Genomic DNA, 61505 nt, shown 5'->3' with positions numbered 1-61505 from the left:
TGGTGGTGTACTTATTGGCGACACGGTGGTTTTTTCCAACATAGTTCTAATCCATCTAGCTTTGACACTTCATTGTTGGACTACTCGAAATAACTCGATTTTTCCACCATAGATCCATCTAGTGATAGGCTAGCTCTGGATTGCTAGCTCATGCACTTAGAGTGACCATACGGATGGGTCGTCTTTGCTTAGAGGATGGGGTGTTGTCCTTTGGTTCCCAGTTTAGGTCGTCAACTGGGAAATCTGTTAAGAAATCTGCAACGACGACCCCGAGAGGTTCTTGGGGTGAACTCAATGTGGTGTTCATCGAGTTTTTCGACGACCAAACCGCTATGTGAGTTGTCTTGTTGGCTTTAAGAAAGATCTTCTTTAGTGGTAGGTCAATGAGCACTTTGATTGGATGCTTGGAAGTAGGGCTTGATTTTTTTTCTTTGAATAAAGTAGTGTCGAATGCATTTTCAATGTGGGAGTAGTTCTTCTAAGGTGGCAACAATGTCTTGCTTGTGAAATAGATCGGTTTCTCTGCATTTTGTTCCTCTTTGAAGAGAACTGAACCCGATAGCTTAAGTCGGACATAGCTAAGTATAGCCCTAGTGTTTCACCATTAATTGGTTTGGTCAAGATGGTGTCACACCGAATTTCGGCAGAGGAAAACATTATTTGTCCCGACTCTTCGATTCCAGAGGTGTGACGACTCTCCACTCCCAAAACCCATAAACAGGTTTTAAAATATGCGGATAATTAAAACCAATAAAAATTTTAACTTAAACAATGATCATCTTCATTACCATAAACAATTTACAAATGAAAATGCAAATAACCTTATCTTAATCGAAAATCTATATCACCTCAAGGAAAACAAAACTTATCCCGAGATGCAATGCTAACGCAAAACCACAAGCAAACAACCAATCTTCTTCATCACTAAACTGTCAAGACTTATCAACTATGTTCATTTAATGAACACACCCGATAAACAAACATGCAAAATCGATTGACATTATAAAAATCTTTGGTGTGAGTAGCTCTAAAACAACATATACTTATACAAATATATACATAATCCATACGCAGCTTAGTTCCTCCACCGAGGCACCTTAACTTTCAGCGACTAATATAACATCCTTAAGAATAATAATTTAGGCGGTAGTTCCTCCACCGAAGCTTTTAACTTTCAACGACTAATACAACATCCTTAAGAATAATAATTTAGGCGGTAGTTCCTCCTCGAGGCGAGGCCTTTAACTTTCAACGACTAATACAACATTCTTAAGTACAATAATCTAGGCAGGTAGTTCCTCCACTGAGGCGCCTTAACTTCCCACTAACCACACAACAAACTATACGCATCATAAATAAGGCATGTAGTTCCTCCATCGAGGTTTTAGGTTCTAACTAAACAAATAACCAACCAAACATATTACCATAATTAGATTATTTCAGGCTTTCTTTGTGTGTCCCTAAAATCACGTCGTATCTATGTCTTACCTAGTTTCCCTGGCTACCACAATCGCTACCCAACGCCGAACATGTACATCCACATGCCTCCCCTTATATAATGTACCACTCCGTGCGTAACCACCCGGCGGGATGCGCGACAGAGTAAATCCTCACACGGAAGCCATTATATAAGTAATGCCCCTATTCGACATAAAATATCGCGCGTCTCTTTCCAATATTTGCGAACGGAATAATCAAGCCACTATTCGGCTACGATTGCCCAACACATGGGTCAATCAACATCTCATATATATACAACATCTTATATATCAACATCTTATATATCAAGCCACTATTCGGCTACGATTGTCCAACACATGGGTCAATCAACATCTTATATATCAACATCTTATATATTAAATACCCCATGTAGGCGGATCACATGAGTTGTGGTAGTCGGGGTTATAGGATTTTCGTTACGTAATTTATTCAGGTGTCATCCATCTATGACTCATAATAATTCCACTATATCATGTGCAGGTCAATTACCTTATTGCACTAAGCCACACTATTTAGAAATATCTCAATTATATCTCATAACCACTCTCATACTTTCACGTGCCAATATATTATTGCACTACACCACACTCGGGGCAAAATATTCACTAATCTTGTGCTACCTCATAAGTAGCATCTCACATATATAATAATGGAGTATTTATACCTTTATGTCTCTAAAACTATTCCATTTAATATATATATCCCAACATATATATGCTTTACACACTACTCACGTCAAATCTTAATTAGATAATGACAACTAGATTTATATCAGCTTCCACAGCATTTCCACATTTAATTTGTCCATACTATTTACAACATAAAATGTAGCACAATTATCGATCTACAATCCACAATCAAAGCCCAATATATATATGCTTTTACACACTACTCACTCGCGTCAAATCATAATTAGATAATGAATATAAACAAAGCGTGTGAAAAACTAGAAAAGTCAACGCGTTTCCTAGTCAACGGTCAAAGTAAACGGTCAAGGTCAAAGTCAACCGTCAATGGTCAAAGGTCAACAGGTCATTGTCAAAGTCAACAGGTCTTGGTCAAAGTCAAACTGTCGTTTCCATGTTCGACAGGTTCATGGTCATAGCCATGGTTCATGGCTAAGGTCAAGGGTGCTTGGCTCATGGGCTCATGACCAAGGGTAATGGTTCGGACCCAACTGGCCAAGCCCAAACCTTAGAACCCGAAAGTCTAAAACCAACTTATTAATTCTACCCGACCCAATTGGATCGATTTAAGTCCTAAGGACTGGTCCCAAGCTATATTAGAAACGGGCCCAAAACTTATATCTTGAATCGCCCAAAACATAATGGAGAAGGCCCAAACAAAACTTAATTAAACCGATCAAAAATACAAATGGGTTCGCCCACAATTACAAAAATTAGAACGGCCCATAACAAGTTATCAACTAATAGGAAAAGGGCCCAAACAAAAATAGAAATGAACTCGCCCAATACTTTAGAACATAATCGGGCCCAACCCTCTAAAATAGAATCCGGGCCCAAACAAAACCAAAAGAAACTGGCCCAAACAAAACAACCAAAATCGGGCCCAAAAACCAACTAAGGCCCAAGACCAAATAATAGAACTTTGGCCCAACATACAATAAAATCGGCCCATAGAAACAAACTAACAAAGGCCCAACAAGAAAGGCCCAACTAAGATGAGCGATTCATCGTTCATCTTCTAGCTCCATCGGCCACCACCACTTTCAATTCCGGCCACCACTCGTCTACCCCATTCAAGCTAACGGTTTCAATCCCCCTTAAAACCCAAACAACATTAATAAAACCAAAAATCCCAAATCGTCAAATCCCAACATCACCAAAATTAGATCTGGAAGAATTCCCACCGCCATTAATGGCTTCTCTCCGAGCTTTGACGGCCCCATCAAGCGATACTCACTCACTACCCCCATTCCTCAAACAAACAACCCACGACACCAACAAAGCAGTTCCACAACAACGGTTCACATAAAAATCAAAACCACCGATTATCGCATTAATGGTGTTGGCGCCATTGGCGCTGTTCAAGGCTCCCAACAGCCCAACCACCGTACTCAACCCCAACAATCCATCAAACCCACTCATCACCCACAACCAAACACCAACAACAAAACGAGTTCAACCCGCCACCATCAAGATGCGGTTTCACAACCAAAACTGGCTTCCTCGCTGACGCCATTAAGCGCCATTAGCGCTATTCAGAGCGTGAGCGAGCTACCGCAGTCAAAACCACAACTATAATAAAAGCGGTTAAGTTCATGGAGCTCGGCGCCTCCATTAACAGAGCTCAAGCTTGAACCGTTCCAACGGTTTTTAATCAGCGGTTTAGCGGTTTAACAGTTTAACCAAAATATAAAACAGAAACCTATACATCGATATACGAAAACTATAATTTTCGGTGAAATAGCAAAATAGCTACTCACCTGTATGAACAGCTCCTACGAATTCCTCCGAGTCCGAGCCGTCGTGCTCTACCCTCCAGAAATCCAGCTTTCATCTCTGCCTCCATTTTCATTATTCTATTATACTCTGAACCCTATTTTCTAGAAAAATGTGTTTATATACTTGGGTCCGAAACCCAAGCCCAACACAGACTCGGGCCCAAAACCAGGCCCACGTATCCCGAATCCAATATGACGAATTTTGAACATAATTAATTTAATTAATTAATAAATAGATAAAAACGTATTTTAAAAATACGGGCGTTACAACAGGTGTTGTTGACAAGTAGTCCTTGAGAGTGGAGAACGCTTGGTGACATTGCTCGTTCCATGAGAACTATTCACCCTTCTTGAGAATTTGTAGGAAAGGTTGGCATTTGTTTGATACTCTCGATATGAATCGGTTTATAGCTGCCACTATTCCTGACAGTTTATGTATCTGCTTCTTTGTTTTTGGGTTGGACATGTCCAAGAAAGCTCGAATCTGATCAGGGTTTCCTTCTATCCCACGTTGTGAGACCTAATACCTTAGAAATTTCCCGGAGGATGCTCCAAAGAGGCATTTCTCAGGGCTTCATTTGAGTTCGCCGAAGTATGGAGAACGTGTCACAGCCCGAATTTCTAAACAATAACAAAGTGAAATATTTGAAATATAATTATCTCAAACATCACTAGGTTCACTTGTTTAAAAACCCAGACTATGACGGAGAATACTATACATACAAACCCTAATAGCCATGTCATAAAAGAAACAACTTAAAATAAAATCATCCCCATAATTATCCGAAATCTCTTTATTTAGATAACATCCTTCCAAATAAAACATCAAACAAACTCTCCAAATAAAGTTCATCACTACCATGTCCTCATGCCATGAAAAAGGTAAACTACGTTATTACATTCTTCCAACAAAGAAATCAAACCTAAAAGAAAACTAACGAACCGCTCCAGGCACAAATCCCAATCACACGCCGCGATTCCACTGCCTTCCACCTATGTTCCCAAGAAGAACACACCCACGTTGCCAAAATAAAGCAAACATGGGTCAGCAAAATGGAATTTGCTGGTATGAGTAGACTAACTACATATAAACATTTCAAAACCTTACTTATCCCACTAACACTTTAAATCTATCATAACCTAATCATTCTCAACTTGGAAGACAAGTAGTTCCGTCATCTCAAACGACATAGTTTCTTCCCAAGCAAAACTTCCATTTTTATTAACCTCCATTTTATTAACTCATTCTAATAACTCCCTTTTAATATCTAAATAATTGAATTACACTTACCGATATATGCCGCTGTATAAGGGTAGGACCGCGTCCCTGCACAAAATATTATTAAGTCCTACCCTCCTACAAAAGAAAGTTAGAACTTGTATATATAACATATGTAAATATCCTATATGCATTCAAAAGTAAGCCCAACACACTTGCATCATCAAATAAATTTCTCTTATCACTTAATCAATTACTTTTCTTATACACCCACCCTTTAGTACCTACTCCACGATTTGCACTCCACACATTTGCCAAATCACACATTCCTGTGTGCCTCTCTCCCACCGAATACCACAATATCATAGCCATCTCCGGGCTTTCATACACATATTTCCACGGCCTCTTTGGGCACAAAACTCGGTCATTCATGGCACATTCAATGACTACCTTAGGTCATTCCCGCCACATTCAAGGAATACCTATCATATCACTAACGGGCCATTCATGGCACATTCAATGAATGCCTTGGGTCATTCCTGCCACATTCAAGGAATACCCAATCCTACATTCCCGTACATTCAAGGAATACAACTCACCCGCAAGGCAAAATACCTTAGTTCCTCTTTAGGGCAGTCAACTACAATTTGGTCATTCATGGCACATTCAATGAATACCCTTATATAACACTAACGGGCCATTTATGGCACATTCAATAAATGCCCACCTACATATGACTTCATCAGTCATAAACTCAATTCTAAAACTTGAGGCGTGGAGAGTTCTAAAAGGGTGCGGTAAGTTTTGTTTACGCATTATTATATTTTATTGCATAGATTATTTCAGAGAACGTAGCAAAATCTTGATTCAATTATTTTTTGGTTTACGCGCGTTATTAATTTCATGGATGTATAAATGTCATAACGTTGTGTATCTCAAAAGACAGAAAAAATCACAAAGCAGTAAATACACGTACACAAGTATATTTATAAAGGTCTTAGCAAAAAAATCAAACACGTTAATAGTCCTAGACTTATCCTATTAGACCGAATCATAATTTTAGGAAAAAGTCAAATTTTCGGGTCAACTGGTCAAAGTCAACAGTCAACTCTGGTCAAAGTCAACAGTCAACTCTAGTCAACCCGGCCTAAACTCCAAAAACCCAAAAGCCCAAATCCTAAGGCCCATAGTCTAATCTAAAAGTCAAAATTTTAAAATCCAAAACAAAAAGATAATAGCCCACGATTTTGGCCCAAGCCCAAAATCGTTTTTGGCTACTGTTCATCTCCTTCCTCTCCAATTTCAAACAACCACCACCGACCACCACACAGCCACCACCAGCCATCCATGGCAAAAAGAAACCCTGCGGTTTGGTTCAGGGAGAAAAACCCTATCTACCCATATCAACAATACTTGATTCTGTTATACTGCAAAAATCGACCGACGCCATTAAAGCTCTCTCCGAGCTTCCACAGGTATAGCTCGGCACCACTAAGCCATCTCCACTCAACACACAACCCTCAACACCTTACCCCACATCCTCCATGTTCAATTCCAACCAACAAAACATTCACACAACAAAAAGCGGAAGCGCTTGTGATATGGTTTGAGCGCCATTATGGGTACGTTTCCAAGGCTTCCCATCTCACCCAATCAACCCAAACACCAAACAATAACATTCACGGTTAACAATTATCATTACCACAAATCAATAAAAACCACACTTCAGAAAAAAAAACAAAGAACGGTTTTGTTGGTGATGGATGGCGCCATTGATGCTATGTTCCGAGAGTTTTGGCCGATTCAATTTAGAGTCCGGTTATTAACCAATTCCCTATGCTAACATATAACCAAATTCCATAGCTAAACAAGAGGAGAAAGCTAGAATAACGCGCAGAAAATGAAAACCGTAATAAAACACGATATCAAAAACAAGATGAACACGACCTTTTTTTCTAACGGATAACGAAATTTATAAAAACATAAAGTATCTACTCATTTGTTATAACCTAAGCGGCTCCCGAAATCGAAAACCTCCAAAGACTGAAGTCGACAACGATCTTTCTTGTTCAAACCCCTTTTTTTTTTTCTCTCAGTAAAACTCTCACCTTTTTTTTTTCTTTCCTAAAAACTCTACGTGAGAAACCCTTATTTTCTAGTTTTTCAAACCTCTCCGAAAAACCAGGGTTTTAAACCTATCTACTTACTTACGGGCTTTTTTTTTTTTCCAAAACTACTGGATATCATATTTCTGTTTTCTATTTACATTATTATTATTATTATTTCTATTAATATTATTATAGGAAATGCAATAAAAAGACGGGGTGTTATAGAACGCTTGTGTGAGGTGATCTAAGTTATCTCTAGCTTTCTTGCTTTTGACGACCATGTCATCTATGTAGACTTCCATTGTGTCCCCTAACATGTCCTAGAACATATCGGTGACGAGTCGCTGGTAGATCACTCCAGCGTTCTTGAGGCCGAACGGTAGGACGTTGTAACAGTAAATCCCTTGCTCTGTTACGAATGAAGTTTTCTCTTGGTCTTCTTCTGCTAGTGGGATTTGGTTGTAGCCACTGTAGGCATCCATGAATGACAAGAGCTCATAGCTACAGGTCTAGTCCACAAGTCGATTGATTCTTGGTAAGGGGAAGCTATCCTTAGCCTGATTTAGGTTGGTAAAGTCCACGCAAAGGCGAACTGTGCCGTTGATATAATGGTAAAACGCTAGTTATATCTACGAATAAGTAACGAAACTCAAACGCAAGTAAAACTAAAACTATTTACGTGCTTATGTTATCAAAGTTTTCTACTCTCGATGCTATTGCAATATAGTTGGAATAGAAAGTTCGTTCCACTCCTAGTTCTTTAGAATTTACGTTAACTAAGATTATCAGTTCTATCAAAATCGATGAGAGTAATGATAGAAATTATACTAATCAAGATGCGATAATTTAAAATACTAAAATGCTAAATTGACTATATGATAATGAATCAGGGGAATTTGATTCCAACTTAACTCGACTTAATTTACTAACAAAGAATTGTCGTAATCCGAATTGGAATGCTTCCGCACAACAATTGGGTGTTTCTAATCCCTAATTGTTCATGGTAATCTCTACCAACTAACAACTAGCATGTGAAGCAATCAAACTCATTCTCATGGTGAAATAATTACTTTCTAGAATGGAATAAAACATTACGAACTATTATACGCTAATCGAAATCAAGTTTCAACAAGGCTTTCTCAAACCCCTCAAATGGAGGTTTTAGCCTTGAATAATTATACTATCATTTCTTAAACAAGAACAAATATAACAACTCATTATTGAATAAATGATTAAACTTTATAATCTAATTTAACAATAGTCTAAGATTCAAAATGTATTAAACTGAATTTAAAACTAATTTAGAACTAAGATTATGAATACTAATTATCAAATTAAAACAACTAATTATGAATTTAAGACAACTAAATCTAAATAAGAATTTAATCAATAAACTAAATTGAAATAAAAAACTAATACTTTATTATAAAACTAAATCTGATTCTAAATAATAATCTACTTTGTTCTAAAACTAATTAATTGAATGTAAAAACTAGATCTAAAAACAAGTTCTTGGATTCATGGCTCACTAAAAAAACTAGATGTTTAAGAGTTAAGTCTTGTGTCTTCAAATGGAGGAGACAAGATCCATTTTTTCGTGCTTGGGCTGAGGAGCCATGTTTTGGGCCGGAAAAATCGAGCCCAAAACCCAATTTCTTTAGTCCACATAGGCTTTTAAATTTGACTTCAACAGTCTTTTCGTCCACTTTTACTCCTCTGATTGGGTCAAAGCTTAGATTATTGGAAAGTTCGTTCCGAGCCGGTCATTTTGACATAAGGTAGGCCCAATTCCAAGATATGAGTCCAAAGATACAGCTTACGGAAGTTCTGCTGAATTTTGCGCTATTTTTTCCCGCGTTGACTTTCACTTTCCAGCTTTGACCGGGATTTAAAAAGGTTTTTTCTCCTTGAATCTTGACCTTTAATCATAGAACTTCTTAACAGCCAACCTTTACTTTTTTATCTCGCAAAAGGGACGCATTTCTGCACATATTCAACTCTAATGCCTGAAATACACAAGAACACGATAATAGTACTAACTTTTACTTATTAATCACATAATTGGTCAAAAGCGATATTGTTAAAGGGGTTAAAACTACAGTTTTGAGCTCTTATTAAACCACCTCCAAACAGCATTTTGCTTGTCCTCAAGCAAATATGAGAAATCAGAATAAGTGACCAAAAATGAAGTTCTAACTAATCTCGTTTCGCCGAGTGCGATTGCATTGAACATATGCAACAGGGCCTTAAACCACTAGGAATTCCCTAGTGGACGAGTTATAGTATCGTGAGAGTTTTCCAGTGAAGGTACTCACAAACTTCATCTATACTACAACGACTAAGAAATAAAACTATTATTTCCTTATTTATTGTCTCAATTATCTATACATCTTAATGAATACAGAATAATCAAGTCGAAATCTAAGCTAATATATACATACTAATCACTCATATACGAATAAACATATATACAATGAGTAATACTATGAAATGTACTAACAGGTCCGTTTCTGAAACTTTGGAATAGCGTCCTTAAGTAGGTCCTCCCATAAATGTCAAGACAAAAACACTTTGATTTTTCCGCTCAAGTTTCGCTACTCTAGTGTGCAGTGGGCACACTTTACCTTACAATCTCAATGACACACAAGGAAGTCGAAGTCGATCAAACACATCTGCTACTTACTATCACACTAACATATTCCTAATTGAGCTAGAGGTCTTTATTAGGTGTTGCGGGGATTAGGAGATGGTTTAAGAATGAAGTAAATTGATATTCAAAAAGGACAAGTCTGAGATAATAGAGTCTTCATATTATGTAACTAGAGAAAACCTTGTTCTTTACTTTTGCTTCTACACTTTGTTTCCATCCTTAGCTATTTTTTTCTTTTTCTTTGGCTTTTGACTCCTTTGATTATATTTTTGGAGTTCTAACTTTTTTTTTTCTTTTATTTATTTATTATTATTATTTTTTAATATTTGGATGGAAACTTTCTTTTCTTATTTGAAGCGACTAACAAATTCTTGATTTCAAAGGTCTTTCTCTTTTCCATTCTTCATCTTTATTCTCAGACTCATTCAAAGAATGGGTAGGCTAATTTTTATTTTTATTTTGTTTTTGTAAAAGGGTCAAGGATTTATGGTTTATAAAAGGCTAAAGAAAGGCTCAGAGGGGCGACTAGCGGAAAATAATTCATAGGTTTGAATTTCTGGCTATATCGATCCAAAGAGGGCCTAAATTCTCACTTAGGATATGGTATAGTGATCAAGCAAGTGGACGTGTGATTTCTCTATCCGGATTTTACTTCACCCTTATGTCATTTCTCAAATATTTCACTCATGGGCTTTAGGCTATATTCTCACTGGATTTGTATAATAAGTACTCTAGCCTAGATTTCAGAAACTTACTGCCAAACAATCATAGATACTCATATAATATATTTATAGAAAGATGCAAAAATTATTACCTACATATTAACCTAAGTTTCTAAAAACTATTATAATGCAAAAGCTACGTGAGACTTCTAGATTATTAAGAGCATAGAGAAAGAAAACAATACCAATATTCATAAGTGTATAACATAACTTTTTATTTATATTTTTAAATTTTTGAAATTTTTACTAGAAAACAAGTGCATGAAGGGATGGTGGGGTTGGCTCCGTGGTTTGATTGGTTCCAGTCTCGAACTATTCTGCTGTTGGAATTAAGGGAAACTTTGATCATGTTCATGAGAGATGGGAGATCATGAAGGGATGATATGGTGCATCCGGTGGATAGGAAATGGTGTGGCTATTAGTTTAACTAATAAAGGCATGTGATGGGTTCAGACATTTACAAAGAATGTTTGAAGCTTTCTTGTTGGTCACGTGGGTGTACTTAAGCCTATAAGCTATGGGCCCATTTCCATTTAATTCATTTTTATCCTTTTTTCCTTAGCCCAATGTTAAAAGGCCCAACCCAATAAATCAAGCCATCCAATGTAAACAATCTATTCACCGTCCTGGACACCTCCACTGAATAGTAAAAACCAATGTCAGCTAACCAAATCTTCAACTCATGCATTTTCGTTAGTTTTGACACATTTAATAAACTTAACTTAAATCCCTGCAAAATCACCGAAAACACACTAACTAGATCAAACAAATTAAATATAACGGACTAAATAATATAAAATTGGGAGCAAATATGTAACATTTACGTACTTATCACAAATGTTCTAAAATTTCACGCATTTTCATGGTATTTTTCTACCCTTTTTATTTCAATACTTTGAGGACAAAGCATGCTTTTTGTTTGGGGGTGGCATAGAAACACGCATAATTTAAGGCGTCTGTTAGGATATAGATATGTATAATATACACTTGTTTTCTATTAAAAATTTCAAAAATTCAGAAATATAAATAAAAAGTTTATGCTATACACTTAGGAATATTGGTATTGTTTCTTTCTCTATGCTCTTAATAATCTAGAAGTTTCACGTTAGCTTTTGCATTAGAATAGTTTTTAGAAACTCAGGTTAATATGTAGGTAATAATCATTGCATCTTTCTATAAATATATTGCATGAGTATCTATAATTGTTTGGCAGTAAGTTTCTAAAATCTAGGCTAGAGTACTTATTCTACAAATCCTGTGAGAATATAGCCTAAAGCCTTATATGAGTGAAACATTTGAGAATGACACAAGGGAGAAGTAAATTCTGGATAGAGAAATCACACGTCCACTTGTTTGATCACTATACCATATCCTAAGCGAGAATTTAGGCCTTTTTTGGATCGATATAGTCAGAATTCAAACCTTATGAAATTAATTTCCGCTAGTCCCCCCTCTGAGCCTTTCTTTAGCCTTTCATAAACCGCAAATCCTTTACCCTTTTACTAAACAAAATAAAAATAAAATAAGCCTACCTACTTTTGAATGACTCTGAGAATAAAGATGAAATGAAGAATAGAAAAGAGAAAGACCTTTGAAACTAATAATTTGTTAGTTGCTTCAAATAAGAAAAAGAAATTTACATCCAAAGAAAAGAAAAGAAGTGAAAAGAAAATAAAAAGTTAAAACTCTAAAAACAGAATCAAAGGAGTCAAAAGCCAAAAAAAAAAAAAAATGGCTAAGGATGGAAACAAAGTGTAGAAGCAAAACAAGAACAAGGTTTTCTCTGCTAGTTACATAATATGAAGACTTTATTCTCAGACTTGTTTTTTTTGAATATCCATTTCCTTCATTTTTAAAACCATCACCTAATCCCCACAACACCTACTAAAGACCTCTAGCTCAATTAGGAATAGGTTAGTGTGATAGTAAGTGGCAGATATGTTTGATCGACTTCGGCTTCCTTGTGTGTCATTGAGATGGTAAGGTAAAGTGTGCCCACTGCACACTGGAGTAGCAAAACTTGAGCGGAAAAATCAGAGTATTTTTGTATTGACTTTTATGCGAGGACCTACTTAAGGACGCTAATCCAAAGTTTCAGAAATGGACCTGTTAGTGCATTTCATAATATTACTCATTATATATATGTTTATTCGTAGATGATTGATTATTATGCATATATTAGTTTAGGTTTCGACTTGATTATTCTATGTTCATTGCTAGTGAGATGTATAGATAATTGAGACATAAATAAGGAAACAATAGTTTTATTTCTTAGTCGTTGTAGTATAGATGAAATTTGTGAATATCTCATTGGAAAACTCTCATGAGGCTAATACTCGTCCACTAGGGAATTCCTAGTGGTTTAAGGCCCTGTTGCATATGGTCAATGCAATCGCACTCGGCGAAACGAGATTAGTTATAACTAGGGGTGTCCACGGTTCGGTTCGGTCCGGTTTTAGGTAAAATTTTGAGCCGAACCGTTACTATTCGGTTCCTAAAAAATAGAACCGTCAACAAACCGATGAATCACAAAAACCGGGTGCGGACCGAACAGTAAATTCGGTTCGGTTCGGTTTATAAACCGATGCTTAGGCCCCTTTTCCAAAAATGCTTATTTACTATCTTAAGGCCTGATTTGCACCAAACCCAAGCCCAATAGTTGGTTAACTAACCAAGCCCATGTATTTATAAACCTGTAATGTTATTATTGTTTGTACTCTGGGCGATGTGGGACTATGTATTTACCAGCTCAAGACTTTTGGGATGTTCTTCCTTACTCCATGAACACTTTTAGCACGATGTAATACATGGATCTTTTTGTGGCCTTGCAACAAAAACAATGCAATGAGCCAATGACATCTCTATTACCAGAAATCAAGAATTGCTTTCCCCGAAAAGGACGAGGAAATGGGTGCAAGAATTTGGATTGAACTAAGAGAATTGGGACAAAGCTCTTTACTAATACAAATAAATAGTTAAATACCATAATGGTGGACGCTTAAAGTCAAACGGTGTATCAACATAAACCCATAGAAACAGCCAACCCCCACAGTTGCAGAGGCACTATTATGCCACTTTCGAGGATGAAATGGGAACATCTTGAGTTGTTATTTGCAATTTGTAGTACCTTTCACCTGCCATCTCCATATAGGCACACTTTATCCCTTGGAGGAATAAATGAACCCTTTAGTTGGGACAGACATCGACGTGAAGTAGCCCGAAAAAGCAGGTTAGCGAGAGACATAAGTGATAGGGATACCATCATCCTCAACGGCCTTTCTCACTAACATCTTCTTATCAAATGCATCTCTTCCGGGTTCAAGTGCATGTCCCATTCTTGATGGATCCATACCGAATTCTGATGGTAAGAATCGCTGTAAAATTTTGTACATAAATTATATTTTTGTTGAATTCTATGACTTTTTGTACAAAATCTTGCACATAAATCATGCAAATTATAAAATGTTGAGCATGAATTTAAAATAATGAAATAATTTGCGCACAGTCATAGGATGATCTTACCTTGATATTTCCAGCTTCTTTGATAGCGTCGATAAGTTTGAGTTGTAAGAGGAGGTTATTACTATCGACTTAAATTGTGCACTGAAACAACATCAACTTGTTTCACAAAGCATGCACAAGGCTTTGGTAATCAGAAAATGACCCTTTTATTAAATGGGCACCTTGTTGCTTAAAATCAATGAGCATTTGAACTTTGTCTATGTTGAAACCAATTTCGGCCGGTGAAATGCGTAAGTTATATGACCATGGGCTAAACTTGCCTTAACAAATCTCTTACCAATGTATCAAGTTCCCCCTATTACGAGAACCTTGCTCTTCACTGCCATGGTTGTGTCCGAACATGTAGATCAAACCTAAACTCTGCCTACCATCCCCAAGGAAAAAGAGTGCCTGACATAACAAATGCGTAGTTAATCTGTGAATCTAATGAGTCAGCTTGTGAGCTCTGACGGACACTTCTAGATGTTGAATTGGACTTTGGGTTCAGGGATGATTCCCCCTCAAAAATTATAATCTTCGATTTTGCTATCCTCTCTTCCAACTCATAAGTGCTGAAGTCATCCTTTCCTCCAAGTTCGTCAAATCCCCCCCCACTTCCTGCTGTTTCAGGGGTGTGTACCAACTTAGTAAATCTAACCTATATGTACAACTCACATGCCTGCAACTCGAGATGTTTGACTTGTAGATGAAGAGGTGAGTAAATGGGTGAAAGGAAGAAAGCGACTAGTCACAAATATTCACTTATAAGAGATATAGTGCTATACAAGGCAATATGTAGCAGAGTCAAAGAAACATACAAAAGAAGTCTAATTAAACTATTATATATGATCCCCCAGTCACCCAAAAGTGGTAGATGAGCAAAAGAAACATGCAAAAGAAAGTCTAAAGTATTACATATGATCCCCCAATATGGTCCTAAAAACTGTCAAACTGTTATATCTTCACGTATTCATTGTATCTTCACGTATTCATTGTATCTTCACATATTCCCTGTAGTAAATCAGCAACCATCCCAACAATGACTCCAAAAACTACCATATTGGGAAATCTATACATTTTTGCACCAGTAAGTTAGTAACAAGCTTCAAAGGTGATCCAAAATCTGCTGCATCCTTAGTTCGATCTATACCTAATAATCACTTTCAAATAGTTAAATAACCATAATCAGTGACCAAAGCAAATTCCAATTATACACAAATGCAAACAAGTTATAAAAAACTTCCGAGAGTTTTATTTACCAAAAGCCAAAAGAGACAACTCAAGCCCTCAATCAGACCTACTCTCTGACGAAATCATAAACTTGAGCAGTTTCTGAGAGATGATCAAAATAAGAATAAAACAGTTGTATAACTAATAGTTAGGAGTGCAAAAACTATTTATTTTCACATAATATTACCGAATCAATTCGTCATATTGCTCTATTTCTCTCATTCTTTGCTTGAAGATCAATTGGCTTCGCGACTAGTCCACAACCAATTTTGAGTGCAAATGAGGGCTTCAACTGTGTTAGGTCGCAAAGAGCTACTGAAATGGGTCAATTATAACGCCTCTCGTGCTAAAAGCCGACTCCGACGCAACGGAAGTCACCGGAATGGCCATCAAATCACGAGCCACAAGAGAAAGGATGGGATACTTGGAGGCATTAGCTTTCCACCAACCCAAGATATCAAACAATTCCTCTATATTTTGTTCTTCAAGAGTTGACGTCAAATACTTGTCCACCTCAGACATACTCCCTAAACTTCCCTGCATGTTACGCATCATCCATTTCGCGGATCACTTGACACAATAGGTTCACTTTCATGTTGTGGTGCTGTGCTTGAGCCCTTTCCATTGCTAACATACCATCCATGCAAACGTACTAGTGTGTTCTTCACCTTCTTTTCAATTGAGTCAACAGTGGCTGTTCCGTATAGCCCCGTCATACTGAAACTCACATATTCTAATTTGAAGCGAGGATCAAGAACCACTGAAACCAACAGTAGGGGATTGATCTTTTCGGGGCTCCAATATTTATCAAATTTTGCAACCATCCTCAAACCCATATCATATAAGGATAAATCAGCCGAATCACATAAATCTTTCAAACTTGTCCTCACAATGATAAGCTCATTAAACAAAAGATCAGAAGTGACATAGTTAGAACCAGAAATTTTGTTTGTTGTTTCAAAATAAACTTGAAGAAATTGAACAAACATTCTAGCTCTCTTCCAATCCCTAACATCCGGAGGCCCAATGTTACGCTTAGTGGTTGGAGTTATCGTGCTTTCTTCATCCTCAAGATCATCCTCATTCTCAATCTCTATTGGTACGAAGTAATTCCTATATCCAACATCTTCATCCTCTAGCCTATCAAATGCTTTTTCAAACTTTTCCCCCGCATCCAACATCTCATATGTCGAGTTCCACCTTGTTGCCACATCTAAGCATACATTCTTCTCACACACAATTTTTTCATCTTTCACACACTTCTTCCAAGTGGTCCATCTAGATGGAGATGATCTCACATATCTTATTGCATTCCTTATCTTAACAATTGATTCATCAAATTTTTTCAAGCCATCACGAACAATAAGATTTAAAATGTGAGCCGAACATCTAACTTGTAAAAATTCATGCTCTAAGACTATATTTTTCCAATGACTAGTCTTTTTCTTCAACCAATCAATGGCTACGTTGTTCGAGCTTGCATTATCACATGTAACAGTCAAAACACTATCAATACCCCACTCTAGCAAGCACTTCTCCACCATCCTCCCAATGGTCTCACCTTTATGGTTTGGAACTACACAAAAGCAAAGGATTTTTTTCTTTAACTTCCATTCACTATCCACATAATGAGAGGTGAGACACATATAATTAATATTTTGAATAGAAGTCCATGTATCGATTAAGTAACACAATTTTTTGACCTTTCAAGACACGCTTCAACTTCTTTTTCTCCTCCAAGTACAAAGCTACACAATGTCTAGTAATTGTTGTGCGACTTGGGACATGGAGCCGTGGACAAACAACTCGACAAAAGTTTAAAAACCCTTCACACTCCACAAACTTAAATGGAAGCTCATCAACAATGATCATTTGGGCAATGGCTTCTACGCAAGACTCTTGACTAAATGTGATGGCCACAAGCTCATGCCCACCTTCTTCTTTGGGTTTGAAAGTCAATGTCGATTGCTTCGAGTCCTTTGGTATACGGTTTGGGTATTTCTTACAAACACTAGCAATGTGAGACCTCATGCTGGAAGTTCCATTAATAACAGAATCACACTTAAACAACGTCTTACAATAGTTACAGGTAGAACTTAAAGGAACACTACCTTCAACTTTGGTGAAGTGACTCCATACATCCGACGTATCTGTCTTCTTTCTTCGCTTTGCAACAGCTACCTCATTCTCGTTAGATGCATCAGGTTGAAGTGTCACATTAGCAGCTTGTGTTTCCGCATTTGTTTGTTTCATTGAAGAATCTATGAATCTAAGTAAGAGAGGGGGGACGAAATATTAGGCCATCAAACATAAATTGGTAAGATTTAAGAGAAATAGAGACTTAGAGAGTGAATAATTAGTGAAGAGTTACTTGTAATGGTTCTCTTTCTCTTGTTGGCACAAGTGGAATGATGGAGAGTACGTGGAGATGGAGAAGGTGAGCTTCAACCGTCGAAGCCCTTTTTCGTGATTGAGATTTGAGAAGGATTAGACGGCTGCAAGATTAGACTTCTAAGTTCTAATCCAATGGTTGAAATAAAACAAAACTTAGGGTATGAACTAAACGCGGTTCGGTTCGGTTGGCATCAGTTAACCGAGACATGAAACCGAGAACCGCACCGACCCAGTCGGTTTTCACTTTTAGGAACCGAGAACCGAACTGGGTCTACAAAGAACCGAAAAAATTGGCCGGTTCGATCCGGTTCGGTTCGGTTTTTCGGTTTTCGGTTTTTTATGAACACCCCTAGTTATAACTCTATTTTTGGTCACTTATGTTAATTTCTCATATTTGCTTAAGGACAAACAAAATGATGTTTGGGGGTGGTTTGATAAGAGCCCAAAATTATAGTTTTAACCCCTTTAACAATATCGCTTTTGACCAATTATGTGATTAATAAGTAAGAGTTAGTACTGTTATCGTGTTCTTATGTATTTCAGACATTGGAGTCGAATATGTGTAGAAATGCGCCCCTTTTGTGAGATAAAGGAGTAAGGGTTAGTTGCTAAGAAGTTTTATGATAAAAGGCCAAGATTCAAGGAGAAAAACTTTTTTAAAGCCCGGTCAAAGCTGAAAAGTCAAAGTCAACGCGGGCAGAAACAGTGCACAAAAGTCAACAGAACTTCTGTAGGCCGTATCTTTGGACTCAAATCTCGGAATTGGGCCTACCTTACGTCAAAACGACCGGCTCGGAAAGATCTTTCTAATGGTCCAAGCCTTGACCCAATCAGAGGAGAAAAAATGGATGAAAAGGCTGCTAAAGTCTTTTCCAGTTGAAAACTCCTTCGTGGACTGAAGTAATGAGGTTTTGGGCTCGATTTTTCCGGCCCAAAACAGGCTCCTCAGCCCATGCACAAATTGGTGGATCTGGTCTCCTCCATATGAAGACAGAAGACTTAGCTCTTAAGCTACGGAGTTTTAGATGAGAAAAAGTTAGTTTTGAACTTAGTTTTTACTTAGCAATTCATTTTCTAGTTAGTTTAAATTAGTGAATGATCCAAATACTTAGTTTTAATTTATTAAATTAGTTTATATAGATTAATCTAGTTAGTTGTCAATGCTATTAGTTGTTAGAACAAGTTTTAAATCTTAGAATAAAGTATTTAGTTTATATTTCAATCTTTAATTTCGAATTCAATCTTGTATTCATAGATTTAGTCGTTTTAAATTGATAATTAGTATTCATAATTTAGTTCTAGATTAGTTTTAATTTCGGTTGTAATCCATTTTGAATCTTAGACTATTGTTAAATTAGATTAAGAAAGTTAATTAATTATTCAATAATGACTTGGTTTGATAGTTCTTGTTTTAGAAATGATAGTATAATGATTCAAGGCTAAAACCTCCATTATAGGGGTTTGAAGAAGCCTTGATGAAACTTGATTGTTACTAGCGTAGAATAGTTCGTAATATTCTATTCCATTCTAGAAAGCAATTAGTTCACCATGAGAATAGGGTTGATTGTTTCACATGCTAGTTGTTAGTTGGTAGAGATTGCCATGAACAATTAGGGATTAGGAAGACCCAATTGCTATGTGAAAGCATTGCAATTTAGATTACGACAATTCCTCGCTAGTTGATTAAGTCGGATCAAGGTGGAATCAAATCCCTCTAATTCCTCCTCATATTGTCAAATTAGTAATTCCGTAGTTTGAATTATTGTATCTTGATTAGTTTTTACCATTGTAGTATAAATTCCACAATTACTCTCAAGACTTTGTTAACTTACATGAACTAGGACACGTTACACCTAAACAAACTAGGAGTGGAACGAATTCTCTACTCCACTTATTGCAATAACATCGAGAGTATAGAAAACTTTGATATTATAAGCTAGGAAAAAAAGTTTTAGTTTTACTTACGTTTGAGTTTCATCGCTTATTCGTAGGTAAATCTATCATTTTACCTTTTATCAAACGTCATCTCTAAGCTTCATAAAAAAAAAAAAAAAAAAAACCTCAACCCAGCTACGCTTCAGGCTAACTGGGACAATCTTTTCTGAAACTGTCCAAGATAACACCTTCAAAGGTTCAACTATATGGACTTATTTATATCTGAGCGTTACTACGAAATTGCTCAGTCCGATTACGCTTCAATCGAGTTATTCTACAAAATTGTCATTTGATATATATTCTGAGTATGGAAACATGCTCAGCCCGATTGTATCTATTGAACCGAGTTATTTTACAATGGAATTCTATTAGTGAATCGCCAAACATCAATTCCTTACCAATTCTATTTCTTTTTATATTATGCTGGTGAAAATACCCAATTTTACCAGTATACACAGTAAACTTTCTTATTCAACACTACACGTGAATCGTATCCATATGTAGTGTTGGGGGGCGGTAGTATATAGCTTTGCTAATATTCATGCCAATACTTTTCAAGTTCTATTTTATTGCCAAGCCGCTGTTTAAGATTTTTCATTTCAGAAAAGTCCATGGCTTCGCCTTACAGGCAACATCATGGTAATTCAAGATAACTAAAATGCAGGAGCCTTCAAAATATCCTTACAGGCAACATCATGGTAATTCAAGATAACTAAAGTGTAGAAGCCTTCAAAATATCCGGACTACAAACGGAAGATACATAATAAGAAAAGCAAGATGTTAAGCTGGCTAGTCTGTAACACGATTCTTGAGCAGAAGCAACTCCTCAACTAGATGCCAGTTTTCCTACACCACACGACCTGTATTCTCCTCACTTAGACGACGGTCACTTTCTATAACTCGTACAACATTCTTGGACTCCCTGAGCTTATCAACTAAAGTAGTTAGTTCTAAGTCTTTAGACGCAATCATCTCATCACGAGCAGTCAGTGTTTCTCTAAGTCGATGACATTCCTCCAACAAAGTGGTAACGTGGTCTCATGAACGTTGAAGTTCTAGCTCAACCTCAGCACAAGCCTCACAAAAAAGGGTGGAGGACTTAATCAAGACCTCCTCGGCATGTTGAAAAGATAGTGAAAATGGTACCGAACCGAAACAAGGGTCTTTTCTAACTCTTTTGCAGAGCAATTATCTGCAGAATTGTCTCTCACTCTGTGGTTCCCGGAGTGACTAGAGACATGGATAAAGTGAGCCAACTGTACATCATCCGCAGCATCAGGAATAACATAACGAGTACCCCCTCCATGGTTCTGCTCAGCGATGACACCAGAGGCGGTGACCTCAACAACACCCTCAGCATGTGGATGTTCTCTAGAGCCTCACATAACAACTGGAGAAGGTAGGATATAAGTAGACTTGGAGATGGCGGCTCGTGGAGAATGCAAACCCGAGCTGCAGGATCTCAAGCTAGGATCAGGATTCCTCATGGTAATCGGTGTAGCATCGTCTTCGTTAGAAGAATAATAGATGTAACACCGACGCCGTGCATGATTCTCTACCCTATCACCTATGTCAGAATTCTGAGCACCATCACCCAATGAGCCATGGAGGATGATATCTAAAAGTGCAATACGAGGAAGCCTCCTCGATGCCATATGTTTAACACATACTTCATTTCCCTTTTCTGAAGCTCCAGCAGTACGTGTCGGGCATCATAGACTGAAGAGGATGAACAAGGTATGCGGCCGCCCATGCAACAATTGTATCAGGGTAACTCAAGCCCCTAACAATCTCTGGGAGACCAAACAAGATTTGAAGGTTATGCTGAACCGCATTCTCATCAACTTCACTCACCACAGCATTAGAAATCCAGGTATTTGTTAAAGAAAGAACTAAATTGAGCTGCAGAACAAAGAAAACTATGGACGAAGAAAATAATTTCTTAAGGAGCTCACCTGAGAAATTATTTGGAGCATCCATTCCGCGGCCTGCCTATCCTTGAACTCTGTAGGTTGGTGTATACCATGTTAAGTAATGAGCAGGGGGATGTATGAACTTCCTATCCGGAAAGACAAAGTCAACTGTGAAGAAAGGAATGTCCTTCAAAATCCTTTTCTTAGGCCTGAGCATAAGATACATCTCTGTTGTTCCAAATCTGATGTCATAAGATTGACGGATGTAGCGGACTCGGCTCATTACCAAATAGAACAGGATCATCATCTGCCCAGGTGCAAGCCCCTACCAATTCAGCAATCTAGACATCACCTTCTCTAAGGGAAGTCTCATACCGTATTGTAGCTGAACATAAGAAACGGCCATTTCATTTTCAGCAACTGGGAGTGTCAAGTCATCATGCTTATGTACTCTCGGGTATACCAAAACTCTTGTAAAGACGTCCAGGATGGAACATTGAAGTACCCCGATTAAGCAGTAAATTGCTTCCAGTAGTCCACCTAAGCATAGGCATAACATTGCCAGTAGTGGCTTGCTCAGTGTTAGCTTCAACATCATCCTCACCGTTATCATCAGAATCAATATCGACGGACGGAGCCCTACAAGCCAACATATCATCCTTTAGAGTGAACATATTCTTAGCATCGAGCAACTACCATGGATTCTCTAAGTCTATGGGAATCTCCACGCCATATATATATATATATATATATATAAAGGTTTATCAATCAAAGTCAACGCAGACTGGGTGGCAGTCAGAGCCGACTAGTCAAAGTCAGACATGGGAAGATCTTAATGGACTAAACTGTACGGTCCAGCCTTAACATGGAGCAGCACCAAATCATTTGTCTAAAAGGAGGGTTAAGTGGTCCATCCATATATAGCTAGAGTAGGTACACTATCATTCCCTATCTTACTTCATCTAGATTTCATGCTCATCTAGAAGCAAATCTGATGATAGGTGGTTGAAGCCAGACCGTGCGGCGTCATTGAGGAAAAGTATGGTACCGTTATTTCCCTATTTCTACTTCAGGAAAGAAAAAACAAAGAGACGAAGAAGGTAAGTACTGGAAATGAGTTTTGGACCGTATACCTTGGATTCTCAGCCACACCGTGGCCTCCATTAGTCCTCCTTAGATGTCAAGACCTCCGATGAGGTAGATCTATTACATCATGTTTGCCATGCCGCTCACCACCACCATCAATCCTTTTATCTTTATCTTGATTAACACCACCACTTCCTCCATTAATAGCCCCATTTCTAATCTTTTTCTTTTCACTCTCATCACCATTCATGTCCCTTGGGATTTCCATTGTGTTTATCATGGAAGTCTAAGCCTTTGTGAAGAGATGAGCATACCTGAAAATCCTTTTTTGACTTTGGTTTTTGTTAAGTGAAAGTCTTCACTCCAAGTAACCATTGGACAATTCCATTAGCCGGATATCATTTCCATCTTCTAAAAATAGAAATATCCTTTATGACTATTTTTAGTTATGATAGGGATATATTTTGAGCATTGACCTTTATCCATTGGACACTTCCAGTTATGAAGGGGGTTTTTTCGGCATCAATTTTTGAAGAAATCTGGAACTACTGGTATATCAGCATTGGCATGTTTGTTTGAAAGAAACGTTATCAGATTCTCTTTCTCTTCTCTGCCACGTGGCTGCTCCGCATGATAGAGAGGGCGCGATGTGTGGACCCTCATAAATGGTCCACATGGCATTACTTGATCCTCCTCATTTTTGGCCTTATTGGATCAACTTGTGTAGTGAGACATCCAACTCGATGGAATGGTCAGCAGCACAATGCCTCTATGGACTAGCTGGGCATGATCTCTGGACATGACACCCAGACTGGACCCTTCATCTCTGCAGGCCTAGCCCTGGTTTGTAGTGAGGGCACAGCATGGCATGTGGGTCAAGCCTCACTATAAGCTCGTAATTAGTTGAAAACAAGGACCAGCCGGATCTCACAGAATCTGGAGATTTTGACTCTATCCAATGTAACTGAAAACTAGGGATAATGATCCATATCCAGAGATTCCCTAGTTTTTCGGATGGTTACATATTAAAGGGTTTTCATCAACAGAACTACATTGGAAGCTCTATACTCCGTAGACTTTCAGAGACTTGATCCCTCTGGGGTATGTAGGCAACCACTGGACTAAAAAGTGGTTCAGTATCAACATCTCGAACAAACCAATTCATCGTTACTTAAATATTCTGTGCATAATTCTATAGGTGGTGATTTCAGAAGGTCAGTTTCTTAAGAGTGCTTTGGTAGATCTGTAGCTTACAGTTTTTGACCTGACACTTATAATCTTCTGGTTGCAGGGCTTGCAATTGATCAAGGGATATCGTATGTACTGATGTTCGCAGCTTTGCTACTCACCTATATCATTCAATAGCTAGCAAGATTCTTATCAAAGATAAACAAATGGACAGAAAGATTTGTTGCCATTAGTCTCATTGTTTTGTAATTGATTTGGTCATTCTTTGTAGTTTGTTTAAGGGAACCCTTACCCTTTTCGCTCATTTTGTACTTTCCTTTCCCTTACACCTTATATGAAAACTGGTTTGAATTTTGCAATTTTGTTTCAACTTAGTCTTTTTTGTTTCGCTGAATTTTCAATTTAGTCCCTTAGATAAAAGTATATGTAATTGTAGAATTCCATGTTAGTGGTGATGCTAGGAGAGTTGTGATATTGATATAATGAGAGAAAACCAAGAAAAGAAGAATTTAGAAGAGAGTAGGCTAGAATAATAGGGTTAGAGTTCTTGTATATTAATTGCTCTCTACCTAGAGTTACATAATGATAAACGTAAAATGACTAGTTTTACGTACGAATAAAAGATTGAACTCTAAACGCAAGTAAAACTAAAACTATTTTCTCGTGTGTTATATCAAAGATTTATTCTACTCTCGAATCTATTGAAATAGAATGGAGTAAAATATTCGTTCCACTCCTAGCTCGTTAGTATTCAATGTTTCCTACGACTATCGATCTATCCAAAGTCTAATGAGAGTAATGTGGGATTTATACTACGATGTAAATTATGCTAACAAGATACGAATAACGAAAGGACGGAAATACTAAGGTTTGAATCTAGATAAAGAATTAGGGGAATTTGATTCCACCTTGAATCCAACTTAATAGCCTAGCATAAATTGTTGTAATCTAATTCTTACGTTCTTACTATAAGAATTGGTCGTTCTAATCCCTAATCATTCATGGCAATCTCTACCAACTAATGACTAGCATGTAAGGAAGTTCAACCCATTCTCATAGCGAATCAACTACTTTCTAGAGTGGAATAGACTCTTACAACTAATTCTACACTACACAATCAAGTTTTCATCAAGGCTTCATCAAACCCCTCTAATGGAGGTTTAGCCTTGATTCATCAAACTATCATTTCCATATGAATTCAAACAAGACATAATATAAAGATTCTAACTTTAATAATATAAAGATTTAAATCAATAATTCAATTCTAAATTAAACAACTAAGAAATGAATAACAACTAATTAATTTAATTTAGAGCTAAATACTTTAATAAATCAAAACCGAATTATCAAGAACTCACTACTTTTATTAATCTAATGAAGGAATAACAAGGATTCAATAATCTAAATTAAAACAAGCTAATAAAAAGCTAATTAATTAATGGAATAAAACTCAAAACTAGATCTAGATTATTCTCTAATGGCTACTTTCTATCTAAACTAAGTATTTCTTAAGAGTTAAGTCTTGTGTGTGGAAATGGAGGAGACCAGATCCACATTTTTGTGCATGGGCTGAGGAGCCATGTTTTGGGCCGGAAAATCGAGCCCAAAGCCCAATTTTTTCAATCCACAGAGTTCTTTTCAGCTGGCTTTTATTTCAACAGACTTTTCATCCACTTCTGCTCCTCTGATTGGGTCAAGGCTTAGACCATTGGAAAGCTCTTTCTGAGTCGGTCGTTTTGACATAAGGTAGAGCCAATTCCAAGACCTGAGTCCAAAGATGATCTTGAAAGTTCTAGCGACTTTTTGTGTATTGTTTACGCCAGCGTTGACCACAGACTTTTTCAACCGGCGACCGGCTTTACAAAGGCTTTTTCTCCTTGAATCTTAGCCTTTAATCACAGAACTTCTTAGCAACCAATCCTTGCTCCTTTATCTCGCCAAAGTGGTACATTTCTGCACATAATTGACTTCAATGTCTGAAATATATAAAAGCACGTAATCAACATTAACTCTTATTTATTACTCGCATAATTGGTCTAAATGTATTATTGTTAAGGGATTAAAACTACAGTTTTGGGCTCTTATCAAACCACCCACAAACAGCATTTTGCTTGTCCTCAAACAAATATGAGAAATTAGCATGAGTGACTAAAAATGGAATTCTAACTAATCTCGTTTCGCCGAGTTCGATTGCATTGACTATATGCAACAAGGCCTTAAACCACTAGGGATTCCCTAGTGGACGAGTTATAGCCTTGTGAGAGTTTTCCAGTGAAGGTACTCTAAAACTTCATTTATACTACAACGACTAAGAAATAAACTATTGTTTCCTTATCTATGTCTCAATTATCTATACATCTCACTAGCAATGAATACAGAATAATCAAGTCGAAACCTAAACTAATATATGCATACTAATCAATCATCTACGAATAAACATATAAACAATGAGTAATACTATGAAATGCACTAGCAGGTCCGTTTCTGAAAACTCATAATAGCGTCCTTAAGTAGGTCATCACATAAATGTCAAGACAAAAACCACTATGATTTTTCCGCTCAAGTTTCGCTATTCCAGTGTGCAGTGGGCACACTTTACCTTAAAATCTCAATGACACACAAGGAAGCCGGAGTCGATCAAACACATCTGCCACTTACTATCACACTAACATATTCCTAATTGAGCTAGAGGTCTTTATTAGGTGATGTGGGGATTAGGAGATGGTTTAAGAATGAAGGAAATAGATATTCAAAAAGGACAAGTCTGAGATAATAGAGTCTTCATATTATATAACTAGAGAAAACCTTGTTATTTACTTTTGCTTCTACACTTTGTTTCCATCCTTAGCCATATGTATTTTTTTCTTTTTCCTTGGCTTTTGATTCCCTTGATTCTATTTTTGGAGTTCTAACTCTTTATTTTCTTTTTTTTATTTATTTATTTTTTATTTGGATGAAAACTTTCTTTTCTTATTTGAAGCAACTAACTAATTCTTGATTTCAAAGGTCTTTCTCTTTTCTATTCTTCATCTCTATTCTCAGGCTCATTCAAAGAATGGGTAGGTTGATTTTTTTATTTTGTTTTGTTTTGTAACAGGGTAAAGGATTTGTGGTTTATGAAAAGCTAAAGAAAGGCTCAGAGGGGCGACTAGCGGAAAATAATTTCATAGGTTTGAATTTTTGGCTATATCGATCCAAAGAGGGCTTAAATTCTCGCTTAGGATATGGTGTAGTGATCAAGCAAGTGGACGTGTGATTTCTCTATCCGGATTTTACTTCTCCCTTGTGTCATTTCTCTAATGTTTCACTCATATAAGACTTTAAGCTATATTCTCACAGGATTTGTAGAATAAGTACTCTAGCCTAGGTTTCAGAAACTTACTGCCAAACAATCATAGATACTCATGTAATATATTTATAGATAGATGCAAAGATTATTACCTACATATTAACCTAAGTTTCTACAAATTATTCTAATGCAAAAGCTACGTGAGACTTCTAAATTATTCAGAGCATAGAGAAAGAAAACAATACCAATATTCCTAAGTGTATAACATAACTTTTTTTTTTAATTTTATTTTTTGAATTTTTTTGAATTATTAACTAGAAAACAAGTGCATATTATACATATCTATATCCTAACAGATGCCTTAATTACACGTGTTTCTATACCACCCCCAAATAAGAAGCATGCTTTGTCCTCAAAGTATTGAAATAAAAAGGGTAGAAAATACCATGGAAACGCGTGAAATTTTGGAACATCTGCAAAACAAGGTTAAAACATACAAATATAGATAAAGAAAAACAGACGCAACTCTATATGAGTTCCACCCGTTATGGGGATAACAAGAATCAAATTTCTTGGGACATAAGCAGACACGAACTGAAGATAAAAACTTATCTTATCTCCAGCGTTTAAACGTCATCCTCCTCCTCATCTTTAAAGAAATGAGGTTCCTTCGCATCTTGCCACGCCATGATGACTTGCCAAGCCCTCCGCCGTGTGTCGTCCACCTGTGCTAACCTATCTAGTGTGACTCGGTCTGATGGGGTGTAAGGAGCAACCAAATGAGGTTGCACCTGCTATCCCGGCCAAGTCATAACTCAGAATGAACGAACCACACAATTGGTAGGTCTCATGACTTCAACCCTAACCTAATCCGTGAACTGGGTACAGAATACAGGTAAACAACTGCGCATGATGTGACAAACCAAAACTAGCATAAGAAGATACTTATGTCTCATACTATGGGCTCTCGTGAGACTAGCCACTAAAACTCTGGGAATGTCATATAGGCGACGTCCCTCAGCTAAAGCAAGGAAAACGTCACCAGCGGTACTATTTGCAGAAGTAAACTGCCACTCCTCTAAAATATTCATCAGGATGAATAACATGGTGGTGCCAACATTTAGGGACAGGCTACCAAAGGCTATGTTATATCGCCCTTAGTCCATTACACGAAACACCCCTCCCCCATAATACTCGTGAAAATATGCATAGTCATAGAGGATGCATTATCAGTCATATATCCCCACGTGTGTGTAGGATTAGGCAAAGGCAATCCCAAAACCAAAGCTACCAAATTCTTACTGAATTCTAGTGGCGTGTCATCAATTACGATGGAAAATTTTTGTTCTCCATCTTGGTTACAATTAAAATTAACATTATTGTAGAAATAAGCAGTAAGCTGAGGTGAGTACGAGTTGTCGTCACTTACCAGTATATGCTTCCATCCTAACTGCAAGATCCTGTCTTGGAACCAACCTCCGTAGGTCTCGCTTCCCAACAAGTCTTCGAAAGACTGCTCAGGTATGACCGTAGGAGATGTCATCATAATAACTTCTCTCTAGAAGAACTGCAAACAACCCTAGAACAAAATAGCCTTGGTAGGGCGCGGGGTGCGCTCCAAAATAGCCTTGGTAGGGCGCGGGTCGCGCTCAGATGGAAATAGAGTTACAGGCACTTTAGCGCTAGGCGCACGCAGAATTGGTCTTGCTAGGGCGCGGGTCACGCTCCGTGTGTGAAGCACAGGGTGCAGTGAAAATCAAGAGGAAAAATTGGAGGTTTAAGGCGAGATGAAAGTGAGATGTGTGGGTTTTGAGTGTAAAATGAAGAAAGTATATATAGGGGTTTAGTTTCTAAAACGAATCGACAAGTTGCCAAAAAATTTAAGGCAATTGCCGAAAACAAAATATTTCCAAAAACCTAAAATGGAAACAACCCATATGCATTATTCTAAAAGAAACCTAATATCTTTTAGATTGAATTTAGAATAGCAACTTCCTAACTCATTGAAATTTCATCTTACCACAATATCTAATCATAACCATGCCAATATCGACAACATTCCCAACAATCATCGAAATATTACTTCTAAAATGGTGGATTATATAACAACAATGCTAAAAGAAATAAGACCACCCGCAAACAATTCGGGAAGGTGGGATTAACGCAAAAATCATCGCATGCGTTGAAAAAAACCAAATTAAATTAAAATCAAAATTTAGATAACAATTAACTACCGAATTCAAATTTAACTATTGAATTCAACAAGTTAACATCCAAACTAATAAAAACAATAAAAATTAACATCAAAACAACAAAATTTTCTAAACAGCTAGCCACGAGATACAGACGCCTCCTCAGAAGAAGAATCCCCCTGGGGTGGCACGCGTTCGAGCATTTCTACTCGGAACTTGCGTTGTACCTCCATAAATGCTTTCATCTCTTCCCATCGCTCATCCTCACACTGGGCAAGAGTCTCATAATTCTGATGTATGGTAGTCTGCCGAGTCCGGAGGTCTTTACAAATAGTATTAAGAGAACGCATGCCACGATGAAACACTGACATGTGTTCTACATTAGAAGTACACTTCTCCAAGGCATCGGCATCAAAACATCCCGTGTCCTCCTCCTCATCATCCGAACTAACAACCCTATTAGCCGGCAACCTCCAAGTTTTTTGGATACATTACGTGTAAATACTTGCATTTGAATGCGAGTTCAACATAATCCGATCAAATTTCAGAGTAGCTGTCAAACTCATCATGATCTTTGTTATCAACACAGGGAGAGGTGTAATACTCTTCCCAACTCCTCTAATCATATTTATCAAAAACTCGAGGATACAAAAGTCATACTTCCTCTCCTGAAGTATCCATAGAACGTGAAGACAATTCAGACTGATGTCACTGACTTTCTCTTTTCCAATGACATTCCTACCAATCCACTGAGCTACAGCCAGCTGGTTGGTTCGCAGAGACGACTGACGAACACAATGCGAACTCGCATTGTAATTTCCCTCCAAAACCGTCTCTTTCATCAAAGGCTCGATCCCACCAATTTGGGATTCCTGGAATGTGGCTACTAGATTTCGTCCTTCCTCCATGCCAAAAATACGAGCCAACAAATTTCTATCAACTTCTTTCTTTATTTTATTCACCTTCATAAAAATTTTATTACCATCCAACTCCCTCGTCTTATAGAATTTTTAGACCAAATCGTCGTGATAAAAGTCGTTCGTTGAATACCACAAATGCGTCCAATCCATACGAATCATCTCGTCACTGTAAAACGGCGCAAAGTGGTCAGCAGTAAAAGCTTGTTTCGGCAAAATTCTTCGTCTTTGCGCCGTTGAAGGTTGTAGTCGGTTAGTGGGCTTGAATGTAATGTGGGGATGGAGTTTGAATCAACCTAACTCAAAAATTGGGAGTGGGCGCGGAGGTCGCGGTGGTGATTCGAATTCTTTTTGGATTTTTTTTATGTTGTGGTGGTGCAAACTGTTAGAAATGATGGTGGAGATGATGTGGAGAAGATTTGGAGTGGGGGAATCCTATTTGGCGTGTTTTTTTTTTTTTTTTTTTTTATTAGGGTTTTGTGCGTTAATGGAGTTGGATGCATGAGGAAGAAGAAGAACGCGATGCGTTCTTGGGTTGTACTGTTTACTTGGGCCCAAGCCCAAACAAATTTGGAAATACCCATTTTGTCCTTATGCACGCGAAATTTAAAATTGAAATTCCCGACTCGTTACCAGTCTAATTTTTTCGAATTAGATATGGAAACGATCAGGAGAGAATTTCCAATCCAATGATCCATAAAACACTCTATTCTAACCGTGGGTGACATATAAAATGATGGAAAATGCCTCAAAGTGCGTGAATGACGTAAGTTATGCAAACAAATGAAATCTAAATTTATAGATAATGTCAACCCGAATCAAAATACGATTAAACGACATATGCAACAAAAAAAATAGAGTTGAACAATCAAGGACGGAAAGACCAACACCCCACCCTCAAACAAATTTGATAAACAAAGTTTAGAAAATTTGTTTTAAATATGGGTCTTTTAAAGTCACATTCCCGAGACTTCCTAGATTACTATTTTTATGGTTTTAATATATTTTATTTTTTATGAATAAGATTTAAATATAAGAAAAATGAAAAGCAATAAAAACATAATTCACACCATAGAGAAACATGACTAAAAAACCGAGAAAACATGCAAAAGTGGAAAACGTGAATTATATTAAAAGTGGTCTTAGGATCCGGTACTTACAGCCACACACTGCATAGGGAGGGCCCGGTTACCGGAATGGTGCACTAACCAATATATGGAAATGAAAGGAAGTACACCAAGAACAAAGGTCAGTCCTCATAGATAGGGTCCTGTAAAATGACTTCTTCCACAGCAGGGGAGATTAACTCGTGAAAATATTTTAACCGTTGGCCATTGACTTGAAAGGTACTGTTGTCCTTGGGATTTACCGAGGTGATTGCCTCGTAAGGGGTGACTTCAGTAACCAGAAAAGGACCGAACCAATGGGTTTTTAATTTCCCTAGAAAAATATATAGACGGGAGTTGTAAAGCAAGACCTTTTGACCTACCACAAACTCTTTGTGCAAGATTTTCTTATCATGAACACGTTTCATGTTAGCTTTATAATCCTTTGCGATATTATAAGAATCGCTACGGATTTCTTCAAGCTCATTCAATTGCAACTTGCGCTTGACACCCACCTCATCAAAATTGAAGTTAAGGCTTTTTATAGCCCACATAGCACGGTGCTCCAATTCAACGGGCAAATGACAAGATTTCCCAAATACAAGTCTAAAGGGAGACATACCTATAGGAGTTTTGAAAGCAGTCCTATACGCCCATAAGGCATCAGTTAGACGCTTCGACCAATCTTTCCTATCAGGATTTACAGTAAGATTTTTTTTATTTCCCTATTAGAAACTTCTACTTGTCTGCTAGTTTGTAGATGATAAGGAGTTGCTACCTTATGTGTAACTCCATATTTTTTTACTAGAGATGCAACAACTCTGTTGCAAAAATATGTTCCACCATCACTAATGATGGCTTTAGGAATGCCAAATTGATAGAAAATGTACTCCTTAACAAAAAATACAATTGTCTTATGGTCATTGCTACGGCAAGCAATGGCCTCTATCCATTTAGACACATAGTCCACGGCAACTAGAATATATATAAAACCGTGGGAAACAGGAAAAAGACCCATGAAATTAATGCCCCATACATCAAAAATTTCTACCACTATGATTGGATTTAATGGCATCATATTACGCTTCGTGATTCGCCCAAGTTGTTAGCAACGAACAAACGTCTTGCAATGCACTTGGGCATCTTTAAAAAGAGTATGCCAATAAAACCCATATTGAAGAATTTTAGCAGCTGTTTTTATACCACTAAAATGGCCACCACACTCTTTGTCATGACAAAATGAGAGAACCTTATTATATTCCCACTGGGGAATACAACAACGAATAATCTGATCCGCACAATACTTAAAAAGGTATGACTTATCCCAGTAGTATAGCTTAACTCTGGCCAAGAACTTCTTACGTTCATTTCTTGACCAATCATCAAGAAGAATATCAGACACTAAATAATTCACAATGTCAGTATACCATGGTGCAGAAAAAATAGCATACAGATGCTCATAAGGAAAAGAGTCCAGTATGGACTCAGAATCACTATCATCGTCATTTGTTAGTCTAGATAAGTGGTCGGCAACTATATTTTTTACCCCTATTTTGTCCTTTATTTCTAATGTGAACTATTGCAGGAGAATAATCCATCGGATTAATCTCTGCTTAGCATCCTTCTTTGCGAGAAGGTACCTAAGGGCTGCATGGTTCGTGTAAACTAAAGTCTTAGAACCAACCAAATAAGGACGAAACTTATCTAAAGCATAAACGATAGCTAATAATTCTTTTTCCATAGTTTTATAATTTCTTTGAGCATTAAGTTTTATTAGCATAATAAATAATAGTGGACTTATTATCTAGTTTCTGTCCCAAGACAACACCAACAGCATAATCACTAGCATCACACATGAGTTCGAAAGGTTTAGACCAATAGAGAGGCTGTATAATGGGTGCAGATGTTAAGGCGACTTTTAAAGTTTCAAAAGCCTGTTTACAGTTAAAATTAAAATCAAAGATGGCATCCTTTAAAAGTAAATTAGTCAAAGGCCTAGCTATTTTTGAAAAACCTTTGATAAAATGCCAATAAAAACCTACATGGCCTAGAAATGCTCTAATATCACGGACAGTCCATGGTATGGGTAGAGATGCTATCTGATCTAGTTTGGCCTTATCTACTTTGATGTCATCACTAGATACAATGTGACCTAGGACAATTATCTTTTTCACCATAAAATGACATTTTTCCCAATTTAAAAACAGACTCTTCTCTTCACACCGTGTCAAAACCTTAGACAGGTTAGACAGGCAGTCAGTGAAAGAGTCTCCATAGATAGAAAAATCATCTATGAAAACTTCCATGAAGTGCTCTACCATGTCACTAAATATATGAAGCATACATCGCTGGAAAGTACCAGGAGCATTACAAAGGCCAAAAGGCATTCGTTTATAGGCATATGTTCCAAATGAACATGTGAAGGTAGTCTTTTCTTGGTCATCAATATTAATAATAATTTGAAAATAGCCAGAGTAGCCATCCAAAAAACAATAAAAAGCATGACCAACTAGACTTTCGAGCATCTGATCTATAAATGGTAAAGGAAAATGATCCTTTCGTGTCATGGCATTTAAACGTCTGTAATCAATACAGATCCTCCATTTTATAGGACCATGCGTGGAAACATATTCACCCTTGGCATTACGTACCATGGTAATCCCTGATTTCTTAGGAACTACATGAATGGGACTTAGCCATTCGCTATCAGAGATTGGGTATATGATACCCGCATCGAGTAACCGTAAGACTTTTTCCCTGACCACCTCTTTCATGGCAGGGTTCAAGCGATGCTGAGGTTTGCGAGAAGTCTTTGTGTTATCCTCCATATGGATACGATGAGTGCAAACATTAGGGTTAATTCCCTTAATGTCGTATAGGGACCAACCAATCGCCGAACGATGTTCCCTAATCATCCTAATCAACCGTGTCTCTTCATCCGCAGATAATAAAGAAGATATAATTACCGGATGACTACCATCTGGATCAAGTTGAATATACTTTAACTCAGAAGAAAGAGATTTAAGCACCGGGGTAAAAGGAATGTCGATAAATGCTTCTAGAGAGTTCTCATCTTGAGTAATGAAGACTTGTTTAGGTAGCAGGTCTTCAAACTCAGTAGATGGAGCAATAGAAGGGTCTAAGGTAGGTGTAGACTCGAAGATGGTGTTGACTTCCTCTAAGTAGGAGTCATTGTCGAAATTTGAACTTCCAAAGGAAAGGAATTTATGCATCTGGTTTTCCAAAAATGTGTTATTAAAATAGTCTTGAGCTAAGCTCTCGATCATGCTAACATCCCCATCTACAGACAAATCTGGTAGCTGTTTCATCATTTTAAAAATATTTACCTTAACTAAAAGATGGCCAAAAGACAAGGACATCAAACCATTGCGGCAATTTATAAGCGCGTTGGCAGTCGCCAAGAAAGGACACCCTAAGATGATCAGAACAGAGTCGTTAACGACTTCCGTATCGAGGATGATAAAATCAACAGGATAGTAGAAATCCTGAACCTTAACAAGCATGTTTTCAACCACACCATTAGGATACTTAATAGACCGATCCGCTAATTGCAACGTCATTTTAGTAGATTGCATCTCTTGTAGACCTATTTGTTTGTATAGATAATACGGGAGTAAGTTAACACTTGCCCCCAGGTCTAATAGCGCGGTCGTCGTGTGGGAATCTCCTAAGGTGCATTGTAAAGTAGGACGACTAGGGTCCTTGTACTTAACAATTCCATTATGTTCGGTTAAAGTTGGAAATTGTTCTGTTAAAAAGGCGTTTTTAGGAATATTTGTTTTACGCCTAGTAGTGCACAACTTTTTAAGAAACTTAGTATGGTGAGTTAACTTTTTAATCGCTTCAAGAAATGGTAGGTTTATCGTTAGATTTTTGAAAACTTCCCTAATCTCATCAAAGTTTGTATCCTTGTTTAACATTGCTAATCTTTGGGGAAACGGTGGTTTCTCTCTATATTTAGCGTATGGATCAACAGGATGTCTAACCTTGGATTTCTGTTTCTTAGGTTGTGGTTTAACTGGTACCTCTACAGGGGTAGGATCTTCAGTTTCTATTTCGGTATCTAGTTCAATATCTGGTGTAGGACTGTTGGTGGGGTAACTATAGGCATAGTTACGGCGTTATCAACCACTCTACCAGAACGAAGAGTGGTGATAACATTTAGCTCACCTACGTTTACATTGTCCTTACTAGTATTACCGTTTACCTCAAAGGCTGTGTTTGTTGTTTTAGGATTAGGTATCGCTTGACCTGGAAACACACCTTTGGGTTGTACTTTCTCTTGGGCTAACTGTTGTAAGGAAAGTTGGATGGCTTATAAAATCTGTTGTTGGGATTGTATAAAGGTGTCAAAACGATCCGGTTGTGGAGGAGTGTTTGTTACAGGTTGTGTGACAGAAACTATGTCACGTTGATTATTAGCAGGTGGGTTAAGATAGTTATGATTAATCGGAACGATACCTCTATTAACATTATAATTATTATTGTTATAATTATTATAATTACCCTGACCTTGTTCTTGACCTTGTCCTTGTCCTTATCGTGGTGGAGCTTGGTTGTAATTGTTTACTGGCCTAACATTTTGATTATTATACTCTGGAGGTGTAACTTGTTGATTATTTCTCCAACTGAAGTTGGGATGTTGTCTCCAAAGGGCATTAGAAATAGGATAGCTATTAATTGAGCAAACATAATCTTGTTGTGATGTTTGTTGTTCATATGCAACAGGACAATAGGAGTCGGGATGCTCAGGACTCAAATAGAAATTAGATGGATTAGAGTTGACATTCATGACGGGGATAGGCTTTTGTTTAATAGAAATAGCTTTTACATTTTTAGTTAGAGATTCGATTAAAGTTTTAAGCTTAGGATCGGGTTTAATCTCACACATACCGGTGGCCTTAACTGTTGAAGAAGAACTAGTGGAGCGGGGGATATCGTCACTACCCCCCAGTTATTATTACGCTTTGTTTGATCTTTTAGAAATTTATAAGCCTCTGAAACTCCTTTACTGAGGAAACTACCCCTATTTATTATGTCAAGGACCTCTTTATGGTAGTGTAACAGTCCCTTGAAAAAGTCACGAACTAACGTGTCTTTGGCGAGGTTATGATGTAGACACTCTATAAGAAGGTCAGTGAAATGATTCCAAACCTCTGAAAATAATTCATGAGGATTCTGTCGAAAAAAATGAATCTTGAAAAGCATTTCATCTGTCTTCAGTGGTAGGTAAAAATGTTCCATAAATAGTTAAACAAGTTTGGCCCATGAGTCATTGAGAATTAAGGCTTTGGCAGTTAACCAAGACGCCGCCTTGTCGGCTAGGGTGAAAGGAAACACCCTCAGTTTAATTTGTTCAACACCAATCGTAGGATGATGGAATGTGGTAAGGACTTGTTCAATCCTATGCATGTGCTGATAAGGTTTTTCATGGTCTAACCCATGAAAAACGGGTAACAAATTAAATATATTTGGGGGGATTTGGAAATCCCCCACTGGGTCTACAAGAACGATGCAAGATTTTGGGCTATCGTTCAAGGCTTTGTAAAAGTCAGAGAGAGGAGACTCTCTTTCTTCAGCCATTATTTTAGGTGTGGTGTGTGGTATAATAGCTAGAGGTGTAGTGAGTGGTATACTAGATAGGCTTGTTTGTTGACGTTGATGTTGACGTTTGATTACGTTAGGCATTTTTCTTCTACCTGAACTTAATCTCATGCAAGGCTAAGACCAATTGATAAGAGCCCAAAACTGTAGTTTTAACCCCTTAATAATCATACTTTTAGACCAATTATGTGAATAATAAGTAAGAGTTAATACTGATTACGTGTTTTTATGTATTTCAGGCTTCAAAGTTCATTATGTGCAGAAATGTGCCACTTTAGCGAGATAAAGGAGCAATGGTTGGTTGCTAAGGAGTTCTGTGATTAAAGGTCAAGATTCAAGAAGACAAGCCTTTCTAAAGCCCGGTCAAAGCTGAAAAGTCAAAGTCAACGCGGGCAGAAACAACACACAAAGTCAGCAGAACTTCCGAAGACCATATCTTTAGACTCAGACCTTGGAATTGGGCCTACCTTATGTCAAAACGACCGGCTCGGAAAGAGCTTTCCAATGGTCTAAGCCTTGAACTAATCAGAGGAGCAGAAGTGGACAAAACATCTGTCGAAGCCAACTGCAGCTGAAGAGCCCATTTTGGACTAAAGAAATTGGGTTTTGGGCCTGATTCTCTGGCCCAAAACATGGCTCCAAGCCCATGCATGATTTTTGGATCTGAAAGTATAAAAACAAAAGCTTAGCTCTTTGTTAATGGTAGATAGTTAGACCTAGATTAGAATTAGATTAGTTAGTCTCCATTAATTGGTTTAAGAACTTAGTTTTAGAATTTCATTTCTTGTTTTAGATTAATTTCTTGAATCATTGAATATCATTCATTAGATAAATAAAATAGTTATTATTCTTGTCATTTCGATTTTTGTTATTTCAATCTATTAGATCTAGTTGTAATTATTGTTGATTACCATTTCTTAGTTGTTAATTAGAATTTAATTATTGTTTAATTTATATTAGTAAATTTCGAATCTTGATATTATTTTTAGTTTAGATTCATATGGAAATGATTGCGGAATGATTCTCGGCTAAACCTCCATTAGAGGGGGTTGAGAAGCCTTGATGAAAGCTTGATTCCGATTATCGTAGAGTCGTCGTAATTTCTATTCCACTCTAGAAACGATTAATTCGCCATGAGAATGGGTTTAATTGTTCACATGCTAGTTATGAATTGGTAGAAATGTCATGTGTAATTAGGGATTAGGAAGAACCAATTGTTTAAGCGTGCTTGATTCAATTCGGATTCTGACGATTAAGTAGTTAGTGAGTTAAGTTGAGTTAAGGTAGAATCAATCCCCCCTAATTCTTTATTATAGAATCAACGTAGTATTTCCGTAGTTGAATCAATTATAGTTTGTATCTTGTGGGTAGTTGCATCGTAGTATAATTCCCCCTCGTAAACCTCTCATTAGACTTAAGACCGATTAGTTAACTATGAAATCATTCCATGCTAGAGAACTAGGAGTGGAACGAACTTCCTACTCCACTATATCTATTCAATAGAAAGAGAGTAGAAACTTTGATAAATATAGACTCGTAATAAGTTTAGTTTACTTACGTTTTGAGTTTCATCGTTCATTTCGTAGGTAAACAATTATCTTTTATGTTTTATGTATTATCAGATGGCGCCGCTGCTATATTAGTTTCACTTTAGCATTGTTTTCATAGTATAATTAGTCATTTTTAAGTCCCATTAAACCTACCCACCCTTGTTTGATTCATACTATGGTTGTCCGTTTCAGCGTTGAAAAGTTCCGCTTAAAAAATTACACCGAAAGTGCACCCGCTTCAAAGCGGATTAACTCCGCTACCAAACGCTGGAACCTTTGAGCTAATTCCTCCCTAAAACATCAGAACTTGAAGTTACACGGAGCGACACGCCTCTAAGCGAGGCGCAGCGCCAGCTAAGCTAAATTTTTCCGGATTTCTACAGTTTGTTTGAACCCGATTTTTAAGTTTTTCGGTGTTCTAACTTGTTATTTACACCGAACGTGTAAACAAGGCGTTATTCATAAGCGAAGCAAGGGACGCAATCAGGTATTCCTTTCTTCCACACCTCGCGATCTCGGTTAGAGGTTTCTACTAGTATATCAGAATTGTTTGGAGTGTTGCATGTTTAGTTAAGTTCGACTTAGTCTTGCATGAGATTAAGGCCTGGTCGAAGAAAAACAACTAACGTAATTACACGGCAACGTCAACAAACAAGTTTATCTAGTTTCCCACCCACTACACCTCTAGCTACTATTTCACACACACCACCTGATATTATGGCTGAAGAAAGAGAGACTCCTCTCTCTGACTTTTATAAAGCCTTGAGCGATAGCCCTAAATCTTGCATCGTTCTAGCAGACCTAGTGGGGGATTTCCGCATCCCCCCAAATATATTTAATTTGTTATCCGTTTTCCATGAAAAACCTTATCAGCACATGCGTAGGATTGAACAAGTCCTTACAACATTCCACCATCCTACGGTTGGTGCGGAACAAATTAAATTGAGGGTATTCCCTTTCACCTTAGGCGATAAAGGCGGCGTCTTGGTTAAGCGCCCAAAGCCTAATTCTGTGGACTTCGTGGGCCAAACTTGTTCATTTGTTTATGGAACATTTTTACCCACCCCTAAAGGACGGATGAAATGCTTTCCAAGATTCACTCCTTTTCGGCGTAATCCTCATGAATCATTTTCAGAGGCTTGGAATCGTTTCACCGATCTCCTTATAGAGTGTCCACACCATCACCTAGCAAAAGACCGTTAGTTAGTTGCCTTTTTCAAAGGACTTCTACACCACCATAAAGAAGTCCTAGACATAATGAATGGGGTAGTTTCCTAAGTAAAGGAGCCTCGAGAGGCATATAAATTTTTGGAAGATCGGACTAAAGCGTAATAATAATGGGGGTAGTAGTGACGATTACTCGGCTCCGCTAGTTCTTCTTCAACGATTAAGGCTACCGGTATGTTTGAGGTTAAATCATATCCCGAGCTTAAAACTCTAATTGAATCCCTCACAAAAAGGTAGAGGCCATTTTCGTACAACAAAAGCCTATCCCGTCATGAATGTAAATTCAAATCCATGTAGTTTTCATTTGGAGTCCCGAGCATCCCGACTCACGGCCCTATAGCCTATGAACATTCTTGTTCCATTAATAGTGAACCTAAGCCCTTTGGAGACAAAATCCCAACTTCGGTTGGAGAAATAACCAACAAGTCACACCTACAGTGGTACAATAATTAATATGTTAGGCAATATACGGTTATAACCAAGCTCCACCACAACAAGGACGGGGATCGGGTAATTATAATAATTATAACAACCAAGCCAACCTCGACAAGGTCAAGCACAAGGTCAATGTAGTTATAATAATTATAATGCTAATAGAGGTATCGTTCGATAAATAATAACTATCACAATCCGCCCATAAATAATCAACGTGAGATAGTTCGGTCACACCACCCACCCGTGACTACTACACCCACACAACCGGATCGTCTTGACACCTTCATACAAGTGAGCCAACAACTTTTCCAAACCATGGCTCAATCTAACCAACACATTCTACAATCCGTTAATAATTTAAACCAACAGTTAGCCCAAGAGAAAGCCCAACCAAAAGGCGTGTTCCCGTGCCAAGCGATACCCAACCCTAGAGCGGCAAACACGGCCTTTGGAGGTAAAGCGGTAATACTAGTAACGGAAACTACAACCGTAGGTGAGCTAAATGCCATCACCACTATCCGTTACGGAAGAGTGGTTGATAACAAAGTAACTATGCCTATAGTTACCCCATCAATACTCCTACACCGGATATCGAACTAGATGCGAAATAGAAACTGAAGAACCTACCCTTTGTAGAGGTACCGGTTAAACCACAACCTAAGAAATAGAAAGCCAAGGTTACACATCAAGTCGAGCCATACGCTAAATATAGAGCAAAACCACCGTTCCCTCAGAAATTAGCTATGCTAACCAGGGATACTAACTTTGAGGAGATTAGAAGCGTTTCAAAAAATCTAACGATAAACTTTCCTTTTCGAAGCTATAAAAAGCTACCTAACCACGCTTAAGTTTCTTAAAGAGTTGTGCACTACTAGGCGTAAGACCAACATACCTAAAGGCGCCTTTCTAACTGAGCGGTTCCCAACTTTATCCGAAAAAATAATGGAATTGTTAAGTACAAGGACCCCGGTCGCCCCATTGCACAATTCACCTTAGGAGATTCTCACACGACAACCGCGCTACTAGACCTGGGGGCTAGTGTTAACTTACTCCCGTTTTATTTGAATAAACAAATAGGTCTAGAGGAGATGCAACCTACTAAAATGACATTACAATTAGCTGATCGGTCTATTAAGTATCCTAAGGGTGTGGTTGAAAACGTCTTTGGTTAAAGTCCAAAATTTTACTACCCGGCCGACCGTTATCCTAGACACGAAGTCACTAACGACTCTGTACCTATCATTTTTAGGCGCCCCTTCTGCTCATCGCCAACGGCTCATAAACTGCCGCGATGGTTTGATGTCCTTGTCCTTTGGCCATCTTTCTGTTGAGGTAAATGTTTTCAAAACGAGGACACAGTATCCCGATTCATCTACAAATGGAGAGGTTAGCATGATCGAGAGCTTAGCTTAAGATTACTTCAAAAACATGTTTCCGGAGAAACAGATTAACAAATTCCTTTCCTTCGGAAATTCTAACTTTAAGAATGACTCCCTGGTAGTAGACAAAATCGAAGAAGAATTCCTGCAACTCTTTTGCACCGCTTCTTTACCACTTCGCGAGTCCCCCCTTGCCAACAACCATTCATCCCTTGATGCTATGACGGAAGATGAATTTTTCAATCTCTATCCCAGTGATCCTTTTGACCCACCTATTGAGGAATGTCTTGCATATATCAAGATTTCTGATGATATGGAGAACCATTCATCCCTTGATGCTATGACGGAAGATGAATTTTTCAATCTCTATCCCAGTGATCCTTTTGACCCACCTATTGAGGAATGTCTTGCATATATCAAGATTTCTGATAATATGGAGTTGAGAGCTCTAGCTGAGAATCATTCACCTTCCATCACCAATATTCCCCACCCTCCACCTTTTCAAAGGAACCTCGAGTTTGCACTCGATCATTTAGTTTCTCTTGTGCTTCATGATTTTTTAAATCCACCTAGTAAACAAATACTTCCCAAGGATAAACCACTTGACACCTTCATTTTCAGACTTGAGACAGTCCCTAACTACACCATGAATGAGTTTTGTGCTAAACCTACATCCTCATTTTTTCCATGCTTTCCCTCTAAAACTTATCCCAATCCACCATATCTTCCACAACCATTCACTTTTCCACACTTATTCACTATGACACCCTCTCGTTCAAAGATGAAACATAAGGTGCATGCTCGGTTATGTTATAGGTCTATCCGACTTCGCTTTCATTCCACTAGGCTACGTCGTAGGAAATCTTGGTGCTTGATTGTGTTTGGATATGTTTTCTGTGATATTTATTTATGGAACGATCCACAACTATTTCGGTTGTTGATATATGATAAACTGCATATTTATACATATGTTTAGATAAATTCTCGAGTATCTGACTATAAACGACTCAATTTTTGTGTTTGGTGCATTTCCTTTCATTTTCATATATTGGTGAATGCACCATTCAGGTAACCGGGCCCTCCCTATGGAGTGTGTGGCTGTAAGTACCGGATCCTAAGTCCACATTTCACATAATTCACGTTTTCCACTCTTGCATGTTTTCTTGGTTTTTGAGTCATGTTTCTCTATGGTGTGAATTATGTCTTTACTGCTTATTGTTTTTCTTTATATTAAACCTAATTCATAAAAAGTAAAAAAGTTTAAAGCTATAAAAATAGTAATCTAACAAGTCTCGGGAATCTGACTTTAAAATACCCACGTTTTAAAACAAATTTTTACAAACCTGTTTTCAAAATTTTGTTTGGGGGTGGGGTGTTGGTTTTTCCATTCTTGATCACTCAAATTCCTATTCTTACCCCCACCTCGCTCCCTTGAAGAGTAGCTAGATTTCTTCTTGTTTGTTGTTTTGATGTTGTTTTTTTATTATATTTAGTAGATAGGATGTTACGTTGTTAAATTCCGTAGTTAATTTTGACTTTTGTAGTGAAATGTTGTTTGAATGACAATATTAATATAATGTGGTTATTTTCATTGTGCGTGGTTGTTTAATGTTGATCCCACTTTCCCAAATTGTTTGGGGGTGGTATTATGTAGTCCAGCATGATTTTTATATGACCTCCTTTTTTTAGAAGTTATTTCGGAGTCAGGGTGAGAATATTGCCGAATAGGCATATCTATGAATAAATATCATGTTAGGATGAAATCTCGATAAAATAGGTAGGTTCTATCCTAAATTCAACCTAAAAGATATTAGGGTTGTTTTAGAATCAAGAATATGAGTTGTTTCCGTTTTCGGGTTCGAAAATTTTAGAATTTTCGGAAAAGCTTTTTGGCAACTTCCCGATTCGTTTTAGCAACTTAAAACCTATATAAACTTCATTCATTCTACACTCACAACCCACACTACACCTAACTTCCATCACTCACCTTTCACTCCCACGTTTCCCGTTGTTCGTCTCAATTTTCAACCATCAGCACCTCGGAGTAGGGGTGGGAATTTAGCCCTAACGACCCTAACCCGGCCCTGACCGACCCGACCCTAAGCCCTATAAAGCCCTCACAATTAAAGCCCTCACAGAGTTTAGGGCCGGGCCGGGCCGGCCCTAATGCCTTCTAGGGCAGGGCTAGGGCTAAGATTCTAAAACATAGGCCCGACCCTAATTCAGCCCTCATTAGCCCGACCCTAACCCGACCCTAACAAGCCCCTAACCAAGCCCCTAACCGCCCTGTTTCACACTTTCACTATAAATACACATACCATAATTGTCCAACTCTTTGTTAAATATTTTCAATTAAAATAACATTGTCCTTTGTAATTTATCACTTACACCCAAGGGTACTTCCAATAACTTGTCTTATATAACAAAAACTTGTCAACTTAGCAGCCATGAAGAACAATGAGCACTAGCCTAATAAAAAATAAGACTTTATTCCTTTGATCATCAAGTCAAAGTCCATAACTTATTATTCTCAATTTCTTTTTCTTTTTCTTATAAATTATATTTTTATTCACATCCAAGTCAAGTCTAAAACTAAAAGTTTCCTTTCACACCATTAAAGCAAAATACAGAGCAGACATTTGTAACATAGAAACCAAAAAACAACCTTTGTCAGAAAAATGACATTTGTAATCTCAAACCTTTCTCCATCACTTGTTCAAAAGCCAATATTTTCATTTCCATATACAAAGCTTGAATCACTTTTAAATTAGAAGAAAGGTAATATTATATTTGTTTGAATCTATTATAGAAATAATTTATGATATTACAAATAGTTTAACAACTTCCATGACCCTTAACCAAAACTATTATGTTTCTTCTTTATATATATATTACTTCTTCCTTTAAAATGATAATATAATTATTTGTCTATGTATTTCAATGTTAAATGTAATTTTAGTGAGGTTTGAGTACAAGGAAGAACAAATTTCGAACTCTCGATGTACTTGATTCATTAGATTGTGGATGTGCATTTTAAATTTTGGACTTATCTGAGGATTATTACTAGATTGGTTGGACTTTGAGTTTGTAGATTATTGTACATTTTGTAATATAAATGAGTTTTAAAACTGATGTAGTAAAAAAAAAAAGAAAATATATAGGCCCGGCCCTAAAGCCCGACCCTAAAAGCCTTTAAAGAGGGCTAGGTCGTGGTCGTGGCTTGAGATTTAGACTTGTGACCGGCCCGATCCATTACTATCTCGATTTTAGGGCGGCTGACCCTCGCCCTAATATTTGAAGGGCTTTAAATGTTTAGGGCCGGGCTAGCCCGACCCGGCCCATTGCCCACCCCTACCTCGGGCCGGTGTTCTGCCCCCCAAGTAGAAGCGCACTGCTACATATTTTTCTGAAATTTAGCACCGAGCACTGCACTCAAGGCCAAGTGGAGCGCCGCATACGACTTCCGTAGACCAGAAAATTTCCAGTTTTCTGCGGGTTTTTCCCGGGTCATTTGCAGCTGTTCCAGAGCATAGTTTCGAGATGACATCTCCTACAATAATACCGGAACAGTCTTTCGAAGATTTGTTCCAAAGCACTACTTATGGTGCTTGGTCTCGCGAGGCGATCACACACGTAGGCTGGGAACCGCTTATGGTTCTTGCTAGCATTTGTTCTTGGACTTGCTATGCCCGCTAAAATACAAGACCCATGGTGCTATTGGGTAGATAATATGCATGTCCGGGAGATAAGGTAAGTTTTTAATTCCATTTAGTGTCTGCTTATGTCCCAAGCAATTTAATTGCGTCAGTTTTTATATTAGTATGTTTTAACCTTGTTTTAGCAGATGTTCCAGAATTTCACGCATTTTCATGGTATTTTTCTACCCTCTTTATTTAAATGCTTTGAGGACAAAGCATGCTTCTTGTTTAGGGGTGGGCATAGAAACACATGTAATTAAGGCATTTGTTAGGATATAGATATGTATAATATGCACTTGTTTTCTAGTTAAAATTTCAAAAATTCAAAAATATAAATAAATAAGTTATGCTATACACTTAGAAATATTGGTATTGTTTTCTTTCTCTATGCTCTTAACAATCTAGAAGTCTCCGCGTAGCTTTTTGCATTAGAATAATTTTTAGAAACTTAGGTTAATATGTAGGTAATAATCTTTGCATCTATCTATAAATATATTACATGAGTATCTATGATTGTTAGCGATAAGTTTACGAAATCTAGGCTAGAGTACTTATTCTACAAATCCCGGTGAGAATATAGCCTAAAGCCTTATAAGAGTGAAACATTTGAGAAATGACACAAGGGAGAAGTAAAATCCGGATAGAGAAATCACACGTCCACTTGCTTGATCACTAAACCATATCCTAAGTGAGAATTTAGGCCCTCTTTGGATCGATATAGCCAGAAATTCAAACCTATGAATTATTTTCCGCTAGTCGCCCCTCTGAGCCTTTCTTTAGCCTTTCATAAACCACAAATCCTTTACCCTGTTACAAAAACAAAATAAAATAAAAAAAAAATCAACCTACCCAATTTAGAATAAGTCTGAGAATAGAATGAGGAAGAAAGAAGAAGAGAAAAACCTGTGTAAACAAAAATTAGTTAGTTGCTTCAAAAAATAAAGAAAAGAAGTTTCCATCCAAAGAAAAGAAAAATAAAAATAGAAATAAAATAAAAACTCCAAAAAATATAATAAAAGGAGTCAAAAGCCAAAGAAAAAAAAATATATATATGGCTAAGGATGGAAACAAAGTGTAGAAGCAAAAGTAAATAACAATGTTTTCTCTAGTTACATAATATGAAGACTCTATTATCTCAGACTTGTCCTTTTTTAATATCTATTTCCTTCCTTCTTAAACCATATCCTAATCCCCGAAACACCTAATAAAGACCTCTAGCTCAATTAGGAATAGGTTAGTGTGATAGTAAGTAACAGATGTGTTTGATCGACTCCGGCTTCCTTGTGTGTCATTGAGATTGTAAGGTGAAGTGTGCCCAGCAAGCACTAGAGTAAAGCGAAACTTGAGTGGAAAAAATCAGTCTTTGTATCTTGACTATTATTGTGAGAACCTACTTAAGGACGTTATTCGAAGTTTTAAACGGACTGCTATTGCATTTCATAGTATTACTCATTGTATATATATGTTTATTGTAGATGATTGATTATTATGCATATATTAGCTTAGGTTTTTTACTTTGTTATTCTTGTTCATAGCTAGTGAGATGTATAGATAATTTGGAGCATGAATAAGGAAACAATAGTTTTCTTTCTTAGTCATTGTAGTATAGATGAAGTTTGTGAGTACCTTCACTGGAAAACTCTCACGAGTCTATAACTCGTCCACTAGGGAATTCCTAGTGGTTTAAGGCCTTGTCAGATATGGTCAATGCAATCGCGACTCAAGTGAAATGAAAGAGTAGATAGAACTCCATTTTTGGTCACTTATGCTAATTTCTCATATTTGCTTGAGGACAAGCAAAATGTTGTTTGGGGGTGGTTGATAAGAGCCTAAAACTGTAGTTTTAACCCCTTAATAATCATACTTTTAGACCAATTATGTGAATAATAAGTAAGAGTTAATACTGATTACGTGTTTTTATGCATTTCAGACTTCAAAGTCCATTATGTGCAGAAATGTGCCACTTTAGCGAGATAAAAGAGCAATGGTTGGTTGCTAAGGAGTTCTGTGATTAAAGGCCAAGATTCAAGAAGACAAAGCCTTTCTAAAACCCGGTCAAAGCTGAAAAGTCAAAGTCAATGCGGGCAGAAATAGCACACAAAGTCAGTAGAACTTCCGAAGACCATATCTTTGGACTCAGACCTTGGAATTGGGCCTACCTTATGTCAAAACGACCGGCTCGGAAAGAGTTTTCCAATGGTCCAAGCATTGACCCAATCAGAGGAGCAAAAGTGGATGAAACATCTGTCGAAGCCAACTACAGCTGAAGAGCCCATTTTGGACTAAAGAAATTGGGTTTTGGGCCTGATTCTCTGGCCCAAAACATGGCTCCAAGCCCATGCATGATTTTTGGATCTGAAAGTATAAAAACAAAAGCTTAGCTCTTTGTTAATGGTAGATAGTTAGACCTATATTAGAATTAGATTAGTTAGCCTCCATTAATGGGTTTTAAAACTTAGTTTTAGAATTTCATTTCTTGTTTTAGATTAATTTCTTGAATCATTGAATATCATTCATTAGATAAATAAAATAGTTATTATTCTTGTCATTTCGATTTTTGTTATTTCAATCTATTAGATCTAGTTGTAATTATTGTTGGTTACCATTTCTTAGTTGTTAATTAGAATTTAATTATTGTTTAATTTAGATTAGTAAATTTCGAATCTTGATATTATGTTTAGTTTAGATTCATATGGAAATGATTGCGGAATGATTCTCGGCTAAAGCTCCATTAGAGGGGGTTGAGAAGCCTTGATGAAAGCTTGATTCGATTATCGTAAAGAGTCGCCGTAATTTCTATTCCACTCTAGAAACGATTAATTCGCCATGAGAATGGGTTTAATCGTTCACATGCTAGTTATGAATTGGTAGAAATGTCATGTGTAATTTAGGGATTAAGAAGAACCAATTGTTCTGCGTAGCAGTTTAATTCGGATTACGACGATTTGTCGTTAGTGAGTTAAGTTGAGTGAAGGTGGAATCAATCCCCCCTAATTCCTTATTATTGAATCAACATAGTATTTTCCGTAGTTGAATCAATTATAGTTTGTATCTTGTGGGTAGTTACATCGTAGTATAATTCCCCCTCGTAAACCTCTCATTAGACTTAAGACCGATTAGTTAACTATGAAATCATTCCATGCTAGAGAACTAGGAGTGGAACGAACTTCCTACTCCACTATATTTGTTCAATAGAGAGAGAGTAGAAAATTTGATAAATATAGACTCGTAATAAGTTTAGTTTACTTACGTTTTGAGTTTCATCGTTCATTTCGTAGGTAAACCATCATTTTTTATGTTTATCACCAATCTTAACTAAACACGACAACCGTCAAAACAATCCTGATATGCTAGTATAAACCTCTAACAGGATATGCGAGGAGTGGAAGAAAGAAGTACATGAATAGTGTCTTGTAAAACTAAAACTATTTACGTGCTTATGTTATCAAAGTTTTCTACTCTCGATGCTATTACAATATAGTTGGAATAGAAAGTTTGTTCCACTCCTAGTTCTTTAGAATTTACGTTAACTAAGATTATCAATTCTATCAAAATCGATGAGAGTAATGATGGAAATTATACTAATCAAGATGCGATAATTCAAAATACTAAAATACTAAATTGACTATATGATAATGAATTAGGGGAATTTGATTCCACCTTAACTCGACTTAATTTACTAACAAAGAATTGTTGTAATCCGAATTGCAATGCTTCCGCACAACAATTGGGTGTTTATAATCCCTAATTGTTCATGGTAATCTCTACCAACTAACAACTAGCATGTGAAGCAATCAAACCCATTCTCATGGTAAAATAATTACTTTCTAGAATGGAAAAAAACATTACGAACTATTCTACGCTAATCGAAATCAAGTTTCATCAAGGCTTCCTCAAACCCTTCTAATAGAGGTTTTAGCCTTGAATCATTATACTATCACTAGTTTTTAAACCCGTCCTACGAACGGGTGTCATATTGAATAAAATTGTTTTTTTGTTTTTTTAATGACTCAGAAAAAATATTTGTAGTAATCCTTAACATAGCCATTATTTCCATTTTGATGAGAAAGTGCATTGCTCTGTAAGATGAGCTCGTGCTATCAGTAATTTTGTAATTAGCAAAAGACAAACACTATAGTTGTTGTTGTAATTTAAATTGTTTGCTAAGCAGGTTATTAATTAGATAGAATAAGCTCAAATGCTTGTAAGTATCAGTTTTTTTTTTTTTTTTTTTTTTGTATAATTTTGAAACTTCAAAATTGCCCAAGTGTTAACCTATACATTTGGAAAGAAGTACCAACTTGTAATCAAGCATAATGATGAATCATTGCAACCCCTACCAAATTACATGTCCAAAAACTACATATACATTCTGATCAAACGTAAAGAGACTAACGTCATTTTAAATGCAGAACAATATTTGTCAAGACATTATTATTACTTATTCTATATCTATTAGTCTCACCCTCTTGTGTACTTTAAGGTTTAATTAAATTTTTTTGCTTATATTTTCTGATTTCCCGTTAATTATTAAAGTTACTCTAATATCCACTTCTGTTGATCATTCCGCAGTGTTTCTACAAAAAATTGTCATAAAAAAAAAAATCAAATTCACATCCTTGCCAATATAGGCTACGATTTCTGACTTCAAAGAGCTTTTCTTGAAACTTAATTCGTCAAACATTATTATTAAATATAAAATAATAGATAGTTAAGATATTCTACATTTGAAATCAGCAATAACCCTTATCATTTGTGAATCCACAAATTGTAAGTTTTGGAAGATAAAGGATTTAGAGAAGTTTTGTACAATCATACCTGTAGAAGATCTCCAATTGCAAGTTTGCAACCCAAACACCAACATTCATTGTCAGCACATCATAGTTAATCATGCCTCAAAGTGCCTACCTAAACTAACTAAACCTGGATTAGCTTCTATGTTTTCCAAGTTGCCATGTATGATCTCTCAATATTCTTGCATCTCAATATTCTTGCAACACATGGATTACCAATGTTTTAATAACCTATACAATTCAAAAACGTTGAGTAGCTAGAATGCCTCACAACTTCTTCATAGCAAATCATGAGAAAGATTGTTCTTAATCAGAAATGGTGTCGTCATTTAAACCTTGATCATAAGCAGTACTATATTTTACAAAGTCATAATTAGATACAATATAGTCAGTTGGTGTTAAAAAAAATATCTTTTGCCAATTTTAAATGAAATTCACAAACAATTTATCTGTGCTAATTTAAAATATGCAACTTGCATGTTTTGTCAGAACTACAACTATTAAAAGAGTAGTCATATAAAATTTCAAAAATTTGAGATAAAGAAAACTTATTGTTCATGACGTCAAATATATCCATCTATATAAACTATTCCCACAAAATTAAGATCAATACACTGTATTCGATACAACTTAATGGATTGTATACACATTATGCTCCTAAAATATTTAAGTTCACAGTTACAGTTATATTTCTAATTAGTGCTCCCCTAATAGCACATCCTTCAGTTCGTATGTATATGTACTGTATACCATGCTTTATTATCTCTACAATCACCGTCAGTATATATTCCCAATCATCTCGGCATACTTGGTATTCTCTCAAGTATACACGATTGTGTTGCCTCTTATGTATTCCTTTAAAAACCTCCTGCATCAAAAAGAAATGCTATGCATACTTTGATCATATATATAAACCAATACATAGTTCAAACTTCAAACAACATAGCTTCCTCTAAAGCTCCACACCCTTTGTACAAAAGAAAAGGGAAAGGAAAAAAAGTACTGTGCAGATGATGTTGTTGTCCTTGCATTGCTCCCTATGTCAATATAGAAAACCAATAGTCTAAGAAAGCCAATAGAGGCAGTCAAACACCACAAAGCCTCCCTGTATAGGTTTTTTACCCATATGGTATCCCTTCCAATATCACTCGATGCATTCTATGATCTCTCGAATCTATAGTTGGGATAGGAAGTTTTACATACCTTCTCAGTAAGTTCTCTACAATTCAATGGCAAACTTGGATGGGATGAGGAAAGATAGGAGATTAGAGCATGTTGCATTACTTTCAGAACTGTGAGGGACTAAGGGAGAAGATTAAAAAGCCACAATGAGCTGAGTCATTTTAGGAATGTTGATTTCTTGAAACAATTACAAAGCTGAATTTGATAAGCAAGAAATAGTTAAGGGGAATTATTTGGAATCTTGGTAGAAATTGTGGAGAAGATCCTAATAGTGGGAATTATAATCACTGTGTGAGAATCTTTCATGTGTTTATGAAGTTACACTGAATTGACCTCTTTCTTGGTTCACACATAGGTGGGATCAGAAATAAAATTATATAGTTGAAACAACTAGTACGCATAGAACGGGGTATGATATTTTACCTCCATTTTTTGCTCTTCCAGCAGTCTCCTAATTAGGACGAGATCTTAAGAACCTAAGATTAGTCTGCAACCAAAAGTATGAGTAAATGAATGAGAAAACATATAATAATGTGATATCACTCATCAATTTCCACATGAGTACCAGTATTGTCATTCCGCAACCACAAAAATCCACATCTAAGTATTTAGCATGGAACGACAAAGAAGAAAGTGACAATGATCTTGCTGCTAACATCATTTTATGCATCAAGAATGGGCATATAGAATAATCAGTAGCAATTAATCATAAGCAGTACGCAATCGAGAAATACTTATCCTTTTTCAAATAACCCGAAAAGGCGAAAAGCCAGAAAAATATCTCTTGCATTCCTTTTCTTCTTCTTTTTAGCAGTTGTTAGTAATTAAAAAAATTGTAGATTACTTAACTGATATCAGTTTCGTACATTGTAGCAATAGACCAAATAGAAGAGATACGTCATTAAGGAAAAAACCCTTTTATATACATAGAAGGCTCAAGTGGTTGGCACCATTGGTAAATCAACTTTGTATTAATTTTACGTGACTTCTCCTTATAATCTATGCTCTATACTGTTCTTATATAGTTGCTACACTTAATTGTTTCGTCTTTCTTTCGTCCATACTTATTAAAGAGTTTGATTTAGTATGGAAACCAATTCAATCCTCGCCTATAAAGGGGACTTGTATATGCACATAGCCTATAAGCGAACTAACAAATGTCTACATCTTATGTGCATGAACTTTGCAAGCAATGATTACCAAAATAATCCATCTCCTAGGTACACAACCTTTGATTAATCTCAACCCAGTGCAAAAGTTATACGACCCTAACAGGAATGTAAAGATGGCAATGCACATAGTATTTTTGAGATGTTCAGAAGCTTACCTAAGTGTCATTAGATAATTAGACCCCAAAATCAATGGGCGAACACATATGGTAAAAAAGAAAGCGCAAAGTACCAATTAAAAATAATATAAATATAGAGCAAATGACATACCTACAACACACCATATTATATATATATTCATAATATGATTAGCAGTGTGGCTCTCACATGATCAACCACCAACCGCGTGGTTAATTAAAGAATCATAGGAATAAACTATTCCAAGGTGAGTTAGCCATAACAAAAAATATTCATGCATAAGAATATTAGATTGCCGCAATTCAAGAGTGATTATAAGGTAGTGAATATAATATTAATTTTCAATTTTAACATGGTCCAAGACCAAATACATACTTTGTCATAGGTTTTAAATGACCTACATATATTAAATCACAAATACAACTTTTTGCAGCAATGTAGCATATTTTTGGCATTGACGATATATATTAGATGGATGGTAAAACTTATACAATCTAACATTAACACAACACATTATAAATTACATATTACAATGTCATCACACACAAACACATACTTTGATTGGCATATGTATAGCTAACATTTCAATACTTCACTCTCAAATAAGAATACATAAATAAAATATCGGCACCTTTTAATAGTTCCCAATGGGTTAAATCCCCCTCTCTAGGTTCTATATAGTATGTTACAATTTCTTTCTCTTCTTTTTCCAAAAAAAATCTCGTATCAACTATCAAGTGTTCCTCCAAACAAAATGATCTGGGTTGATCTTTCATTATACATTAGTTATAATACTTGTTGCAACATTATCATAATGATTTCCCTTCTTCCCCAACTCAATATCATGGAAAAGCTCGTAAGTGGTTCAATAGAGAGACTTATGGGCAGATTCTAATGCTTAGTAAGATCCATTGGCTGTGTCTAAATTTGAGACATTATTGAGATAAGGTAGTAGTCAGGTCTCTGTTAATTCATGGGTGGTTTAAAAACCTCACAGGCTACTGGATATAACCATCGACATGTTTTAATTCCAATGACCATGTATAGTTTAACAATCGAATGTGAATACAATATGAAACTTAATAACGTAAAGTCATTTCATACAAACCTCATTAGAAGTGCAAGGGAACAATCTGATCTGTTTGGTGATACAAAAATCCTCCACTCTACATCCTATGATGCATTTAACAAACTTTTTATGATTTTATCTAATAAAGCCCCTAGTGATATAGATAAATCAATCAATGAAGATAGTTTAATCTAACATTCTAACATGCAAAGCTCAATCAAATTAGATGTAGGAAACATATAATTAATCATAGAAATGGTGCATGGATTAGAGATTAAAGAAGAAGGAATGGTGTGTTTATATTTACCTCAAGTAGAAGAAAATGTTTTAGCTAAACTCAAGCATTCCAATACCCTTGTGACCTTTAATGCTTTAACAAAACAACCGTACCATCACCATCTCTATAAAAAAAAATAGTAAAAACGATTTGCAGCAACTTGGTGTGTCGCAGTTCACCATCATCCACTTCACCAGTGAGCTCCTCCTTTCCTCAGAATTACAAAAAATATCTTTATATAATAGCAAGAAAAAAAACGGCTCGAGACCTCATGGACACAGATCCTTCCACTCCTGTTGTGCAATGTATAGGACAACGAGAAAGATAAGATGCAAAAAATAGTATTGTCGATCAGCTCCTAAATGATCCATTGCGCTCTACCGCCTAGAACATCAAGCGGTAGCAAAGGTGTCTTTCAAGGACGCCTTTAGTAATGCAAGGATTTAGAATAAACGTCGCTCACGTTCTTAACAATTCCTACAATTTAACCACAAAGGAAAAAAAGAAAGAAAGATAGTAATCAATATTAAATAGAGTAAATGACTATCAATAATTTTTTTTTTTAATACTACTGAACCGTACAACTTTCTCCCTTCTTCATGTCAGGTATTTATGTGGTGTGCCTGTGTTGTAAACCAAAACTTTGAGTTCAAATTAGAACTTATTTAAGTCATTGACAAAACACAAATGGTTCACATGAAAGTAAGGGAAAGTACCTTTTGTATGCCACTTCCGTTTACATGTATCCTTATGTCGTTACATCGGTTGCCACCAAAATTGGAGTCTGACGACCATTCTTAAATGAGCTCAATGCATGCTCCCTTTCCTGCAAATACAATCATATGACTTGGAACACATTAGAATAAGTCTATAAAAAATGTCATCATTTTTGTATTGGTCTTTAACTTAAAATAACTTAGAAGCTTATCTAATAATTATTTAACTTTAGATTTCTTATCAGATGGTTAAGACTGTCTGTCCATACAACTATTCATTTTCACTCTATAACTTCCTAAGGTACTTGCACAATCCATCAAAAACAAATTCTTGATATATCTGAAATTACTCTTTGACCCATCTATATTAATAAATAGGACGTGATATAAACCAATTAACCAAAGTGTAAACTGTAGACACACACAAGAACAAAGAGTAATGTAGACACTTCTCAAAATGACGTTCTAAGCAAGATGACTAACGTGTTTTAGGCATTAATAAGAAACAAATGCATATCGATCATTTAGCTAGGAAAACATAATTCTACAATTGAACATTGAAGAAGTGAGCAAGGAATACAATAAATAGGATATATTCGCTAACCAAAGCTTTTACAGTTCCAATTACCTGCTGTGATCTATCACCATAAATTGTAGTTGCTGGAAAACCATTCGAGCACAACCAATATTCCAATGAGTTGGCTCCTTTCTTTGTCTCCACAAAAATTAAAGTCAGAGCTTGCTGTGAAAGCAATAAAACGAATCACTAAACAACAGTTCACACAATAAAATATTAAAGAAACCAAGTCAAAAAGGGGAAAGTAAGATAGGAAGAATAGAAGAATATATGAAGCCATTGACAAATTATCCAGTGACATAGTAGGGAAAGCTATAAGAAATAACCCATATCAAGCGTACTACCTTTCCATGAGATCCATTCTCCCTTTGAGCATGAAAAAGGTCCATGAGGTGGCTTCTCTTATATTACTCCTGAACATACTCAACTCTTTAAACAATCAAATTAGTACTTGAGCCAATCTTTCCAACAGCCAGAAAAATGTAATTTGCGAGTTTTTTCAAATAAATATGAGTTGCTAGCATGCTTTTATCTACTGAAAGAAAAGGAAAGTTGTATGGAAGTGTAACTGTGTAAGTATTTAGGAATTCCAACACGCAACTCAATGTGATTGTATAGTGGATAACCAACGTCATGTCCTTTAGGTGAACAAATTTGATAGAGTAGATAATCAAACTAAAAAAGTGAGAAAGACACATAATTTTATAGCTATGAAAGAAAATTATAGCTTATGGAATTAGTACATTAGTGATAAGGAAAACAGAGAATATATCAAACCTACTCGGACAACACACCACACCCACCATGAATGAAATCACTCACTTCAACAAATTGAACGACATAAATAACAATACTATCTTCTTTGTCTTCACGTCGAGTTCTTATTTGGTTTTATTAGATCAATTTAGCGGCTTTCAAACCTAGCCTACAAACTATATATGTAAACTATAATGGGTATTATACTTAAGCTAGTGATACAAACTAAACACAAACAAAAGTTTTGTAAAATCTACACAGTGTTACTTGTAGGTTGTAACTTATGATCCCACTGTAGATTTCATGGTTAAAAGCAATGCTTAAGAAGGCATTTCTTATTAGTAATTGACACGTGACTTTCCCATTAACCTCTCTACAATTAGTAATCCTCTCCATGTGTTACATTTATGTAGTTAGCAAGGGGCTAGTTTTCTCTATGCTAAAATTAACAGAAAATTGTTCACACATATTGGATGTTATAAAAGCAATCATTATCCACATGCAATCTACTATCAAGAAAAAATAATGAAACAAAGAACATTAACATGGTCACATAGACACAAGTTTTATATTAATTTCACCAAGTTAAATATACTACGATAAGCAATTTCATATAATTATTGAGCACTTAATTATTCTACACTATTGGAATATTTATTAACTAAGGGAGAAATATCTTCTGACCTCGGTGGAAAGAATGGCGATCAACTTCATAAACCATTGATCTTCTTTACAATGAAACTGGATACATCATAGAGTCTACACATGTTTATAAAGAGCTAACACTTCTTTTTAAAAAGCAATCTCTATGAATTCAAAATATTCAATTCCATCATAAAAGACAAAACAATAATAAATAGAAATCTATGTATTGTCTCGATATAAAAAGGAAAATAGTATAAAGTCTGAAATACCTAACAGGGTGTCGATGTTTAAAATATTGTCATACTGGCCACTTTGGGTGTTGTAAAGAAAAAGCAAGCGTTGATAAGTAGATGCTTAATAGCAGAAGTTACTCTGAACTTAAAAGAATTAAATGTGCACACTTCTTGTTGTCATACTTAAAAATAGCGACTAATTAGAAAAATGATATAAAAGTAGCTAGTATGCATTCTACATAGCAAGTAAACTATTTTTACAAACACAAAAAGTCCTAAAAAAAAATTGATATTTAGCATTAAATATTGTTGGATAATACAAATGAGACACCTTTTATTTTCTATGACTAAGTTTACAGAGAAATGTTATGAAACTCAAACCATTTGTCCAAACCAATGCCCTAAAGAACAAACACAACCAATGTATACATTGAATAGGAATCAAAAGTTGTTAATATTAAGCACGTCTAATTGGCACTTGTCATTACAACTTAAAAGGTATTTACCATATTCCATATTTTCATATCCTATATCATGTGTAAGAAAATAAATGAAGTTAGCAACTAAAAGAAGTATGTTAAGATTCATTGCCTATACAGTTGCATATGTCATGTCATTCAAAAAGGACCCCGTGAACTTACATAGAAATAGCATACATTCTAGGGCCAATAAAGAAATGAACTATATAAAAGTCCGTGCTACACATTGCTACAGAGAAATAAACGACCCTTGCCCTTTGACCATTGCTAATCATAGGTGCCAATGATTAATAATTGACAAAATGAGCAAGCGTATCAATGCTTCGGTTAATACATGTCAAGACCATCATATCGGATCAACACTATACAAATGTACGCATCCATAAATAAAATACCAATGATAAATACAACAGTTCAAGCAATATTTAAGAAAAGGCGGAATAAGCAAATTTAGATGATTTAAAATGTTAAGACTTGCAGTCTCTGGGATTGCATGGGGAAGACCATGCTCACCTTTGTATGTGATGATCAACATGTTTGTGTCCTTTAAGACTCAAACCACTTGTTTATGTAGATGACAACTTTTCACGCTACTCCACTTATAACATGAAGTCTATTCTATAACAGGACAGAAGCCACCTCTATATAGCAGGAGATGGACACTTAAGGAGTTGGGAATTTCTTCTTCATCTTGGAAACCCTTGCTTGTCACACAAACCTATACATGTCCTTATAAACTACTGTGTAACAAACAAATTATTACAACATAACCAAATCTAACCAATTACTCTGATACTCCCTCTTGCAATTAGAATTAGACTTATTGGACATTATCTATTTCCTAAAAATATATAGTTCATCAAACTCGACATACCCATGTTGTTACAAACTTGTCAAAAAGTACATCAGGTATAAGCCTGCAGCAAAGCATCTCCTGTCGAAAGCATAAAAACTAACCTAAGGTGTTACGACATGAACTAAAAGCCATGGAGTACTTTGAACAGTCAATCACTTATTTTTTCTGAAAAGAACCGTCAATTATCCGGTGAATTCGTAAATTTTCTCCTCTTAACAACTTTCCTGACCTTCTCGTGAAAACCCAAAATCCTTTGGTTGAAATAAACTTTTTGTGCAGCAGAACTATGACCTTAACATGTATATTTGAGGGTGCTAGACACTTCAAAGAGTGACTTAATCAATTCAAACACAATATGCAATCAGTTGATAATAAAACTACAAACTGGACCATGTCATGCCCAATTGAATCATATCATTTATGTTTGACACGTACAAATCATCCAATTCTATTTTTTTTTTTTTTTTGTTTATTTTATTTTATTTCATAGTCGTCCAAAATGGAGACCATGAACTTAGACAAAGAATCCATTTCTCAACAAATTAACATAATATTTATCATAATATTTTATAACACATTATTATAGACTACGACATGTGTTTGAAAACTACTTAACAACGAGTAAATTGTTCCTGTCTCCCTGTGCATGCTCCATAAAATCGAGATTCCATTGAGTTACTCTCTACATTGCGACATATCCTCCAATTGCAAAGGCTCTAAGGAGATTCAAAGTCGCAACAGATTGGCAGCATGCCACCAACCTATGAGGATCTGGGGTCCTATCCTTCTCAATAAAAGCATCCCCATTTATATTATCCCCTCTGTAACTTGGTAGCTTAACTCCATCCATGTCCTCAAAATTATCTAATCTCGGCATCGCAAATTTCCCAACCATTCTCCCAACCTAAAGTAGAATTACCTCAAATTACAAAACATCTTCCATCTAAAACACATCAACGAAATTTGTAAATAGAACATTTAAGTCAATCTTAATTAAAGTTTCCCTTCAGAACAATGTACGAAATATGGTAAAAATTCAACTCTTAATTAAATAAACATAAGGTAAACATCAACCTATACTCTTACAAAAAGAATTGAGATTAACTATCTAGTAAGACTCAAACTTAAATGCAACTAGAATAATATATCATATCGGTAATTAAGGTGAATGATCCGGAAGTAAAATCGTTTATAGAGAAGTATTTACTCCCTACAAATCAAAGATTGCCAGCAAAGGAGCTTCTAAATTAAAGGACCCTTTCCTGCAAGTTGAAGGATTTTCTGATGTTCAGAATAAAGTAGCCTATGTTTCTGCTTATTTGAGTTCACCAACATGCAAAGTTCTTGAGCGTTTGAAGCTTAGTGAGATACTGAGATCTATCATGCTGATATTGAGTCTCAAAATTCAACTGTTACGATAGAAGCTAAAGGTTCTTATATGTCAACAAACGAAAACAATAAGTGTTCCGTCAGCACATCTGTGTCTAATGTTATACGACCTATGGAATATAGTGGAAATGTCCTTGCTGGAGTTAAAATTGGCATAGATATATTAACATGACTAGCGACACTTCTTCTGTTATGAATGACCAGTGGCGGAGCCAGGGGGATCCAGGGTACGCCCTGGCTCACCCTGAAATTTGGCAAAAAATAGTACTTTGAGTTGGTACTTAGTGCGTCTATTATGCTTTGAATTTTCTCTTTGTGCCATTGAATAAGGAGGGGTTTTAGCTAGTTGTAAAAAAGTGAACTATGAAGGGTTATTTGGTAAAGGTAATATTTCATCTGTTGAGCTGATGGATTCATCCAACTGTTAAAATGAAAAGTTAGAAAAGTACTCAAGTTAGAAACAGTAAGCTGATCATATCATATGATTCCATGCTTCTTTAAATTTAATTTTGTTGGAAACCATGTAGAATTTTTGACTGACTTATCATAATTGGTGAAAAAAACCAAGATACATGACTTATTAATAAATAAATACTAAAGATCTCATTTTGTCCAATTTACTAAGGGTAAACTTGATTAACTAGTTGCAATGAGCTGTGACTCATAACCAAATTCAACACTACTTACAAATTAGGAAATCTCCATTACCTAAATATATTAACATAGTTTTTTTATTTTCAAATATTAACTAAATAAATTAAGAAGTGCTTGTTTACGTAAAATATTTATATATATTGATGAACAATGTTGAACTAAAATAAAACAAACTAAGTTAATGTAGTTGTGTACACACAAATTGAGTTAAGTTGAAAACTTTTAGTGCTCACCGGCTCACCCTGGAACAAATTTCTGGCTCCGCCACTGTGAATGACCAAAGTGATGATGAAGAGTATAGAAAGGAAGTGGAGCAAATTGAATTCCAATATCAGCAAGCATTAAACAAAATATCATTGAAGAGGCATCAAGCTAGCTATCATGGAAGCAAATAAGAAGAGATTGCCACGGATAAAATAGAAGGTCTAGCAGATTATTTGACAATCCAGACCAGCGATGCTTCTTCTATTGTATACTTATATATGACCAAAGTGATGATGAAGAGCACAGAAATGAAGTGGAGCAAATTGAATTACAACAACAGCAAGTCAGCAAGCACTGAAGGAAATATCAGTGAAGAGGCATCAAGTTCTCATGGAAGCAAAGCAAATATTGTCACAGAAAAGATAGTGCGAGTTTAGCAGATTTGATGCAGCTCCGCTCAAAGATGGAAGTGGTAATTGAATAAGCAAGCGTGTTTCATGGATCGAACTCTTTGCACTCACATGTTATAACTCTAATTGTATAGAGACTATAGAAAATTTGAAAAAAAAATCGTACCTTTATATTTTGATGATTAGATTGCTCTGTTGATGGAAAATATGAAGCACTTGCGATCATTTTAGTTAGGTAATCAGATAAACGCACCACCGTGGAGATGAGAGGGAGAGAGTGAAGAAAGATGGGTTTTTAGTATGTGGGGTTTCTCTGTTTCATTCCGTCCGCAGAGAGGACTCTTAGTCTTGTGTTCTTCAACTGTATCCCTAAGTTTCGGAGTTTTTGTTGGAGACATATATCGCAGACTCGCAATTTTTCTCTCTTGATTTTTCGTAATCCGCTGTGTCGACATGGACACCCTTAGAGTGCTCTAAAGGAACTGCTATATATATATATATATATATAAAGATTTCTTAAACAAGAACAAATATAACAACTCATTATTGAATATAAATGATTAAACTTTATAATCTAATTTAACAATAGTCTAAGATTCAAAATGGATTAAACTGAATTTAAAACTAATT

The 61505-nt window shown here is 36.4% G+C and overlaps 1 protein-coding gene and 1 pseudogene across 1 annotated transcript; both read right to left on the bottom strand.

Annotated features, from left to right (window-relative positions):
* Window positions 1-13793: 13793 nt before the first annotated feature.
* On the bottom strand, window positions 13794-14511 carry LOC147508821 (isoflavone reductase homolog pseudogene; annotated as a pseudogene).
* A 1434-nt stretch (window positions 14512-15945) lies between these two features.
* LOC147508820 (zinc finger BED domain-containing protein RICESLEEPER 2-like) lies at window positions 15946-16938 on the bottom strand. Its single transcript, XM_086597637.1, has one exon. The coding sequence runs from the start codon at window positions 16936-16938 to the stop codon at window positions 15946-15948; it is 993 nt and encodes a 330-aa protein (XP_086453763.1).
* Between the last annotated feature and the right edge of the window lie 44567 nt (window positions 16939-61505).

Source organism: Coptis chinensis, chromosome 3, assembly GCF_015680905.1.
Source record: "Coptis chinensis isolate HL-2020 chromosome 3, ASM1568090v1, whole genome shotgun sequence".
NCBI lineage: Eukaryota > Viridiplantae > Streptophyta > Magnoliopsida > Ranunculales > Ranunculaceae > Coptis > Coptis chinensis.
The sequence above is the reverse complement of the archived record's forward strand: the minus strand, read 5'-3'. Positions and strand labels throughout refer to the sequence as shown.

What these genes read in the sequence shown, in the direction of transcription:
- LOC147508820 (XM_086597637.1), bottom strand. Translation starts at nt 16,938, where the DNA reads ATGGTGGAGAAGTGCTTGCTAGAGTGGGGTATTGATAGTGTTTTGACT.